At 48.3% G+C, this 72,089-nt stretch overlaps 1 long non-coding RNA gene across 1 annotated transcript; it reads left to right on the top strand.

Moving 5' to 3' along the window:
* Positions 1-22,345: 22,345 nt before the first annotated feature.
* On the top strand, positions 22,346-68,435 carry LOC140398816 (uncharacterized). Its single transcript, XR_011937567.1, has 3 exons — positions 22,346-22,498; positions 64,792-65,006; positions 68,297-68,435. It is a non-coding gene; the product is annotated as an uncharacterized lncRNA (long non-coding RNA).
* Positions 68,436-72,089: the final 3,654 nt, after the last annotated feature.

Here is a 72,089-nt window from a genome sequence, read left to right as displayed (position 1 = left end):
TAAGCCTTATGGACATGTAAGAAGAATGAAAATTCCCTAGCCCCCGGCCTTGCAAATCTCCAAGGGTCCGCCCCTCCCATTTGTTCCATAAATCCCCTCAGCACTCTAGCCGCCGCCGGCTTCCTACCCTTCCTAGGCCTGGAGCGATCCAGTGCCGGATCCAACACCGTGTTAAAGTCTCTCCCCATTATCAGGCCCCCCACTTCCAAGTCTGGGATCCGACCCAACATTCGCCGCATAAAACCCGCATCGTCCCAGTTCGGAGCATACACATTGACCAGTACCACCCTCTCTCCCTGCAACTTACCACTTACCATTATGTACCTGCCGCCATTATCTGCCACAATGCTCGACGCCTCGAATGACACCTTCTTTCCCACCAAGATCGCCACCCCTCGATTTTTGGCATCTGGCCCCGAGTGAAACACCTGACCTACCCACCCTTTCCTCAATCTTACCTGGTCTGCCGCCTTCAGGTGTGCCTCCTGGAGTATAACCACATCCGCCTTGAGCCCCTTCAGGTGCGCGAACATGCGGGCCCGCTTAACCGGCCCATTCAGTCCCCTTACCTTCCAGGTTATCAGCCGGATCACGGGGCTACCCGCCCCCCTCCCCTGCCGACTAGCCATGACCCCTCCTCGGCCAGCCACGCGCCTGCACCCCACACCCGGCCCGTTCGCCACAGCGGCATACCCCCGTCTCGACCCCCCCACTCGCTCCAGCTCCTCCTTGACCTTAGCAGCAGCAACTCGATTCCCCCCCCCCCCCGGGTAGGACCCATCCTAGCTGGTTTACTCCCCCCATTGCACTTCCGCAAGTCAGCTGACTCCTGCTGACCCCGGCCACTCCCGCCTCCCCTTCGACTCCTCACATTGTGTGGCATACCCGCCTCTCCCACTCCCCATCCACAGGCTCTCCCCCTCCCCCCTCCGTTCTAAGCGCGGGAAACAATCCTCGCTGCCCCGCCCCCCCAATCTTCGGTGCGGGAAAAAAGCTCGCGCTCTCCACCTACCAGGCCCTGCCACCAACCAAAACAGTGCCCAACCCGCCCCATCCACCCTCCCCAACCCGAAAGAGAAAAACACAGAGAAAAAGAAACCCAAAACAATGCAAAGGCCCCCCCCCCGAACAAAAAATAGGCATAACATATCCACCGCAGTCCACAATCGCCCAGCCCGACCCCCAGTCTGTGTCCAGCTTCTCGGCCTGAACAAATGCCCACTCCTCCCACGGAGACTCAAAATAATGGTGCCGGTCCTTGTTGGTAACCCACAGTCGCGCCGGCTGCAACATGCCAAACTTCACCCCCTTCGTGTGCAGCACCGCCTTCACTCAATTGTACCCGGCCCTCCTCTTCGCCACCTCCGCACTCCAGTCCTGGTATATTCAAACCTCTGCGTTCTCCCACCTGCTGCTCCTCTCCTTCTTGGGCCACCTGAGCACACACTCCCGATCGACGAACCGATGGAACCGCACCAGCACCGCCCGCGGAGGCTCGTTAGCCTTGGAATCCGCAGATTCTCCTGCCTCGACCGATTCTCCATCTCCTCGAACCGCTCCTGCCACTTCTTGTGGAGCGCCTCGTGCGCCTCCACCTTTACCGCCAGGCCTAAGATCTCGTCCTCATTGTCAGAGATCTTTTGTCGAGCCTCTCGGATCGCCACCCCCTGGGCCATCTGTGTCTCCAGCAGCTTATCGATAGAAGCCTTCATCGGCTCTAGCAGGTCCGTTTTAATCTCTCTGAGGCAGCGCTGGATACCCTCCTGTTGCCCCTCCACCCACTGCCTCCACGCTGCCTGGTCTCCGCCCGCCGCCATTTTGTCCTTCTTCCCTCCCTTCTTCGGGTCCACCACCACCTTTTTTGTCGCCCCGCTCCTAGTTAAAGCCATATACTGACGGGGAGCTGTTATTAACTCCTTCCACACCGGGAAACGTCAGAAAAGTGCCGTTAGGGGCCCTGAAAAGAGCCCAAAAGTCCATTTTTGCAGGAGCCGCCGAATGTGCGACTTAGCTCCGCATAGCCGCAACCGGAAGTCTTGAAAGGGAATCTTTTTGGCAGTGTTCGCTTCACCAATCTGCCCCAAAAGGTCTGTGGAAACTCCTGAAAAAGGTCTGAGAGTCCGTTCCAGACGGTAGCTGCCGAATGCGCGACCTACTCCTCCATGGCCGCCACCGGAAGCTTTGTCCACACTTCTTCAATGGCCTTGGTGAGATCTTTTCACAGTTGTTCCCTCTGCTGCTAGAATTCACCTTTAATAAAGGCCCTCAAGTCAGCTTGAAGCCTTTAAGCTTGCCCTTCCCCCGCCTGCATGCTGGAAGAGGCTCTTGTCTTTCCTGCAGCTCCAGCCAAATCTTTTACTGTTTCTGCCGGGTGTGTTCAGCAAGAGACATACCATTCCTGGGGGATACTGTTGGGGGAATGTTGCAGTCTTCTTCCCACACCGGGAAATGTCGAAAAAAATTCCGTTGGGGGCCCTGTAAAGAGCCCAAAAGTTCCTTTCAAGCGGGAGCTGCCGAACATGTGACTTAGCTCTGCATAGCCGCAACCGGAAGTGACAGCTGACTTCCTAAGTACGAGAAACCTCCACTTTCCATTCCCTTGCTAACTAATGAAAATTAGCTGAAATGCTATAAATGACGGGACACTCTTTAATTTCATTACCTCGCATAATCTTATGCTGAATTATATTTCTAATTCAGTTTGCTATAAACTTTGCGTAAAAGCTGCTGAGAGGTGTCTTGTTGGAAAATTGTGGTTTTGGGCCTTCACTGATGGGATTGTAAAAAGGTCAAAGTCTAGCATCGGGTGTAAACAGTCAGCCTTCTGTGTGGAAACTAAAAATAAACACCTCAGAAAAATTCCCGAGACCCAGATAAAGGGCAGGGAAAGCAATGCCGCCCTGAATCAGAGATAAGATAATATTGGAATTATTAAGAGCTGACCAGAGATGACAATGGAAAGTCCGAGATCTTGAGAGGTTGAGCAGGTTTGAGCAGGTGCTGATGGTCCAATGATTTCATTTGCAATTCAGCCAAACCAAGGAAGTGAGGTAATGATCGCAGGAAATTGGTCTTTGTAGGCTTCATTGTGCAAAGAAAGTCTAAGAGGAGATGACCGGAGCATAGAGATTGTAGAGGTTCTACATATTGCTTTGACTCACGCAATGAAAGCTGGGCACAATCAGGGAGCATTTATATGGATGTCATTGCAGATTAGACTGAATAATTTTTTTTGAAAGGTTTCTTGTTCAGAAATGTTTTAAAAATGTAATCTATTTTAAATTTCATCATGTGGCGGACCTTCTCGTTAATTATTAACGAATTAAAAGGAGCCTTCTTGTGCTCGAAGAATTGTATAATGTAAAAATGTAAGCAGTGTGAATGTATTCCACACTGCATATTGGCATGGGCATGCAAATTATACAGTAAACGCCATTAGCATATTATTAACGGGCCTGACCTGTCAATTTACGCCGCCCCTCCCCCCCCCCCCCCCCCCCCAACCCCCGCGATGCTCCACCTCCGCCAAAGGAATAACCAACAGCAACATTTGCTTGTGGTATTTAAAATCAAGAAACAGGAGCCGTGGCTGCTGGGGGAGAGAGAGGTGGCACGAAACGTGTTCGATATCGCTATAGTGTGCGAACAGTTGTGCGGTTGTACGGGGGGGCTTCTGCAATCTTCTGCGAGGGCCGTAGGTGTAGTAGGAGGTGGTTAGGAGGTGGGCCGTGGGGTCGGGGTGCACGGGCATGCACCACCATTTCCGCAGCCTGCAAGACAGCCGTGCGGCTGCGCACGCTTCTGTCTGCCCACTGTGAACTTAGCACCATGGTGTCGTGTTGGGTGTTCTGGTTTACAAACAAGCCAACAATGCTGGAAGTGGTGTAATGCTATTTTATTAATTGTTCAACTATGTTAACATACTGTAAACGTGGGTATAAGCAATACCAGCTTAATTGTGGACCCTTTCCTATCACTAGCTATGGTGAGGCACTCAGCACATGGTGAATGTCTGTGATGCAGGCTGTGAGCTCTGTGCTCTGAGTTGGCTGCTGCTAGAATGAGCAGGAACTCTCCTGTCCCCTGTCTTTATAGTGCTTGTGCTCTCACTGGTGATTGGTTGCGGTGTTATGTATGCTGGTTGGTCCTACTGCATGTTCATCAGTGTGTGTATGTGATTGCACCATCGTGTACTGATGTATATTATGACATCCCCTTTTTTTTTACAAAGAACATGTGCCTATGTGAGAATAAATAACTTGTAATGAGTGTATCTGACCATTTGTGTGCAGTATTTACACAACTATGTACATGAGGCTAGTCTATATACATGGGAAGGTGCCTGGTGCATAAAAAAAAACAAGGTGTTACACCAACAACAAAACTAATAACAAATGCTGCAAACAAACTAGTGAAATGCTGAAACAGGATGAAAGAACAAAACATTGAGTCCAACACTGTAAGGCTCATAAATGAAGTCTCTGAGGTGGGCGACAGATTCGGGTTGACCGCCTCAAGGGTGGGTCAGGAGCCACCGGCTGAGGATCGGGCCGGGCCACGGCCAAGTGAGGAGGATGCAGAGTATCCGGAAGCTCTACAAGGTCGGGGACAACAGGAGGGCGTGGCACCGGTGGAGGATTGCGTAGCGAGCGTGGAACCAGACGAAGGGCATGCCGATTGCGGTGGCGAATGGAGCCATCAGGCAGATGAACCAGGAATGAGCGGGGAGCCACCAGCCGAAGAACCACAGCAGTCGCAGACCAGCCACCATCCGGAAGATGGATTCGGACGTTGTCACCTGGCGCCAGAGCAGGAAGATCAGTCGCTCGAGTGTCATGCGCCGCCTTGTGCTGCGCGCGAGACTGTTGCATCCGCTGAAGGACTGGAACATGGTCGAGGTCTGGGATGTGAATGGACGGTACAGTGGTCCTGAGGGTGCGACCCATCAGCAGCTGGGCTGGTGACAGGCCCGTGGACAGTGGAACCGAGCGATAGGCCAGCAAGGCGAGGCAGACGTCGGATCCTGCATCAGCAGCCTTGCAGAGGAGCCTCTTTACGATGTGGACAGCCTTTGCTGCTTTGCCATTTGACTGGGGGTGCAGGAGACTGGACGTCACGTGTAAGAAGTTGTACCTGCTGGCGAAGCTAGACCATTCCTGGCTCGCAAAGCAGGGGCCATTGTCCGACATCACAGTGAGTGGGATGCCGTGACGAGCAAAGGTCTCTTTGCAGGCACGGATAACAGCCGATGACATGATGTCGTGCAGGCGTACAACCTCGGGATAGATGGAAAAATAATCATCGATGAGAACATAGTCCCTGCCGAGCACATGGAACAGGTCCACGCCTACCTTAGACCAAGGGGGCGTGACCAACCCATGGGGCTGAAGGGTCTCCCATGGTTGGGCCGGCTGGAACAGCTGACAGGTGGGGCAATTGAGCACAATGTTGGCAATGTCCTCATTTATGCCAGGCCAGTACACAGCCTCTCGGGCCCTCCGTCAATACTTCTCTACGCCGAGATGGCCCTTCTGCAGCTGCTCTAAAACAAGGTGATGCATGCTGTGTGGGATCACGATGCGGTCCAGCTTCAGGAGGATGCCATCAACGACTGCCAAATTGTCTTGAATATTATAGAACTGCGGGCTTGAGCCATCAATCAGCCATGTGATGCGTCAGTCATGTGGTGCATCACACGTTGTAGCAGGGGGTCAGCCGCAGTCTCACGGTGAATGTGGGTTAGGCGTTCATCCGTGGCCGGCAGATTGGCGGCCGTGAAGGCCACATGGGCGTCGACTTGGCAAACGAACACCTCTGGCTCGGAATGAGTGGTGACTGCCCTAGACAGAGTGTCGGCTATGATCAGGTCTTTACCCGGGGTGTACACGAGCTGGAAATCGTATCTCCGGAGCTTGTCAGAATGCGTTGTAGGCGAGGGGTCATGCCATTGAGGTCTTTTTGGATGATGCCGACCAGCGGGCGATGGTCAGTCTCCACAGTGAACTGGGGAAGGCTACACACGTAGTCATGGAACTTGTCGACACCGGTCAACAGGCCTAGGCACTCCTTCTCGATTTGCACATAGCGCTGCTCTGTGGGGGTCATGGCTCGTGACGCATGGGCAACAGGGGCCCATGATGAGGCGTCATCTCGTTGCAGGAGCACCTCCCCATGCCAGATTGGCTAGCATCCGTTGATATTTTCGTCTCCCTTGCAGGATCGAAAAATGCCAATACCGGGGCGGTGGTCAGCTTGACCTTGAGCTCCTCCCATTCACGCTGGTGTGCGGGAAGCCACTGGACGTCCGTCGTCTTCCCAACTAGGTTGCGGAGAGCTGTGGTGTGGGAAGCGAGGTTAGGGATGAACTTTCCTAGGAAGTTGACCATTCCTAAAACTGGAGCACGACCTTCTTATCCGCCGGCTTCTGCATGGCCCTGATGGCTTCCACCTTGTCCGCATCCTGCCGCACACCCAACCGGGAGTTGTGGTCTCCTAAATACTGGAGTTCGGTCTGGCCGAAAGAACATTTGGCTCTGTTGAGGCACAGGCCTTGGTCCCGTATTCGCTTAAAAACGCGTTGGAGGTGAATGATATGCTCCTGCGTGGACCAGATGATGGTGTCGTCCACATAGAAGCGCGCACCCTCAATGTCCTCCATCATCTGCTCCATGATGCGGTGGAACACTTCAGATGCTGATATGATTCCAAATGGCATCTATTGTAGCAGTACCTGCCAAATGGGGTGTTGAAAGTACACAGCTTTCTGCTGGACTTGTCCAATTGAATCTGTCAGAAGCCCTTTGATGCATCCAGCTTGGTGAATATGTTGGCCCGAGCCATCTCGCACATGATCTCCTCACACTTAGAACATAGAACATAGAACAATACAGCGCAGTACAGGCCCTTCGGCCCACGATGTTGCACCGAAACAAAAGCCATCCAACCTACACTATGCCATTATCATCCATATGTTTATCCAATAAACCTTTAAATGCCCTCAATGTTGGTGAGTTCACTACTGTAGCAGGTAGGGCATTCCACGGCCTCACTACTCTTTGCGTAAAGAACCTACCTCTGACCTCTGTCCTATATCTATTACCCCTCAGTTTAAAGTTATGTCCCCTCGTGCCAGCCATTTCCATCCGCGGGAGAAGGCTCTCACTGTCCACCCTATCCAACCCCCTGATCATTTTGTATGCCTCTATTAAGTCTCCTCTTAACCTTCTTCTCTCCAACGAAAACAACCTCAAGTCCATCAGCCTTTCATCATAAGATTTTCCCTCCATACCAGGCAACATCCTGGCAAATCTCCTCTGCACCCGCTCCAAAGCCTCCATGTCCTTCCTATAATGCGGTGACCAGAACTGTACGCAATACTCCAAATGCGGCCGTACCAGAGTTCTGTACAGCTGCAACATGACCTCCCGACTCCGGAACTCAATCCCTCTACCAATAAAGGCCAACACTCCATAGGCCTTCTTCACAACCCTATCAACCTGGGTGGCAACTTTCAGGGATCTATGTACATGGACACCTAGATCCCTCTGCTCATCCACACTTTCAAGAACTTTACCATTAGTCTAATATTCCGCATTCCTGTTATTCCTTCCAAAGTGAATCACCTCACACTTCTCTACATTAAACTCCATTTGCCACCTCTCAGCCCAACTCTGCAGCTTATCTATATCCCTCTGTAACCTGCTACATCCTTCCACACTATCGACAGCACCACCGACTTTAGTGTCGTCTGCAAATTTATTCACCCATCCTTCTGCGCCTTCCATTGATAAAAATGACAAACAGCAACGGCCCCAGAACAGATCCTTGTGGTACTCCACTTGTGACTGTACTCCATTCTGAGCATTTCCCATCAACCACCACCCCCTGTCTTCTTTCAGCTAGCCAATTTCTGATCCACATCTCTAATTCACCCTCAATCCCCAGCCTCCGTATTTTTTGCAATAGCCTACCGTGGGGAACCTTATCAAACGCTTTGCTGAAATCCATATACACCACATCAACTGCTCTACCCTCGTCTACCTGTTCAGTCACCTTCTCAAAGAACTCAATAATGTTTGTGAGGCATGACCTACCCTTCACAAAGCCATGCTGACTATCCCTGATCATATTATTCCTATCTAGATGATTATAAATCTTGTCTCTTATAATTCCCTCCAAGACTTTACCCACTACAGACGTGAGGCTCACCGGTCTATAGTTGCCGGGGTTGTCTCTGCTCCCCTTTTTGAACAAAGGGACCACATTTGCTGAACTCAATAAGGTTTGTGAGGCATGACCTACCCTTCACAAAGCCATGCTGACTATCCCTGATCATATTATTCCTATCTAGATGATTATAAATCTTGTCTCTTATAATCCCCTCCAAGACTTTACCCACTACAGACGTGAGGCTCACCGGTCTATAGTTGCCGGGGTTGTCTCTGCTCCCCTTTTTGAACAAAGGGACCACATTTGCTGTCCTCCAGTCCTCTGGCACTATTCCTGTAGCCAATGATGACATACAAATCAAAGCCAAAGGTCCAGCAATCTCTTCCCTGGCCTACCAGAGAATCCTAGGAAAAATCCCATCAGGTCCCGGGGACTTATCTATTTTCAGCCTGTCCAGAATTGCCAACACCTCTTCCCTACGTACCTCAATGCCATCTATTCTATTAGCCTGGGGCTCAGCATTCTCCTCCACAACATTATCTTTTTCCTGAGTGAATACTGACGAAAAATATTCATTTAGTATCTCGCCTATCTCTTCAGGCTCCACACACAATTTCCCATCCCTGTCCTTGACTGGTCCTACTCTTTCCCGAGTCATTCGCTTATTCCTGACATACCTATAGAAAGCTTTTGGGTTTTCCTTGATCCTTCCTGCCAAATACTTCTCATGTCCCCTCCTTGCTCGTCTTAGCTCTCTCTTTAGATCCTTCCTCGCTACCTTGTAACTATCCATCGCCCCAACCGAAACTTCACACTTCATCTTCACATAGGCCTCCTTCTTCCTCTTAACAAGAGATTCCACTTCCTTGGTAAACCACGGTTCCCTCGCTCGACGCCTTCCTCCCTGTCTGACCGGTACATACTTATCAAGAACACGCAGTAGCTGATCCTTGAACAAGCCCCACTTATCCAGTGTGCCCAACACTTGCAGCCTACTTCTCCACCTTATCCCCCCCAAGTCATGTCTAATGGCATCATAATTGCCCTTCCCCCAGCTATAACTCTTGCCCTGCGGTGTATACTTATCCCTTTCCATCATTAACGTAAACGTCACCGAATTGTGGTCACTGTCCCCAAAGTGCTCTCCTACCTCCAAATCCAACACCTGGCCTGGTTCATTACCCAAAACCAAATCCAACGTGGCCTCGCCTCTTGTTGGCCAGTCAACATATTGTTTCAGGAAACCCTCCTGCACACACTGTACAAAAAACGACCCATCTATTGTACTCGAACTATATCTTTTCCAGTCAATATTTGGAAAGTTAAAGTCTCCCATAATAACTACCCTGTTACTTTCGCTCATATCCAGAATCATCTTCGCCATCCTTTCCTCTACATCCCTAGAACTATTAGGAGGCCTATAAAAAACACCCAACAGGGTGACCTCTCCTTTCCTGTTTCTAACTTCAGCCCATACTACCTCGGAAGAAGAGTCCCCATCTAGCATCCTCTCCGCCACCGTAATACTGCTCTTGACTAGCAGCGCCACACCTCCCCCTCTTTTGCCTCCTTCTCTGAGCTTACTAAAACAACTAAACCCCGGAACCTGCAACATCCATTCCTGTCCCTGCTCTATCCATGTCTCCGAAATGGCCACAACATCGAAGTCCCAGGTACCAACCCATGCTGCCAGTTCCCCTACCTTGTTTCGTATACTCCTGGCATTGAAGTAGACACACTTCAAACCACCTACCTGAACACTGGCCCCCTCCTGCGACGTCAAATCTGTGCTCCTGACCTCTATACTCTCATTCTCCCTTACCCTAAAACTACAATCCAGGTTCCCATGCCCCTGCTGCATTAGTTTAAACCCCCCCAAAGAGCACTAACAAATCTCCCCCCCAGGATATTTGTGCCCCTCAGGTTCAGATGTAGACCATCCTGTCTGTAGAGGTCCCACCTTCCCCAGAAAGAGCCCCAGTTATCCAGAAATCTGAATCCCTCCCGCCTGCACCATCCCTGTAGCCACATGTTTAAATGCTCTCTCTCCCTATTCCTCATCTCACTATCACGTGGCACGGGCAACAACCCAGAGATAACAACTCTGTTTGTTCTAGTTCTGAGCTTCCATCCTAGCTCCCTGAAAGCCTGCCTGACATCCTTGTCCCCTTTCCTACCTATGTCGTTAGTGCCAATGTGGACCACGACTTGGGGCTGCTCCCCCTCCCCCCTAAGGACCCGGAAAACACGATCCGAGACATCACGTACCCTTGCACCTGGGAGGCAACATACCAAACGTGAGTCTCTCACGCTCCCACAAAATCTCCTATCTGTGCCCCTGACTATAGAGTCCCCAATTACTAATGCTCTGCTCCTCTCCCCCCTTCCCTTCTGAGCAACAGGGACAGACTCTGTGCCAGAGGCCCGTACCCCATGGCTTACCCCTGGTAAGTCGTCCCCCCCACAAGTATCCAAAGCGGTATACTTGTTTCTCAGGGGAACGACCGCAGGGGATCCCTGCACTGACTGCTTTTTCCCAGTCCCTCTTACAGTTACCCACCTATCTCCAATCTTTGGTGTAACTAATTCCCTGAAGCTGCTATCTATGACCCCTTCTGCCTCCCGAATGATCCGAAGTTCTTCCAACTCCAGCTCCAGTTCCCTGACTCGGTCTTGGAGGAGCTGGAGATGGCAGCACTTCCTGCAGGTAAAATCAGCAGGGACACTAACTGCATCCCTCACCTCAAACATCCTGCAGGAGGAACATTGCACTCCCTTCCCTGCCATTCCTCTTACTTTCTACCAAGATCTGGCTAACAACTAAATTAAATTTTTATAAAAAAATAATAATAATATAATAAAATATGGTACTTACCTCAGACCAATGGGATTTATTATTAGGTTCGAGGAGGAGGGCGGGTGGGAGACACTACACGTGTAGTGTCTCGGGTTTCCTCTCCACCAGAATTTATTGGTGAGGGTCTTCCCAGACGTCCGCGGGTCGACTTCCTGTTCCCGCCTAAAAAACTAATTTAAAAAAAAAAGAAAAATTCTCAGCTCCTGCTGAAATTGACTAACCAGCCAGCTCCACTCCCGCCGAAATCGACTGGCCTGCCCCTGCAAAGACAAGTGCTTTTAAAGGTTGACTTACCTCCCAGCAGCCACTTCCGCAATGCTCCCGCTGAAACTGACTCACCAGCTGTTCTCACGCCGAAATCGACTGGCCTGCCCCTGCAAACACAAGTGCTTTTAAAGGTTGACTTACCTCCCAGCAGCCACTTCCGTAATGCTCCCGCTGAAACTGACTCACCAGCTGATTCTCCCGCCGAAATCGACTGGCATGCCCCTGCAAAGACAAGTGCTTTTAAAGGACAGACTTACCTCCCAGCAACCACTTCCGCAATGCTCCCGCTGAAACTGACTCACCAGCTGATTCTCCCGCCGAAATCGACTGGCCTGCCCCTGCAAAGACAAGTGTTTTTAAAGGTTGACTTACCTCCCAGCAGCCACTTCCGCAATGCTCCCGCTGAAACTGACTCACCAGCTGTTCTCACGCCGAAATCGACTGGCCTGCCCCTGCAAAGACAAGTGCTTTTAAAGGACAGACTAACCTCCCAGCAGCCACTTCCGTAATGCTCCCGCTGAAACTGACTCACCAGCTGATTCTCCCGCCGAAATCGACTGGCCTGCCCCTGCAAAGCCAAGTGCTTTTAAAGGACAGACTTACCTCCCAGCAACCACTTCCGCAATGCTCCCGCTGAAACTGACTCACCAGCTGATTCTCCCGCCGAAATCGACTGGCCTACCCCTGCAAAGACAAGTGCTTTTAAAGGTTGACTTACCTCCCAGCAGCCACTTCCGCAATGCTCCCGCTGAAACTGACACACCAGCTGTTCTCACGCCGAAATCGACTGGCCTGCCCCTGCAAAGACAAGTGCTTTTAAAGGACAGACTTACCTCCCAGCAGCCACTTCCGTAATGCTCCCGCTGAAACTGACTCACCAGCTGATTCTCCCGCCGAAATCGACTGGCCTGCCCCTGCAAAGACAAGTGCTTTTAAAGGACAGACTTACCTCCCAGCAACCACTTCCGCAATGCTCCCGCTGAAACTGACTCACCAGCTGATTCTCCCGCCGAAATCGACTGGCCTGCCCCTGCAAAGACAAGTGCTTTTAAAGGTTGACTTACCTCCCAGCAGCCACTTCCGCAATGCTCCCGCTGAAACTGACTCACCAGCTGTTCTCACGCCGAAATCGACTGGCCTGCCCCTGCAAAGACAAGTGCTTTTAAAGGTTGACTTACCTCCCAGCAACCACTTCCGCAATGCTCCCGCTGAAACTGACTCACCAGCTGATTCTCCCGCCGAAATCGACTGGCCTGCCCCTGCAAAGACAAGTGCTTTTAAAGGTTGACTTACCTCCCAACAGCCACTTCCGCAATGCTCCCGCTGAAACTGACTCACCAGCTGTTCTCACGCCGAAATCGACTGGCCTGCTCCAGCAAAGACAAGTGCTTTTAAAGGACAGACTTACCTCCCAGCAGCCACTTCCGTAATGCTCCCGCTGAAACTGACTCACCAGCTGATTCTCCCGCCGAAATCGACTTGGGAATATGGTAATGCGATGTTACGATTTAAATCCTTCAGGTGAATACAGATCCGGAGCTCGCCGGAAGGCTTCTTGAAGCACACCATGGAACTGATCCAGTCGGTTGGCTCCGTCACTCTGGAAATAACTCCTTGGTCCTGGAGGTCCTGCAGCTGCTGCTTGAGGCGGTCCTTGAGGGGTGCTGGGACTCTGCGAGGTGCATGAACCATAGGCATGGCGTCCTGTTTGAGCAGGATTTTGTATGTGTAGGGAAGTGTGCCCATGCCTTCGAAGACATCTCGGTGTTGCGTGATGATGGCACTTAGTTGTGCCCTGAAGTCCGCATCTTGGAAGTGAGTCGTGTCCTCTGGAGAGAGGGAATGTACGCACTGCACGAGGTTGAGGAGCTTGCACGCCTGTGCGCCTAGCAGGGAGTCCTTTGAGGAGCCCACGATCTCGAAGAGTAGGGTGACTTTTCGAGAGTTGTACGTCACCTCGAGTTGGCATGATCCGGTGGCGGGGATGACGTTACCATTATAGTCGATCAGTTGGCAATTGGATGGAAGAATTGTTGGTTTGACCCCCAGGGTTTGAAATGCTGACCATGTGAGGAGATTGGCGGAAGCACCAGTGTCCAGACGGAATCTGATCTGGGATCGGTTGACCGTCAGGGTGGCACACCACTCGTTGTCCGGATCAATGCTGTACACCGACAGCGGCTGGTGCTTTCGATTCGGGGACAGCCTGTTCTTGGTTATGACGGCGACTCGAAAAGGCTCCCTGTCCTCGGTGTCACTGGTCTGCATGAAGTCAGGATCGGACTCGGTGAAGGTGGGTTGGATTGCCCGAACATTCCTGCGAGGCTGGTTAAATCGTTGCGAGTTGGCAGGCTGGGCTGCTCGACAGCAGGCAGCATAGTGGCCAAGCCTGCCACAGCGTAGGCACTGTTGCGATTTTGCAGGGCACTGCCGCTTTAAGTGGGCGGAGCCACAGTTGCCACACATCGTGATGTCAGTGCGTTCGTTGCGCCACCGCCCATGCGCGGTACGGTCCTGCGTGGTGCGGGCCTACGCATCGCGTTCCTCCACGTCACCGTCCCCTCGTTTGGCGCGTACAGGCGCGGGACGCCTCGGAAAGCGCGCTAAATGGCCGCCCTCCTCCAGACTGCGGCCCGGGAGGTGTTCGATCGTTTGGACCCGTTCCGCCTCATGGTGCCCTTGCCGCGCCATTTCAGCTGCCTGTATGTAGGAGCTGGTGGCATTCTCATGCAGGACACGGGTCCCGATGGCAGTCGGTAGGGTTAGTTGTTTAACTTTAAGGAGCTGCTGACGCAGGGTGTCCGACATGACCCCAAAAACAATCTGGTCGCGTATCATGGAGTTGGAGGTGGGCCCGTAGCCGCAGGATTGCGCGAGGATGCAGAGGTATGCTAAATAGGATTGGAAAGGCTCGTCCTTACCCTGCAAGCGCTGCTGGAACAGGTACCTTTCGAAGCTTTCGTTGACTTCAACACTGAAGTATGTGTCGAATTTGAGGAGCACCGTCTTGTACTTGGTCTTATCCTCGTCGTCCGCGAATGTCAGGGAGTTAAAGATGTGGATGGCATGTTGCCCAGCCGTGGAGAGAAGAAGGGCTATCTTCCTGGTATCCGATGCATTCACCCTGTCCGTGGCCTCGAGGAAGAGCTGCAAGCGCTGTTTAAATATCTTCCAATTTACCCCGAGATTGCCAGCGATGCGGAGCGTCGGCAGTGGGTTGATGTTCTCCATGCTGTAGGATGCCGGAATGCTGAGAAGTTGCAGGTAGGTCTCACAAGTGCTAGATTGCCGCCACGCCTTGTACCATGTCGTGTTGGGTGTTCTGGTTTACAAACAATGCTGGAAGTGGTGTAACACTATTTTATTAACTGTTCAACTATGCTAACATACTGTAAACGTGGGTATAAGCAATACCAGCTTAACTGTGGACCCTTTCCTATCACTAGCTATGGTGAGGCATTCAGCACATGGTGAATGTCTGTGATGCAGGCTGTGAGCTCTGTGCTCCGAGCTGGCTGCTGCTAGAATGAGCGGGAACTCTCCTGTCCCCTGTCTTTTTCGTGTTTGTGCTCTCACTGGTGAGTGGCTGCGGTGTTATGTATGCTGGTTGGTCCTACTGCATGTCCATCAGTGTGTGTATGTGATTGCACCATGATGTATATTATGACACATGGGTCGTATGGGTGCCTCCCAGGCCACCCCCCCCTAGGTACCCTCTGGCCCCAGCCGATCCATCAATGGGATGGGCATACTCCAGCGCAACCAGTGTCATCTTCTTGGCTGGGATGAGGGTGTGTGGGAAGTGGAGTGCCTCTATGCAGCTCCTGCTTGTCAGGCTGTCCAGTGCTGATCCCGACCCTGGCAAATCACACACCAGCATTCGTTGGAATTGCACTCGTTACACGTGGTACCTGTGCTAACCAATTAGAATGTCCTGAATTGCTCCGGGACTGGCGCCGCTGTCTTTCAAAAGGAGAATCTGGCTTCTTTTTGTTAGTTTGGTATGTTAATTATCTGCTAAGTAATGTTCCAATTATGGTGATTTCAATTTGCTTCTTGCAGAAGAAGTCTTAAAACATTAAATTGTGTCTTCAGTCACTGGGAAATTAATCTTTTTAAAAACAACTATATTGGTCTCTAATGGGATCATAACACTCCCAGCATGTGGGGACAGCTGTGTGTTGGGAATGCAAATTCCTGAACTACCCCTTAAGATTCACAGCCTGGTGGTTCAAAACTTTCTGCAAAGCAAGATGACATTCTCTTCAGAAACACCTAAATCCATTATTTATACAGTGAAAAGTTGAATAGTATATTTATTCCTCTTGGTTTTATGAACAAATGAATCATTTTGAAGATTAATGCTGCTGTCTAAATGCTAACTGCTGCCGCAAGTCCCATTCACGAGCAGGGCTGTGACAGCTTGTGCATCGAAAATACTCAGCACAAGCAGTTAAGACACCATTAATCTCAATATCCCAGCGGAACTGAACTATGCAGCTTCACTGTCAAAGGGGAGACAGCAAAAGAAAATAAATACAAACAAACATTTATCTTTATTACAACCATATTGAGAAAATAAATTTTGAAGCAGCTTGGACAAACAGGACTCTAACAGGCTATCACTTGCGCAGATGAGTGCATCGACAACTCTCAAGAAGTCCAACACAATCCAGGACTGCTTAATTGGCATCCCATCTCCCATATTAAATGTAGTCTCCAGTGTTGTGACAAATAGCAGTGGTGTGTCTCATCTACAAGATGCACTGCAGGAACTCGCTACATTTCCTTTCGTAGCACTTTCCGTGTTGGCAACCTTTACCAGCAATCGTTTTTCCTTTGAGCATATATCCAATTTCTTATTGAAGGTTACTATTGAACTTTATTCATCAAGCTATCATGTAGTACATTCCAAATACTCTGTGTAATCATGGTTGATCGTTATGTTGCCTCTCTTCCTTTCTGCCAAATATTTAAAATTTGTACCCCCTGGTGATTGTCAATGGAAACAGTATCTGTTATTAACTCAGTCTTAACCCTTCATGATTGTAAATACCTCGACTAAATCTCCTCTGAGTCTTTTCTGTTCCAACAAGTACATTAGTTTCTCTCATCTATTCACAGATACATTATCCATCTTTTCCGAAATCATGTGAATAAATCTTTTCTTCACCTTCTCCAAAGTTTTCATATCCTTCTTTAAAATATTGTACCGGAATTGGACACAATATTCCAACTGAAGCCAAACTCATGTTTTAAATATATATTTAGCTTCATTTCCTGTCTTTTGCAATGTCACAACACCCTGGGCTGGTAGTCAATTCCAGATCCACTTGACCAGAATCGGAACACAAGTGAAATTGGATTTCATTTAAAATACTCAAAGCCTTTGGTTGATCCCAATAATCTGCTGACACCAGGTTTGTAACTTTAACACAAGTAACCTTTTTTATGTACAGTATTATAATAATTAGACAGAGAGAAAATGTAACTGACTATCTAATACCCCTTTCCCAACCCTCCCTCCCTAACTGCCTTTACTCCCTAAACACATACACACAGACAAACAACACAGAGGGGAAAGAGTGATGGAAAGGAAAATAAAATACTAATAAAATAAAAGGATAAAGGTCTTTGATGCACTGGGATGATTTCCAATCAATGTCTTTATGAGGTTCTGCTTCGATTTTGATACTTCTTCCTTCTCTGGCAAGGTTGCCTATCATTCCAAGTTCACAGCAACAGATTTGCAAGATACTCACTGCTTTCAGAACAATAAAGCAGTTCTTTCACTTCAGTAAGCAGGAGACAGAGTCAACCTTCCTTTCATTTCCAAGATCTAAGCGCTTCTGACCAGTTCTCTCAGAAAGCGTCATGCAGGATCCAACCACTGACAGGCAGAACACCATCCCTGGCTAACCCATCGGCCACCAGCCAACCGAATGATCCAACTCCCTCCAAACCTGGTTCCTAAGATCCCCTCGGTGCTGAAGAGTCTGGCTCATCCTCTCCAAAAACAAAACCTGTAAATACAGTGTCCTGACAAGCAGGCTGCTTTAAGGCGCATTCCGATTATGGGTCCTCAGACCAAAATAATAAAGTGATATAAAAGAAATGGGAACAAAGGAAATAAACAGGAAGGACTCCTACAGTACTCTATCTCTCTATTTATAAAGCCCAGGATCTCATATTATTAGCTGCTTTGTTAACCTGTCCTGCCACCTTCAAACGTTTGCACACAAATACTATCCCCTACTCCGCACCTACCATAGGTTCCTCTATTCTTTCATCCCTTTAAAATTGTACCATTTAGCTTGTATTGTTGCCCCGAATTGTTATGACCAAATTGTGCCACACGAGCTTTAGTTGTGTCTGCCCATCCCAACAGCCTGTCAGTGTACCCTTGAAATCAACTACTATTTTTGAGTCATCTACAGATTTCAAGATTGTGTCTTGTACCCACAAGTGTAGGTCACATATTGACATCAAAAATAGCAGTTGTCCAAGCACAGGGATCTTGTGGCAGTGTCTCTACCTCTGGGTTCAAAGTTCTGGGTTCAAATCCCACTCCAGGACTTGATGGCCACTGAAGGTGCATGCATAACATGGTCAAACACGTTGATTATCAGCCTGTAAATCCTTCCAAGGATGTTGATGCCAGACAGTAAGAGTGGAAGAATTTCCTGGTCAGCCATACTGGATAAGGCAACAGCAAAACACTGCACTACTATGCCAAGCATAACCATGGACCAATCCAATCAAAGTCGTGATCTCCAACACCCTCTTAGGGCATGGTACCTGGAGGAGGAGGTCCAAGGACTGGGCAGCACAGTAGCACAGTTGTTAGCACAGTTGCTTCACAGCTCCAGGGTCCCAGGTTCGATTCCCGGCTTGGATCACTGTATGTGCGGAGTCAGCACGTTCTCCCCGTGTTTGCGTGGGTTTTCTCCGGGTGCTCCGGTTTCCTCCCACAGTCCAAAGATGGCAGGTTAGATGGATTGGCTATGCTAAATTGTCCTTAGTGTCTAGATAGGGTGGAGGTGTGAGGATCAGGTGGAGGTATGGGCTTAGGTAGGGTGCCCTTTCCAAGGGCCGGTGCCGACTCGATGGGCCGAATGGCCTCCTTGTGCACTGTAAATTCAATGACTGAACTCTGGGAACAACACCACAATCCACACTATTCTAAAAAATAGAGCCATTCACACCACATCTCTGTGTTTTCTATCCCTTAACCAATTTTGCTGACACTACCGCTTTTTAATCCCACAGGCTTTAAATTTATTCTCAGTAATACACGGCAGTATCAACATTGGGCCAGGATTTTCATGAAATGCACCAAGGCTGTTAGTGGGCATAAAAATCGCCATCCCACCCGCTTATGCAGAATGGTGTGCTTTCATGTTGTATCACGCACTCAGACTGCATTCACTATTCATCCACGGGGAACAGGCTGTTTCGCTGTCGGGTGAGATCTGATTCACCTGTGCCGCCATTACCTCACCATCCATTAATTTCAGACACTGTGTTTAAACAGCCGTGTGTACCATCTACAAGATGCACTGCAGGAACTCATCAAGGCTCCTTCGACAGCAACTTTCAAACCAACAACCACTACTGGAAGGGCAACGGCAGCAGATACCTGGGAACGTCACCACCTGCAAGATCCACTCCAAGCCACTCATCATTCTGACTTGGAAATTTATCACCGGTTCTTCACTGTCTCTGGGTCAAAATCATGGAACTCCCACTTTAACAGCAAAATGGGTGTCCCTACACCACACAGACTGTAGTGGTTCAAGAAGGAAACTCATCACCACCTTCGAAAAGGCAATTAGGGATGAGATGAGCAAAGAATAGTGGCCTCACCAGCAAAGTCCGCTTCCCTTGAATGATTAAAAAAAAATCAAAAGCCCATCACACATTCACAAGTATCTTACTCACCACCACCTCAAGAGATGCCACCACACACCCGGACAGCTCCATCTGGTCTCATCTCCTTTGGTGTTTGCATTCTAATCTGGTCCAGGGCTCCACTCGCCACCCACACTTACCAGGCGTCCTTATCTGCCTTGGCCGTATTTCTCACAATCTCTCCATTTGTCTTCATGCAGGACAAGCTGGCTCACAATAAGGAAAGATCCTAGAACCGGGATGGAATTCCCGCGATCAAGGTTCTCACAAACTTCGAGATACAGCTGGCCAGAGAAGGCGTGGAACCTGCCTGCATTGGTGAGGTTGGAGACACGCACTCAAATGAAGATCCTACACAACATTCATCAAACAATCAGAATGTGCACGATTTCTCCTGTTTCAGAATTGCCTGCCATATCTCATTCCTTTTGTAGTCACCTCTGGGAAGCTGACGTTGACATTCGTGAGTCAGACTTTCAACTCCAGCCCTGACAATATTTTGGAGGAGGAAGCTGAGGATAGCACATAATGTCTACACACCTGGGGCGTCATTCTCCGCCGGCGGGAGTCTCCGTTCTGCCGGCACCGGGGGGGTTTCCCGACGGCTTGGGGCTGCCCCACAATGGGAAACCCCATTGACCGGCCGGTGTTACGGAGACTCCCGCCGGCCGGTCAGCGCAGAAATGTGGCGGGGCGGGTAGGAGAATTTCGCCCCCTGTGTTCAGTATGACGCCTATGACGACCCATTCTCTGCATCCGCAAGAGTACCTGTCGACTTTTGTCTTGTGGGTTCTGCTCCTGCCTTTGGAAAGCCAGTGCCTCTTTCATAGTTTTCCATTCTCTCCTGCTTAGAAGCATAATGCAGACAGTGATAACACCAGGTTCAATCTTCCTGATGGTACCCTCACTGCTGTATCAATGAGACACACGCAAGAGTCAGCTTTTGTTTCCAAACATCCATTTTCTGTCAAGGAATCACCTGTGATAGTGGGTTCGAGATCTTTTTTACACCTGCCGAGGAGTACTGGACTTTGAAATGTGTGGGGTATGCATGAACATTCACCACAATCCCTATCCACATGACTGACTGGCAACAGCTTCTGCTGGGCAATTGGATGCTCTGTCTTCAGCAGCCGAGGTGATAGGATCATCATTACCTGCACTCCAAGACTGCGCTTTTTGACTCAACATGAGATTATTTCAGGGGATCCGGGGGCTTCTCATCTCTGAATGGTGCATGGCCACATTTCCAGGAGTGGTCTCAAGCTTGTCCAGTCGGCCAATCGATCTGCACTTCCATAATACTCTGGTGAACCTGAAGGCTGTTGTAAGTGTTCCTCCCATTGATTCCCTTGTTCCCCCTTTATTTATTTTTGCTGTTATCATTTTTGATCCATGAATGCTTAATGGACATTTGTCTTTAAGTCAAGCAGCAGCGAAAATGAGGAATTCAAAAGTTACAAAGGAGAACACACTGCTAACTTTGGGCAGGAAAACTCAGACTCTGTGGCACCCGAGAGATGGGGTGGGACTCGGTCCGATTGGTTGGCTGGTGGCCAATTAATTCACCAAAAGGTTGTATTCTGCCCGGAAACAGATGCCTGAGTGGGATGATTTCCAGAGACCTAAAGAAAGCAGAGTTTGACCTGGACAGTCAGAGAAAGGGACCTGCTCTCTCTCGCTCTCTCTTGTGTGCTCTCCAGAAATGCTGTGTGCTGCTGTATTCCTGAAGCTACAGAGACCTGAATGAATCTACAGTAAAAACCATTGCAGACAAGAAAGCAGAAATATCGGCCTGAAAATTTGGCTTGAAGGACAGTGTGCTAAAGACAACAGTATGAAACAAAAACTTTTTTTTCCTTTTGTTAATTATTAATCACCTCCCTCTTCCCTTCTGTTTGTCTTGGGGGCTGTTTAGCACAGGGCTAAATCGCTGGCTTTGAAAGCAGACCAAGGCAGGCCAGCAGCACGGTTCGATTCCCATAACAGCCTCCCCGAACAGGCGCCGGAATGTGGCGACTAGGGGCTTTTCACAGTAACTTCATTCGAAGACTACTTGTGACAATAAGTGATTTTCATTTTCATTTCATTGTGTGTGTGTGTGTGTATGGAGGGTGGGGGGCAAGTTAATGTCGGGAAAGTAGGAATTAGATAACAGTTAACCAGTTGTATTTGCTGCATATTTCATGATGGTTCTTGTTATTAATAAAATAAATTGTGTTTACATTTACAAACCTGGTGACTGTAATTATTGGGCAGTTAAAGGGCAAAAGGCTTTGGATATTTTTCTGAGAATTATTTATTAATTCAAGTATGCTGTGACTCCGGATCAAGGGGGGCTGGAATTAACCGTGCCCTCGCCCAGGGTGTTGTAACACGATGAAGTACAATTCGGCACACAATCAATACCACATTGAAGGATCAGTGCCGCACAAATGGTCATTATTGCTCCACTTTCCTGACTCCATGTCAATTGAACAGCTATTAACCTGTCTCAGTCATGCCTCTGCCCTCATTTCAGAACTATCACTTCAATTGGGTGGCCCTTTAGTGCCACCTCCCTGTCCAATCATGTGTCTCGGTGCAACCTACCCACTCAATGCCCTCAGTCGGGTCCTCGCACTGCACTCCATTAACTTTCCCAATGGAACCATTGCCTTGCAGCCCCATCCCTCCCCTCAGTCCTGTTAAGCCCCTTTCCGACTGGGGCTATTGCCATGCAGCACAGTAAATGCCACCCCTGCCTTAACCCTGGTACTGTAGCTGTAGAGACATGCTTGTGAGATGCCCCCTGAAACTGATGCAATGCAGTCTGCAAAGCCTGCCGCTGATCCCTGTGAATGCTGCGAGATGCACGGAATGCAAGCTAACATCAGAGTCTCGAGGGAAGTGCAGGTCGCCAGCTGTGCATCATTTATATCCTGTTGTGAAACACTTTGTCCTAATTGCACAGCGACGTGGGCTGTTAATCCAGTGTGGAATGATAATTCCACCGGACAGACATCATAATGAGATGCTGATTTTTGTTAACGACGCCCATGACGTTTGGCAGCGGGAAACGCATCCAGCCACTGAGAGCTAAAGTGCACAGTCGCTCCCTCGCTCTACGTCATCGTAAAAGTAGTTTTGGACCTTCTTGCTAGATTTAGCTCTCGCGCTCACCATGACGCTCGTTACATTCGGGAGCGGAACATTCCGATCTAGATACTGCAGCTCGAATCTCTAGAGGGGACCTTGAAACCTCAATCCCCGACTCACAGATAACAGCGTTACCGACTGATTCACAATTGAAAGGTACTAATTAACTTGCAGCTCTCAACCTGGCTGAGTGCCAGATTGCGAGACTTTCTTATAGAACAGATGCATGCTGAACATGATGCAGGAGCTGATATTTAAACATGAGATGCGGTGCGTTAATGGAGGATTGCCCTATTATCATTGTGCCCAGCTGGGAGAGGTTGTTGTACAGGTCCTCAGCTTCCATTGACAGTAATAAAATTGTACAAATGGCAAATTTCCCAGATGACAAATGGGTATGATTTATATGCTCGTGTCAGCTGTAACAGTGAAGGATGCGTAGGTAAAAGTTTACTTCAAAACATCAAAAGATCAAGTGCTGATTTGCAGCAGAACAATGTGACATGACTCAGCCCCCTTTGTAACTCCTTCGGGATGGTAAACAGGCAGAGGCGGACTTTCAAAGAAACACAGAGCACTGCAGCATGGGCCCCAGCCAATGGGGGCGACACATAAGGAGAAGCGACTGTTGTGGTGTGAACACCATGGGAATACCAATCAGAGCCTTGGCAGCTCCAAATTTGCTGATTGGCTCAAGAATGAGCTTATTAACAGGCAATACAGAATAACATTGGGCTCTGATTGGTGGACCCCCCTTTAGAGCGGGAAAGCAGTTTGCCAGGTGCCGAGAGGTTTGGAGGCTTTGAGCAGTTCAGACAATTCTCCTGAATTGGTGTGACTCTCCTGTACTTTAATTCAGTAAAGGTTCAAAGCAGCAGCCAGGTTTCCGCCATTTGGTCTGGAGGGCAACCTGCGGCAAATGTGAGGTCGCCAACCTAACATCGGGGTGTGAGCGCGCAAAGCCTTCAGCGAAGCGGGGAGGAGGCACTGGCCAATGGCCATTGAGGGGAGCAGCGGGGTGACTCTCGAACTCCAGGGTTGGGGGTGTAGCGTCAGTGTCGTGTCTCTCTGGGAATTGGTGCCTAGGTGAGACGTCGCGGATGTGGGTGAATCTGGCATCTGGGTATTTAAATGAGCCGATCTAGAACTCGCCAAGGGAGGGCAAGGTCCAGATCGTGCGGGGCAAAGAGAGCTGGGTGATTTGCGATTGGCCCGGCGCCCAGCCCAATTTGGAGCTCGCGCGTGATTCACCCATTGCGTCTGGATCCGCACCAGGTACATCCATGTCACTAAATTACGCCCTGTGAATCTGGCAGTCAAAATGCAGGAAGTTGAAAGCAAGGCAAGAGGGCGAAGTTAAGCCAAAAGTTACTTTGATACTTACTTTAAAAGGTTTGAAGTATTGATCAGTGCCCAAATTGCACATTCATCCTCAACAACAACAACATCCACAAAAAGCTTTGGTGTCCAATCCGATTACTTTGATCTTCTAATTTCCAGAGGCAACACATTGCCTGAAAATCTGTTTTTAAAAACAATTTTTAGTCAAAGAGTATACATAGACATGAACACAATAATCATTCAATTTTTCCCCTGCATCCCCCCCTCCCCTACACACACCCCTACTCTCTGGCAGCAAACAAGTCCTCAAATAGGGACAAGGACAACCTCCAGCTCAACAATAACCCTCCCCACCCTCTCCGACCCTCTGAAGGTAAACTTAATTTTTTCCAACTTAAGGAATTCTGCTGCATCCGCAGCCATGCCGACACTCGAGAGTGGAAAAGGCCACCACATCGGTTCTGGGGCAAATATTATCTTGGCCATTAAAATAAATCTACGTTTATTTAATACCTTTAACACAGTGAAATGTGCCAAAAAGATTCGCATGCAAAAATTTGCATTGTCCACATGGGCAGGCAACAGGTTGCTACCACAATTGGTTCCACACTGGACACCATATAGAAAAAAACCCTGTGGATCCTCTCTTGATGCCTGCCCGCCAGCTGCCTGGTACTGAGCCAGCCATATAAAACTGCTGCTGGTGCTGCAACAGTAGAATGTCTTGCAATGATGGCATCAGTGGGAAAGTGACAGATCTCTTATTGTCTAATGACTTATTGTTGCTGCTTGGTTCCATCTGATCCAATTGGTTTTAATGGGAAAATATGCAAAAAAAAGCCAATATCACAGCAGCCTTTTTATTCATAGAATGCCCACAGTGCAGAAGGAGACTATTCGACCCATCGAGTCTGCACCGACCCTCTGAAAGAGCACCCTACCTAGGCCCACCCCCCTGCCCCACCCAACTGGCACACCTTTGGACACTAAGGGCAATTTAGCATGACCAATTCATCTAACCGGCACATCTTTGGACTGTGGGAGAAAACCGGAGCACCCGGAGGAAAACCGCGCAGACATGGGGAGAATGTGTAAACTCCACAGAATTGAACCTGGATCCTTGGGTTGCTGTGAAGCAGCAGTGCCAACCACTGTGCCACCGCGCTGTCCCTGTTGAACATGCCTTGCAAAAGGAATCAAACGTACTGATGTTTGCTCTGATACATGTGGCTGCACAGATAATGAATGGTTCCCCCACACTTAGATACGGGGCAGGATTCACCGTTCCCCGACGGCAATTTTGCAATTGCCGATTGGGTGGGGAATCCCTTCTGACGCCAAAATCGAGGGTGGCATCTGTTTGACGCAGGTTTTGTATCCTCCGCTCCCTCCAAAATGGCATTCTCGCGTCACGTGCCGCACTCTGTTGGGACGACGTTAGCTCGTTACCTGAAGGCCCTCCCCCGGATGTTCCGCCCCCGATGGACCGAGTTCCCAACTGCGCAATTGACTTGTGGTCTCAGCGGTCAGGAACCCAGCGTGGTGGGTTTGGACTGGGGCGGCTTCCGCAAGGGCTGGGGGAACTATTGGAGGATGGCCAGGGGGTGGTCAGGGGGGCACTACCTGGCAGGTCGGGTCCGCGCACGACTGGCGACATGTTTTATGGCGCGATCGCTGCAGGCCGCCGACGTGCGCATGCGCAACCTCAGACCAGGCATTTATGTCGTGGGAGCCGGGTGTTTTCCTCAGCGCAGCTGCAAGCCCCTCACCGGTCGCAGGATCGGTGAGGGGTCATGCCAAATTTTTTGTCGTAAAACGCACTTAGTCTCAAAAACACTGATTCCAGCCAAAGAGCTCACTTTATTTGATACCAGATCATTAGCCATGCACCAGGGATGCATATTAACGGATGCCAATAATAAAGAATGCCACTTGCTCTTCTTCAGTCAACTGTACTGCACACTATTAGGAAAAAGATACTGCAAAGAATTTTGACACCAACTTTATAATCAGCATATCAGTAAGGTTGCACAGCTTAGCAAACAATAATTACAGTTTCTGCATTTTATCCCTACGTTTATAACCTGAGGCACTTTGATTAAATTTCACTGGGATTTTGCAATAAGAAGCAGCAAAAAAAAACAATCTAATACTTTCTGAAAGTGACACGGCAAGCACTTTTTGAATTTCAAAACAATTATTAGCAGTCAAAGTTATGAGTTTGATTTCAAGTTTAAAATGAGGCACATTGGCACTTAAAGAAGATTGAGAAATCTCAATGAGTGGTGTTAGGCCAACTGGGCGACTTAATGAAATTTCACTGAGCTAAATTGTTCAAATGGTTAAGTCACAGTGCAACGCAAGTTTTTATAGACGTAAGAAATCCTGAAGTAATTTGGGGAGACGGTGATGTCGGGCAGAAGTCTTCGGTGCTGTCTCCCATCTCTGACTTCAGACTGTGAGATGCACATAGCCCCCGGACTGCCTATCATCTAAGACTCCTTTGCATTTTGCAGCAGGAGTGTCTGCACTCCGACTCTTGTCTGCCAGCCCCTGATCTTAAAGGGGAGCCTTGACATAGTTCCTGTTTCCAAAGAGGACACTGGACGACCGTGATCTTCACAAACCACTGCAGCCTGACCTGTTAATTGTTTGTGTGAACCATCCCTAATGTGCCAAACTAACAGGCGCCTACGCCATTGTCTGCCGTGCGAATACATCCCCTTCCAGTAATAAATATACGATCCCTTAGACCCCCTTTTTTGTCTACATTTCATGGAGCCTTTTCGGACCCCGGTTTCTTTCCACTCGGCCTTCCCTCAGCCTTCCAATGTTCATCTGATCATCCACCTCCTTGTCACTCCGCTTACTATAATGACCCCAAACCCTCCCCCTACCCCCACTCCTTCCACATTGTTCCCCCCCCCACCTTGTCTTCATCAGCCTCACCTCACACCCCAGCTCTGGTTGAACTTCGGATCTTTGTTGCAGTGTCTACATGAGTCCCTCAGTGCAGTGCTATCCAGATAAATACACGTGTGTGGGGCACTGAGGGGAAGGAGGCCCCTTTCCCAGCCCCAGGTGCTGCATTGAACAGAATTGGTTGAGCAGGCCGGTGCTGTCCATTAAGTCCAGCTCAGCATGGAGATGGGGGGCAGGAGCCGATCTGCCTCTGCTGGCTGATATACAGCGCATCAGGAGCAGCGCGACGCTGTGCTGCACTCACCTCCAAGTCGCTTGCGAACTGAGCACCACCTTGTGCATCTCATTCTTTATCAATCAGGTTCGAGACAGACGTAATTTCCCACGGGCGGTATGGTGGCAGAGTGGTAGCACTGCTGCCTCACAGAGCCTGGAACCCGGGTTCAATTCTAGCCTTGGGTAACTGTCTGGGTGGAGTGTATACTTTCTCCCCGTGTCTACATGGTTCTCCTCCAACTTCTCCGTTATTTTTTCCTCCCATGGTCCAAAGATGTGTAGGTTAGGTGGATTGGCCATGATAAATTGGCCCTGAGTGTCCAACGGTGAGGTAGAGTTACGGGCTTACGAGGAAAAGGTGGGGGTTGGGGTCCAGGTAGGGTGCTCTTTCAGAGGGTCAGCGCAGACTTGATGGGCTGTATGGCCACCTTCTGCACTGTGGGGATTCTTTGATTCTACACTAGAGTGACGTAAGATTGGAATGCCTGTGTGAATTCCGGGGACCTGCTGTTTTAATGAGGCATTCATTACATGCAAATGATGTTCCCACCACCAGCTTGTGGGATGATCGCCCTGCATTTAACGTGCCATTGGGAGAATTGTAACCCATTTTCAGGTCGGTGGATTTCCAACGTCTTGGCTACTGCTCGATTCTCTGCTGCCACCCGCCACCAAGCACGCTGCTGGCAGGATTGGAGAATTCCGCTGTTGTTTTAAAAATTTATTTATGGGATGTGGGCATCGCTGCCTAGGCCAGCATCTATTTCCATCCCTAATTGCCCTTGAGAAGGTGATGGTGAGCTGCCTTCTTGAACCGCTGCAGTCCACGTGGCGTAGGTACCACCACTGTGCTGTCAGGGCAGGAGTTCCAGAATTCTGAACCAGCGGTAGTGAAGATATATTTAGAAGTCCAGATGCTGAGTAGCTTGGAGGGGAACTTCCTGGTAGCAATGTCACCAGGCCAGGAAATCCAGAGGCCCAGGCCTAAATCTGGGGCGAGATTCTCCGACCCCCCGCCGGGTCGGAGAATTGCCGGGGGCTTGCGTGAATCTCGCCCCCGCCGGTTGCCGAATTCTCCAGCACTGGAGATTCGGTGGGGGCGGGAATCGCGCCACCCCGGTTGGCGCCCACCCCCCCCCGCGATTCTCCGGCCCGAATGGGCCGAAGTCCCGCTGCTAGGATGCCTGTCCCGCCGGCGTGGATTAAACCACCTACCTTACCACCAACTACCGGCGGGACAAGGCGGCGCGGGTGGGCTCCGGGGTCCTTGGGGGGGGTGCGGGGCGATCTGGCCCCGGGGGGTGTCCCCACGGTGGCCTGGCCCGCGATCGGGGCCCACCGATCCGCGGGCGGGCCTGTGCCGTGGGGGCACTCTTTTCCTTCCGTCTTCGCCACGGTCTCCACCATGGCGGAGGTGGAAGAGACTCCCTCCACTGCGCATGCGCGGGGATGCCGTGAGCAGCCGCTAACGCTCCCGCGCATGCATCCGCCCGGAGATGTCATTTCCCCGCCAGCTGGCGGGGCACCAAAGGCCTTTCCCGCCAGCTGGCGGGGCGGAAATTAGTCCAGCGCGGGCCTATCCCCTCAAGGTAAGGGCTCGGCCCCCCAAGATGCGGAGGATTCCGCACCTTTGGGGCGGCGCGATGCCCGACTAATTTGCACCGTTTTTGGACATCGCACCGATACCGGAGAATTTCGCCCCCGGAATCTGGAATTGAAAGCTATTCTCAGTAATGGTGAATTGAAACGATCATCAACTTTTCCAAAACACCAGCTGGTTCACACATGTCCTTTACGGCAGGAAATCTGCCTTCGTTATCCGGTCTGGCCTACATGTGATTCCTGTCCCCCAGCAATGCGATTGACTCTTAAAGGCCCTCTGAAATGGCCGAGTAAGCCACTCAGGCCAAGGGCAATTAGGGATGGGATGGCATTCCATGAAAGAATAAAGAAAAGAAAATACAAAATGCTGAAGAATACTTAGCAGATCAAGCAGCATCTGTGAAGAGTTAACATTTGAGATTAATGGTTGCAGTACATCCCCCCTGAAAAATGGCATAGGTCACCAGGAATGCCATTTTAAATAGTTTAACCACGTTTTGCACTTATTCTCAATGGTTCTACTGAACTGCAGGATGAGTTGTCCATTAAGATTCATCTGTTATTAAATTTAGAAAACAAAAACTGTCATCTTGGAACTGTTCAGAAAGAAACTTGGCCCAATGCGCAAAGAAGCGCTCGCACAGAAATTCAGAGTTGGCCTATGTGGGCCTGAATTCTGCCCAGAGAATTCTGCCCTAAGGGCTTTTCACAGTAGCTTCATTTGAAGCCTACTTGTGACAATAAGCAATTTTATTTATTTATTTATTTTTAGATGTTTTCCACTATAACATCATAACCCACAGCAGAAACCCCATTTACACATAAGTATGGGGTGTGAGATGAACCTCTGCCAATGTTCATGCATGAGCGTTGAAAGAAGCACCAAGGAAATTCATCCCACTGTCTCCTCCTCTCACTGTGCTGAGCACAAAGACATGTTGGAGATCAGACAGTCACTGGTTTTGTTTTTGCTCTGTATTGAGTTTTCTCTTCTTAGAGTTGATTGTGTTATGCTTCTTCACGTAGCATAAGCTGCTTCCCTGATGAATACTCTGACAAAGGAAGGTTCAGACTTGGTGTCTCGACTGCCCATTGGTTGTGTCCTATCTTACTGACCTATTGGTTGAATGTCTGTGTGTCATGATGTCTCTGGTGCTCTCTCTAGTGTTTATTTAGTTCTAGTGTATTTACATTAACCCCTTGTGTATTTTTAATTAGGTCTCCGTTTGTGAAGTGAAAGTGAGCCAGTGTTCCTGTTTTTAACTGCTAACCAGTAATTTGGCCGAGAGAGTGTGAATGTGTGCGTGCAGGAGTGATGCAGAGTAGAATCATAAGGCGGGGTTCTCCGGTTGTCGACGCCGAATTTGCATTTGGCGATCGTTCGGAGACTCCCTGTTTGCAGCAGAATCGGGGGCTACGGCGCCTTTGCGATACTCCGCCCCCTCGAAAATGGCGTACTAGGAGAGTACGCCACACGCCATATGGACGGCCTCAGGAAGTCACCTGAGGCCCTCCCTCGATGCTCCACCCTCGATGAGCCGAGTTCCTGACGCCGTGGTTCACTCATGCTATTTTTTTCTATGAACCCGGCGGGGCAGCTACGGACTGAGTCCAGTGGCGTCACAGTCGGGCAGGAGCCGTTCTGCGGGCAGGGGGCTTTGGCGGGGGCTGGGGGCACTGGTGGGGGGTAGTCAGGGGGTGGTGAGGGGTTTACTGGAGGCAGTATGTGGCTGGCCAGTTCCGGGCGCAGCCGGCGCCATGTTGCACGACGCACCACTGCAGGCCGCCGTGTGTGCATGCGAGGCCAAGGACCCGGCAACTCTCCGGCCATATCCGCAGTGAAAGCTGGGGGCGTTACGCTGCTTGCCTCCCACCAGACGGCGGATCGGTGCAGCTTTTGCGCTGTTTTTTCTGGCATAAAACGCTATTGTTCTTACGCCGGCGTCAGCACTTAAACTTCAAATCGGAGAATCCAGCTCATAGTATTGTTATAGCACTGAATGTGAACATTCGGCCTGCCATGTCTGCACCAGGTCTCCGTAGGAGCAATTTACCTCATGACTCTCCCCCACCTGCTACCCGCAAACTGTACATTATATATTTCCAGATAACAATCCAATTCCCTCACGAATCCTATATTGAACCTGTCTCCACCAGAAGGTGTGGAGCGGACACGAGGAAGAACTTTTTTATGCAGAAGTTAGTGGAAGTCTGGAATTTTCTTCCCGAGTTGGTGGTGGAGGCAGAGACCCTAAACTTTTTTTTTAAATACCTGGATCTGCACCTTAAGTGCTGTAAACTACAGGGTATGGACCGGGTGCAGGAAGGTGGGATTAGAAAGGGCACCTGGGTGTCCTCGGGCTGGCATGATCAAGATGTGCCGAATGTTCCGAATTCTATGATTCCATGACTCTCCAGATCCGCAACATTCGCTGTGTAGAAATGGTTTTCCTCACTTTTGGTTCTTTTGTCAGTTGTTTTAAATCTTATTCTCCATCTTTTTGTCGACGAGACCAGTTTCTCCCTATTCACTCTCTCCAGACAATGATTCTGAATACCTCAATCAAATATCCCCTCAACCATCTTGTCTCCAAGAAAAAGAGTCTCAACTCCTCCAATCTATCTATCCAACTAAAGTTCCTCATGTCTGGAACGATATTTGTGAATCTTTTCTGCAATCTCTCAAATGCCTTCACGTCTTTCCAAAAATGTGATGTCCAGAACTGGTTGTACTCTGGAACTAGTGTTCTAAACATATGTTTAACATTATCTACTTTCTTTTATACTCTACACTCCTATTGATAAAGCTTGGGGTGCTTATGTTCTCTCAACCTGTCCTGTCATGTATTCACCCAGGTCCATTTTCTCCTGACCCCTCCCCTTTACAACTGTGCCATTTATTTGTTTTGATGGTGTCTCATGTTGTTCCAACCAAAATTAATCAACTCACACTTCTTTGCATTGAATTTCATCTGCCACTTGCCGCCCATTCCACCAGTCTGTTTCCTTTTGAGCCACCAAACTATCAAAGAGTCCCGACAGTACAGAAGGAGGCCATTTGGCCCATCGAGTCTGCACTGACCCTCCAAAACAGCACCCTACCTGAGCCCCTTTCCCTGCCCTATCCCTGTAACCTCATAACCCCAACTAACCTTTTTGACATTAAGCATGGCCAATCCACCTAACCTGCATATCTTTGGAATGTGGCAGGCACGGAGAGAATGTGCAAACTCCACACAGACAGCCATCCGAGGTTGAAATTGAACGCGGTTCCCTGGCGCTGTGAGGCAGCAGTGCTAACCACTGTGCCACCATGCCACCCCACAATTCAGCTCATAATTACAATGTTTCCAACTTTCATATTGTTCACCATTTTTGGAATTGTGCACTGTATACCAACGTGTAGGTCATTAATATCTATCAAGAAAACCAAGATTCCCAACCCTGGTCCATGCACAACTCCACCACAGACGTGTCTCCAGTCCGAAAAGCAAAACATCCATTCACCACTGTTCTCTGATTTCTGTCACTCGGGGAATTTTGCAACCATGTTGCTACTGCCCCTTTTATTCCATGAGCTGCAACTTTGACCAATATTTGACATTCTGAAACTGTGCTCGAGAGCAGAATGCTGCTCTAGAGCAGATGCATGGAAGGTGACACTTAATTGTTGAGGTATAAACACGTCAATTGGCAAAACATTTAAGTATTGGAAACTTAGAATAGCTGCAATGGCTCTGTTTGTGTGAATTAATCAAAGTCACCTAATCTGTCACCATATGGTGAATGTATTCTGTCATCACAATAACGTACTTAAGTATCACTTACGAGGAAGACTGATAGATTTGTCAGTGAGGAGACATGAATTAGACTAAACAAGCATAATCGAGATCCTCGGGGAAATGGCTCACAGTTCAGAATTGTTCCCAATTCACGTTAATTAGGAAGGGAAGTGGTATCACGTTTTGATGGGCGATAAATCTTCATCTGACATTTGACCAGCACTGAAAAAGTATGAACACTACTTGCATATGTGACTTTAAGGAGGAACCAAATAAAATTGTATCGAAACGATTTTGGCTGAGGATGTCATTTAAAAGTTACCAAAAGTAAGTGTAGCCTGGTGTTACGTGGAAGATATTGTGGTAAAACAGAAGATGCTGGAAGTACTTTGTGACTAAATCAGCATGAATAATGTCACAGGTGTTGGCTGGATCGGGGGCGGGGGAAGGGTTAATTTGAACAAAACCGTTTTTTCCTCTCACTACCCATTCGTAACCAGAAAGATGTTTTCCTGAATTTTGATTTTCTCCCGTTTGTAAGTGGTGCCATGTTTACCCCAGCCCTTCAATTTGGAGTGTTCCAATCTTCTATGAATTCCTTGCACAGCAAAGGTGAGGTAAGATAAAATAAATGGGGTTGGTTTATTTCACACACACAACATGCAGAAAGGGGATTTGCAAAGTTTGCCCCCTTTTTTGCACTCATACAATACAAAGAGGGCAAAGGGAAAAGAAGTAGATTCAGGGCTTGACCACAATAAAATCCAATTTCGGGTTTTACTTGTGTCCAGAGTCCAGAATCAAAAGTCTAATGGAATGTTTCTTCAGGTGGGAGATAGGCTGGCTGTTACAGGGTCACCTGGCTTTCTAGAAATTAGCCTTCCACCGGGGGAGAAGGCACATAGACTTGAGTTGGTCTGGATGGCGCAAGTACCGATGTTCCAGTAGTTTGCAGTTTTGATGAGGAACAGAGTTCTGTCTGCTGCTCACCTACTGATGGTAAGATGGTAGACAGCACAGGCTATGGACTGGTGACTAGTTTCCTTTGTCTGGCAAATAATAACTGCCTGAGCTCAGGTTCAGAGAGCAATATTACAAGTTCTAGCAGCTTGGAGAGGTCATGTGACATACTTCCCACCACTTTTTGGAGATTGCTTCATTGTCTGAGGAGTCACGAATGCCTTCGTCTGAAGGCACTGGATATTGCAAAGGCCATAAGCCCTGACAATATTCCGGAATAGTACTGAAGACTTGTCCTCCAGAACTTGCCGCACCCCTAGCCAAGCTGTTCCAGTGCAGCTGCAACACAGGCATCTACCCAGCAATTTGAAAAATTGCTGAAGTTTGTCCTGTACACAAAAACAGGACAAATCCAACCCAGCCAACAATCATCCTGTCAGTCTACTCTCCATCATCAAGATGTGGAGATGCCTCCTTGGACTGGGGTGGACACAGTAAGAAGGCTTACACCAGGTTAAAGTCCAACAGGTTTGTTTGGAATCACTAACTTTCGGAGCGTAGCTCCTTCATCATTCACTCGTGATTCCAAACAAACCTGTTGGACTCCACCTTCAGAAAAGTGGAGACATTAAAAGTGCTATCAAGCGGTACTTGCTCAGCAATAACCTGCTCATGGGCACTAGTTTGCATCCCGTCAGGATCACTCAGCTCCTGATCTCATTACAGCCTTGGTTCAAACATGAACAAAAGAGCTGACTGCTAGAGGCGAGGTGAGAGTGATTGCTCTTGATTGACATCAAGACAGCATTTGACCAAGAATGGCATCAAGGAGCAAAACTGGAGTCAGTGGGAAACAGGGGAAACACTCTCTGCTGGCACAAAGGAAGGTGGTTGTGGTGATTGGAGGTCAATCATCTCAGCACCACCAAATCACTGCAGGAGTTCCTCAGGGTAGTGTCCTAGGCCCAAACATCTTCAGCTGATTCATCAATGAACTCCCTGCTATAATAAGGTCAGAATGGGGATGTTTGCAGATGACTGCACAATGTTCAGCACCTTTCCTTTCACGACTCCTCAGTTCATGAAGAAATCCATGTTCAAATGCAGTAAGATCTAGACAATATTCAGGTTTGGACTGACAAGTGGCAAGTTACATTCGCACCACACAAGTGCCAGGTAATGACCATCTCCTACAAGAGAGGATCTAAACATCGCTCTTGACATTCAAAGGCATTCCCCACAATCAACATCCTGGGGGTTACCATTGAGCAGAAACTGTACTGGACTAGCCATATTAATATTGTGGCTACCACAGCAGGTCAAAGACTAGGGATCCTACAGCACGTAACTCTCCTCCTGACCTCCCAAAGCCTATCCGCTATCGATAAGACACAAGTCAGGAGTGTAATGGAATACTCTTCATTTGCTTGGATGAGTGCAGATCCAACAAAACTCAAGAAGCTTGACACTATCCAGTACAAAGGCCGCTTGATTGCTATTCCATACACAAACATTCAATCCCTACAACACCGATGAGCAGTGGCAGCCGAGTGTATCATATACAAGATGCACTGCAGGAACTTGCCAAGGTTCCTTAGGCAGCACCTTCCAAACTAACCACCACTACCATCGAGAAGGCCAAGGGCAACAGATACCTGGAAACCCCACCACGTGGAGGTTCCCCTCCAAGTCACTCACCACCCCGACTTGGAAATATATCGCTGTTTCTTCACTGTCGCCCGTTCAAAATCCTGGAACTATCTCCCGAATAGAACTGTGGGTGTACCTTCATGCAGGCAACTCACCACCACATGCTAAAGGGCAACTAGGATGGGCAATAACTTCTGGCCTAACCAGCGACATCCACAGCCCGTAAAATGATTTTTGAAAGAAATGTGGACCAAAGGATGTATTTATCCAGGATTAGAATCTCCAGGTGCTTAATAGGAGTCTGCATTCTTTATGTTCTTGGAGGCACTGGTTTAAGGTTGATTAACAAAGCTCCTGGTTGAAAGCCAATGTGTGCTGGAACACATAATGTTTAGGCCATAAGCGGTAGATGAGAGATGAGGAGTTACAACAGCTGACTTTGTTCGTAGATATCTGGGGCAGACAGGTCATCTGCTAAGATGTTGTGTTGGCTTGGTTGGAAAGTTTATACAATGCAAGGAGTATTACATTCCAGGACGTTTGAGGTTTGTTTGGTTTCAAACTCCTCAGAAGCCTCCATAAGCCAGGATGTGGCAAATGGATGTGACAATAGGGCAGCACGGTAGCACAGTGGTTAGCACAATTGCTTCACAGCTCCAGGGTCCCAGGTTCGATTCCCGGCTTGGGTCACTGTCTGTGTGGAGTCTGCACTTTCTCCCCGTGTGTGCGTGGGTGTCCTCCGGGTGTTCCGGTTTCCTCCCACCGTCCAAAGATGTGCAGGTTAGGTGGATTGGCGATGATAAATAATCCTTAGTGTCAAAAGCTTAGGTAGGGTTGCGGCGGTAGGGTGTAGGCGTGGGCTTAAGTGGAGTGCTCTTTCCTACGAGCTGGTGCAGACACGATGGGCCGAATGGCCTCCTTCTGCACTGTAAATTCTATGATTCTATGTTGTCAGACTAGCAATTGTCCATTTTGTCAAACAGAGAAAAATGTAATAATTTCCTGAAGTAGTCCGGCTGACTGAGATATATATGTAAATATTTTTCTCCCTGTCTCGTCTGGGACGAGAAAGAAAAAAGGTTGTTTTAGTCAGTGCCATGTTGTGATGAACAAATAAAACCTCACAATTCATGACTTCAGGCTGAATGTTGCAGGGTACCATTGTCCCCGTTCCCCCAGCTTACAAGTTGGTCGGGAAACAGGGGTGCCTGGCCACAGACCCGTTGGCTACCCTGCAACAATTTAACAAATAGGATACTGTTACAAGCTTTAAAGTGAGACCTCTGCCCCTCTGTCATGTTGCGTTTCTATGTTAAGTGAACACACACTTGCCAATCTCACACAGGACTGAAAACCAAACATAGGTTCAGCTTGTTTGCAGATGTAGTGAGGATTGCTCATCAGACAGATTTAGTATAAATATTCAACATCTATTGTTAACACGAGAGTACAGCTATAATTCTTTCACAGTGCCGGTTGATAGCTACATACTTTTATGCGGGAATGGCACCTGAGAACATTACGGTGGATCTGCGGCTTGTGCTGTCCCACTCAAAAATGGACTGCCCGATTCTCCACTAATCCGGCTATCCCAAAAATCAGGTACTGATTGCTCTGCGAAAGGCTATCGGAAGAGGGACTCTGCCTCCTAGGGTCTTCAGTGCACATACAGTCCTTGTACAGCAGAAAGATTGGAGATTCGGGCTGCCGGATAAAGTAACGCCCCGATATGTGAGGACCTTTCCTGTTGGTGAACTAAGTGCGGCCTCGGCAGGGAGAAACTTCCACCCAAATAATGGCAAAATGCCATTGGATAGCGGGGTGTTTCTCAGTGCTGCAGGGTCCATTCCCTTCATGACAGCCAGGTCCACTCCAACACCCCACACCCTTCCCACACACTGTGCCACACAATTGCATGAGGTGCAAAACGTTTCCCATGACCTCCTCTGTCCTCACTGCCCAAGGCTCCAAACACTTTTTCCAGGTGAAGCAATGCCATAATTGAACTACCTTCTAATTAGTATGCTGTATTTACTGCTCACAATGCAGTCTCCTCCACAGTGGAGAGATTGACCGATTTGTGGAACATCTTCGCTTAGCAATGAAGCGTGATTGTGACCTATGTGTTATTTGCAATTTCAATTCGCTGTTTAACTCTCATGTTCACATTTTTGTCCTTGACCTGCTCCAGTTTTCCAGTGAAGCTCAACACAAGCTGGATGTACAGAACCTTGGGCGTCATTCTCTGCCGGCGGGAGTCTCCGTTTTGCCGGCGCCCGGGGGTTTCCCGACGGTGTGGGGCTGCCCCACAATGGGAAACCCCATTGACCAGCCGGTGTAACGGAGCATCCCGCCGACGGGTCGGGGCAGAAATGTGGCGGGGCGGGATGGAGAATTTCGCTCCTCATCTTCAAATTCGACACTTTACAGCATTCTGGGCTCAACATTGAGTTCAATATCTTCAGATTACAAAATCAGTCCTCCATTTTGATTTCTCCCTCCTGTGCCAATCTGCATCTGTTTTGCTTTCAGGCAGAGTTCACCTTTATTTCACGATTAACAGACACCAGGGGCGGGATTCTCCGATATCGGTGCGATGTCCGCCGACCGGCGCCAAAAACGGCACGATTCAGTCTGGCATCGCGCCGCCCCAAAGGTGCGGAAGTCTCCGCATCTTGAGGGGGCGAGCCCTCACCTTGAGGGGCTAGGCCCGCGCCGGACTGATTTCTGCCCCGCCAGCTGGCGGGAAAGGCCTTTGCTGCCCCGCCAGCTGGCGCGGAAATGACTTTGCCGGGCGGCGCATGCGCGGGAGCGTCAGCGGCCGCTCACGGCATCCCCGCGCATGCGCAGTGGAGGGGGTCTCTCCGCCTCCGCAATAGTGGAGACCATGGTGAAGGCGAAAGGAAAAGAGTGCCCCCACGGCACAGGCCCGCCCCCGGATCGGTGGGCCCCGATCGCGGGCCAGGCCACCGTGGGGGCACCCCCCGGGGCCAGATCACCCCGCACCCCCCACAGGACCCCGGAGCCCGCCCGTGCCGCCTTGTCCCGCCGGTAAGAGAGGTGGTTTGATTCTCGCCGACGGGACTGGCATTCCAGCAGCGGGACTTTGGCCCATCGCGGGCCGGAGAATCGCTGGGGGGGGGGGGGCCCGCCAACTGACGCGGCGCGATTCCCACCCCCGCCGAATATCCGGTGCCGGAGAATTCGGCAACCAGCAGGGGTGGGATTCACGCCAGCCCCTGGCGATTCTCCGACCCAGCGGGGGGGGTCGGAGAATCCCGCCCGAGGAGTACGTTACCCCGTTGGGACGGAGAATCGGGGGTCGAGGGAAAATTGAGATCGGCGCCATGCTCTGACCCCCCCCCCCCCCCACCGCTGGCAGCGAGAATGAGATCCGCAATGCGCACCGATGGGGGTGATATTAATACATTCTAATGGGTCTTAGTGACCCATTCACATCTATTTTGCAGGCCCGGAACCCTATGCTTCGGCGTTCCATGATTCTCTGGTCCCCATGGCTGGGAATCACATGGAGGTGGATCACTTGTGGTCTCTACTAGTGTGGCGCTGGCATGGTGGAGCTTGGCAGCCCCCTTAGCCCACTGTGAGGTCCATCATGCCAGGCCCATGCTGGTAGAGACCAGCCAAGCCCATCCGAGGGCCAACCCCCCACTCCCCTCCAACAGTGTACTACCTGCCCTCTACCATACACCCCCAGGAACCGCTGTAATAGCGGGACCCCCCACCTCACTTTATTAGGGTGGGCCCCCACAGGGACCTCCTGCATACAAGAACACTGATTCCCACAGACCCCCCCCCCCATGGATCTGTGGGAACCAGACGCAGGTCACAGCTGTTCTCCTTTGAGAAATGACTCCAGGCCACTTTGCGGTACATGTGGGGGTGGCCGGCCGCGGGAGCTCGCTATCGGGCCACCTGCTCTAGATGGCAGCCCGATAGCTGGATTCCCTGGGTGCCCTCGTACTCCACGCCATGCATAAATTTGCATGGCATGGAACACTGAAATGCATCCCAAGCGGATCGTAAAACAGGTGCAATTCGCCTCTGGCGAGAGAACGTAGGGCTGCATTCTCCGATTTGGAGGCTATGTCCGGAGGATCCGTGATGTTTTACATGGGAAAAATTGTCGCCGCCCCAGCACAATCCTCCGACCGGTGAGGGCCTAACAGCCACGCTACGTAAAACACCCAGCCTCCACGTCAAAAACAGCCAGAGAATTGCTGGGTCCATAGTTGCGCCATGTGCACGCCGATGACCTGCATTGGTTGTGCCTTACAACATGGCGCCTACCGAGCGTGGACCTGACCTGCCAGATAATGGCCCCCTGGACAGCCGCAGGCCACCCCCCAACCAGTCCCCTCAACCCTCGCCGAAGCCCTCCCCGGCCAGTAGCATGACCCCGCCCGTCAGTCTTCAGCCGCTACGCCGGGCCCCCAACCTCTGAGACAACAAATCAACCACACGGTCGAGAACACGGCCCTCTGGGGATGGAGCATCGGGGGAGGAACTTCGGGTGACGTCCTGAGGCCATCCCAACGGCGTGCGGCGTGCTCCTCGACGTTGCCGCTTTGGAGGGGGCGGAACATGCGAAAACCGGTGCCGCCCCCTATTCCACCGTAAAAAGGGATTCTCTGCCCGATCGCCGATTACAAAATCAGCGCCGGGGAACGGAGAATCCCGCCCATGGTCTCCGAAACGGAGAATCCAGCCCTTTGCCTTTGTACTATTACCACTCCCTTTGGCTCGTTCCACAAACTTATTGTAATTTTCTCTCTCCTGCCCTCTAACCAATTTTCTCCACTGGTTCCTCTCCCTTCTTCTGCAGTTTAAACCCTTCCCATTTCTACTGTTCTCCAGTTTAGAAGAAGAGTCATATTGCATTGGAAACATTAACTCTGTTTCTGTATCTACAGTTGCTGTCAGACCTGCTGGGTTTTCCCAGCATTTCCTGCTTTATTTTACATTTTTACCCCCTTTCAGTTCTGCATATCAGAATTCCCACATTATCTCTGTCTCCCACTCTCTCCACAGGTGTCGCCAGATCTGCTGGGAATTTCCAGCACTTTCTGTTTATATTCCACATTGCGGAGTTTTATTTTGCCTTTATACTTCTCACGTTGTCCCTGGCGGCACTGGCTGTCTGTCAGGGTGACTAGCTGGACAACTGTGGATATGGGAAAATAGTTGAAGCTCTACTCAGCCATTAACCAATTTCAGATTGCACCTGAACAGAGGTTATACGCAAGGGAGCTGACTCCTATTTGCAAACAGATGCTTGGCTCATCCAAACATGACCCAATTCAATTTTGCATTCGCCGCATTTTGAGGGGGAATAGGAAATGGGACAGAATGTCCCAGAATTGAAGGGTTTTACACTGGTTTCATGCCAACCGCTACCAATTTCACCTGAGCCTTTCTCGTTTAACTGAACTTTTTTACAAATGGACTTTGGGGCATTTTGCTTGTTTCCGCCCTCAAGTTATTTTATTCTCTTTAGTTCACTTTGAGTTTTGGAAATAAAGTTTTTCATTGTTAATTTTGAAACTCTGAGCGGCCATTTGTGTCCCATCTAATTTACGGCCTTACTGGGTCTGGTGGGATGCCCAGAGAACATGATAGAATCATAGAATCATAGAATTTACAGTGCAGAAGGAGGCCATTCGGCCCATCGAGTCTGCACCAGCAGAAAGAGCACCCCACCTAAGCCCACCCTATCGCCGTAACCCTACCTAACGGTTTTGGACACGAAGGGCAATTTAGCATGGTTAATCCACCTAACCTGCACATCGATGGACTGTGAGAGGAAACCGGAGCACCCGAAGGAAACCCACGTAGACACGGGGAGAACATTGCAGACTTTGCACGGACAGCGACCCAAGCCGGGAATCGAACCTGGGACCCTGGAGCTGTGAAGCAACTGTGATAACCACTGTGCTACCGTGATGAAGGAACAAGTTAAAACAAGCTCTTCTCTGGTACTTTGAAATATTTTTTCTACCAGTGAATATTGAAATAAAGCTCAGCATCAATTTTAATTTTGAGTTTTAAGAAGATCTGCAATCCCAATCTGCAATTAGCCAAAAAGCTCAGTGGCGCTCCTGCTCGTTTCCCCATACGGCAGGGGTGAACATAGCAGGAGACAAAGACACGCAATAGAAGACAGTAGAATAATTTGGTTATGCTTTCTCCATCCCTAGATTTTGTTGAGCACTGATTACTGAAAAGTAAACCAGCTATGCAATATCGCTCTGTGGGAAACAAGTTTTTAAAGGGTATGGTTGTGCGAATTGTTTTCAATTTCCATTAACTCAACGGGAGTCCTGAAAACTCCAGCTGCTACCTTTGACACTCTGGTTCTTCATAGTTTGTGATTGGTTTTACTTTCGGTATGTCTATGGTGAATCCCACAGCCATCAATACTGCGGCAGAAACTTTGAGGTAACAAATGTTTGTTGTCTCTGCCTAACCTCTCCCATATTTATTCCTTGCACAATTTCCTCCTCCACCATATTACTCAGATGAGAGGGCTTTAATAATACTGAAGATGTCTCCTCCAGAGCACACAGCCCTGAGCCAAGCTTTTCCGGTAGAGCCTAAAATACTGGCATCTTCCCGACAATATTGAAAATCATCTTATCAGTGGGGATCTCACCCCCACAATCCAAAGATGTGCAGGGTAGGTGGATTGGCCAGGTTAAATTGCCCCTTAATTGGAAATGTAAAAAAAAACTTTAGTAATTTCCTGTTCTGGTGAGCTCAGCTCAATGGGAACCTGGGTGCCATTTTTAAAAGCTGCCCCAATCTTTCAACCCCTCTCAGTAACCACAAATCGTCCTCCGGACTCCCCACTTCATCCAACCTACCTCTTCCATGGTCCTCGAGCCCCCCTACCGTACCCTCCACACCCCCTTTATGGCCAAGGCACCCCCAGGCCCAACCCCTGGAATGGGCAACCTGGAACCCAATACATTGGAACTGCCAGCCTGGCAGTGCAAAACTGCCAAGCTGGCAGAGCCAAGGTGTCCAGGTGCTGACAGGAGTGCCAGGGTTCCAACCTGCTCAATACACAACCACCCATGCATCGCCAATGGCCTGGGAGACCCCCCCCCCAGATGGCATTATGACTGGTCCACGATTCTGTAGACCAGTACGACATGGCGCCTTGGTGAGCTCTCACAGGTGCAGTCAGTGAATCCCAGGCTCTGGGAAAATCTGACAGACACATATTTAAATGAGCCCAATGGCAACGTCTCGCAAGGTTCTCTTGATTCTTGCGAGATTTTTCGAGCATCGCAAATCTCGCGAGATTCAGTGATCTCATCCCGATTCCAAGTCAGGCACGACAAGGCCGCTGAATCACGCCCAGTGCCCCAGCAGTCTATCCTCGGTCATCAGCAAAGTGATGGAAGGTGTCATCAACATGCGATCTCGCAACACTTGTTGAGCAACAATCTGCTCACTGATGCTCATTGAGACAATACCAGGACTAAACTTGAGCAACAAGCCAACAAACCATTGTCAACTGCCCCAACACCCTTGGACACACCCATAACTTACCGTCACAGCCTCTGAAGTCAGATCGGCCTTCTTGAAAGTGAACCCTCGGAAAACAATTGGTCCTGACGGAGTCCACCATCATGCACTCAGATGGTGCATGAATCATCTGGCGGGTTTGTTCGCGGACATCTTCAACCTCTTCCTGCTCCATTTTGAGGTTCCCACCTGCTTCAAGAAGACTATACTCATACCAGTGCCAAAGAAGAACCAGGCAACTTGTCTCAATGACTACCGTCCGGTGGCCCTGACGTCTATCATTATAAAGTGCTTTGAGAGGTTAGTAATGAGACACATTCAGTCCATACTTCCTGACTGCCTTAATCCTTTGCAATTCGCATACCCCTACAACCGCTCTGTAATTAGCCCCCTGCTATATTCCTTATACACACACGACTGTGTGGCAAAATTTGGCTCCTACTTCATCGACAAGTTTGCTGATGACACGACCATAATGAGTCTGATCTTAAACAACAATGAGTCAGAGTACAGGAAGGGGATAGAGAACTAGTGGCATGATACAACGACAACAATCTCTCCCTCAACGTAAGCAAAACTAAGGAGCTGGTCATCAACTTCAGGAAGCCAAGTGTCACACACACCCCTGTCTGCATCAATGGTGCCAATAGCGGAGATGGTTGACAGCTCCAAATTCCTAAGTGTAAACATCACCAACAATCTGTCCTGGTCCACCCAAGTCAACGCTACGACCAAGAAAGCACAACAGCGACTATACATCCTCAGGAAATTAAGGAAATTTGGTTTGTCCACATTGACTTACCAATTTATACAGATGCACCATAGAAAGCATCCTATCTGGCTGCATCACAGCCTGGTATGGCACCTGCTTGGCCCAAGACCGTAATAAACTACAGAGAGTTGTGAACACAGCCCAGTCCATCACATGAAACCACCTCCCATCCATTGATTCTGTCTACACCTTTGCTGCCTTGGGAAAGCAGACAGCATAATCAAAGACCCCTTACACCCAGGTTGTTCTCTCTTCCAACATATTTCATTGGGCAGAAGATATAAAAGCAACAGATTCAAAAACAGCTTCTTCCCTGCTCTAACTGACGTCTGAATGGCCCTGTTATAGACTGAACTGATCTCTCGACAAATCTTTTCTACTGTTTTAGCTCTACATTCAGTATGCTTCACCCAATGTCTATGCCCATGTATTTACATTGTGTATTTATCGTATGTCCTATGCTTTTCACGTATGGAACGAGGACTGTACGAAGAACAACACTTTTCACTGCACCTCGGTACACGTGACAATAAATCTAAATCCAAATCTAAATCTCAGATTGGGTTCCGTCAGGGCCATTCAACTCTTGACCTAATGACAGCCTTGGTCCAAATATGGACAAAAGAACTGAACTCAAGGGGTGAAATGAGTGACATCAAGATAGATTTTGGCTGTGTGGCATTACGGAGCCTGAGCAAAACTGGAGCCAATGCGAATCAGGGGGAAAACTCTCCACAGGTTGAAATCATATGACACGAAGGAATGTAGTTGTGCTTGTTGCAGGTTAATCATCTCAGTCCCAGAACATTGCTGTAGGAGCTCCTAAGAATAGGTTCCTATGTTCAACCATCTTTATCTGTTTCATCAAAGACCTTCCCTTCATCGTAAGGTCAGAAGTTGGGATGTTTGTCAATGATTGCAAAAAAACTCAGCATCATTCACAAGTCTTCAGATACTGAAGCAGTCTGTGTCTATATGAAATGAAATGAAAATCGCTTATTGTCACAAGTAGACTTCAATGAAGTTACTGTGAAAAGCCCCTAGTCACCACATTCCAGCGCCTGTTCGGGGAGGCTGGTACGGGAATTGAACCGTGCTGCTGGCCTGCCTTGGTCTGCTTTAAAAGCCAGCGATTTAGCCCTGTGCTAAACCAGCCCCAGGACTGGGGAACATATGTGGCAGGACCTGGGGAACATTCAGGCTTTGGCTAATAAGTGGCAAGTAACATCCACAAGTATCAGGCAATGACCATCTCCAACAAGAGAGAATTTAGTTCATGAAGGTGGTTAATGGGATGGCATTCAACCTCTAATCCATGCAGTAAGCACCAATATCACAAACAGTCCCTCATCATATCCTTCCACCTCATGATTTAACAAATTTGCAGAAAACACTAACATCTCTACATTCCATATACTTAGATGCAGCTTGGAACTAATTTTCTAGGCTTTATTTTTCATGGAGTAACCAAAACAAAAGCTTGCTCAATCAGTTACCCTAAAAATCAGATGAGAATGGGCCCCATTTCCAACAGAGAAGGTAAGTAGGTTAATGTTTCCTCCATACTATTGTTGCACAGTGATCGCCCGATCTTTTACCATGTTGCTGGCTGCGACATGTGACCTTAAACAGTGAGGATCTGATGTTATTAGTAAAAGGAGAAGATCTTAACATGTTCACTCTAGCAGCTCACTATAACTTTACCATTGCACATCTTTGTTTTCTTTCCTCTCTCTGCTTCAGATTCAGAAGGAAGCAACAGAATTAAGCATTTTCTGAGCATATTTTTAACTTGACATTGCTTCCTTTAATTTTGTTACACATTACCAATAAAAGAACAACAACTGCACTCACAAGAACGCTGTTCCTGCTTGTGTAGTTATAAATGTTGCGCCAATTACAGTATCGCCAACAGGATGCTGCCGTCAAGCCAAAAAGATGTTCTGCCTGTCACACAAATTAGTGATGTGGTATATGAATTTCACTGCCAGTGTGATGCCGGGTATACAGGCCACACATTCCAACAACTGGAGCATGGTATCAAACAACCTGTCCCTTCGGTTGTTCACAACCCACAAAGTATTGACCGTACCAACCCATGCTTGCAAATCTCAAAACATAGAGTCGAACATTAGATGTGATTCAGAGATTGGACAACACTTGTTAAACAATCCTGACTGTGCTAAGAATTACACTGACATCCAAATTAAGATTATTAGTCTGGCTCACAGTGTAGTTCACCTACACTGCTAAAAGCTACATATATTCGTGCACAGGGCTGTGTCCTTTACAGAAAAAGGAGCATGTCCACACATTATGCCTTTTCCAACCAGACAAAAAGCTGCAGCCATTCCCTTGTCATCCTCATGGCAATGCCTTGATCAATCAGAGTTGACCTGACTGATGCACAATCAATGACCACGAAAGCGATGTTGTAGTCCAACTGAAGGCTTTAATAAGCTAGATGTTTCCCCCAGCAGCTCAGGTACAGAAAGAAGGCTGCTGGGGCGGCACGGGCTCTTATACCCCACCTAGCAGGGCGGAGCTACCATACATCCTAACCAATAGAAAGTTTCCACCAATGGTGCTCCAGCCTATCAGGTGCCGTAATACCTCTAATACCACACTGACAAAAGCTTAGAAGTTAACAATTCATTATTTTCCGTTGGATTCTCCATAGTTTTCTGTTGGATTCTCCATAGTAACACCTCTATCAATCAGAATCCACTTGCCAACAAATCAGCATTCTCTTCTCATGCAGTATGAATTGTTGTTGCCTTCACCGTTGGTTTATCTTGTCGAACTGTCCTGATAACTGCGAAATGAAAAGCTTTGATAGCATGCCTCTTTTCTCAGCGAGACTCATGTTCCGTGCTACCAAATAACTTTGTTTAATTAAGTCAATGTAATATTGATTTTTCTTCTCTAATAAATTAATAGAGGCTCAACTGAACTGATTTATAGAAGTGCACCAGTGTGCAAAGATGAGCAGCATGTTTATCCTCTTGAGTCAGCAGTGACTCCATTGGCTGGGGCATGTGAGTTGAATGGATGACGGCCACATCCCCCAGGCCATGCACGACAAAGCTTTGTTATTGATAGGAGACCAACAGGTCACCCATGTCGGTGGCTCAAGGGTGGATGAAGGCGAAATCTCAAGTTGAACGAGATTTGAGTCAATGCATGAGAAGTCCTCACTGCTGACAAGAGTGTCTGATGACAAACAGTCAGGAATGGTGTAGAAAAACCCCAGAGGACAATGGAAATGACCAGATGGTGGAAAGCAGAGTCACTGGAAGAAACATTATCCGTCAGATGCATGGAAACATCTGTGTCAGCTGGGGAATCGGCCTCTACAATCATAATAATGCTCAATCCAGAAGTTACACAGACACTGGATGCAGTCTATTGCCTTCCAAGTTGTCAATAATAATGCAAAAATACAATAGGTTGGCATTTTGCTTACTCACTTACTCGGTGAATTGAGCTGTCAATTATCACCTAAAAGTTCTGTTTCTGTGTCATTCTGACCTTTTTCAAAGACCTGAGTGAGATCCTGTGAAGTCCCAGGGTAGAAATCATTGTGAAAATAAATCTAAGGAATGATAGTTCTTCATTATCATGGACACGCTATCGAGCTTAGATGGCAATAGACAAGAGCAAAGGCTTACTTGCGATAATAACAATGTAACAGCTGAAGAATATCTAATGAAAACCCCTAGTGAGGCGTGATTTCACCAGTACTGGTTGTCATCCAGTATGTTTACTGGGGTTTGGAGGGGCGGGGTCACCTTTCGGGCATGAGCGCTCAGCGGTGCACCTTAAGAACATATTCAACTGTTGAGGCCATCACAGCTCAGTCAGATCCTGGTACCTATTGCATCTACATCCCGAGAGCTCCGAATGATTGTGGCCAGGAAGCGTTTCCTTGTCCAAGGATCCAAAGGTCACTTAAAGCCCTGCTAAGATCAACTAATCAGCCAAAATGTAACAATGGAATTTAATTGTTACTTCAAATGATTCAAATTTTAATCAGCACCATCAGTTTACAACTCGTACATTTCCCATAGTTCTGTCAGTGAAAATATTTCTATATATATATATATACAAATTGGTGATGGAGTTGAATTTAATCCAGAAAGTTACTCTATGGAACCATTTTGTGATCAGGGCCTATTGTTGAACATAGCAAAAACAGGGCAGGAAATGATAAGACAGCTATTTACCATAGCAATGTTTGCATAAAAGTGTGACCAAAACCCATGCCAAAGGGAAGGAAGATTTGTGCAGAAGCATTGTGCAAGATTCTTAGCATTATGCAGGCCGTTAAACGGAAATGTGTAATGAGATTAAAAGATCTTCTCAGGAAAGTACTTCATAACTTACGAAAGGTGAAGTAGGTCAGGCGCCATGGATCAATGAATCGTACAATGACATTCTTGCTTCGTCTTTCCATTCCATTGCTTTGTAACCTCGTCAAAATTTGAGCTTATCCAATAAGTTCATCTCACTAGTGCAACTCTGGTTGAAGTCAAGCTCGTATCCAGTGACTCCTTAGTGAACTGCAGAAAGACAAGCCTGTGTTGAATGAAGCCAAACCAATCATTTGTTTCCAAAGCATTTTGTTGTAAATAAATTGCTTATTTTGCTGCAGTAAATGGAACACAGAATTTGATCAATGTCTCTTGCAAAAAGGTGATTGATTTATGGAGAGACCTGAATAATTCACTACTATATGAGACTTGCCAGTTAGTGTATTACTGAATCAGTAATAATATCAAGTATCTTTTGGATGAAGCAAAGACCAATTTGAAACTTTTTCAATACAGATAATGAAAAGTAAAACATTTGTATTGATTTTTGAATATTCACAATCATTTCTAACAGAATTTAAGTGACCAGAAAGGTTGAATTCTAGATAAATGACCGTTACTACAGGAAAGGAAACAACTACTGTTGTAGAATTTCAATAGTGCCATCAATGTTTATGTGCATGTGTGACTGTGATAGCCCAAAGACACATTGATTCTAGGAAGATCTCAGAGAGTCAAGGACAGAGCTCAAGGAGAATTCAGAAAAACTAGGTTTCTAGAGAACTTACAATCGCATGGATGAATCAGGACTGCAGACTACATCACAACATGATTTTCTGCAATGTCAATGAAGATTACACAAAGATGGGAAAGATTTAGTAAGACCAAGAGAGACAGGCCGCTCATAGTTGTTTGGTTTTACAGAACTTGAGCATTGGTGCAAAAATTCCATACCGTACCGGCCTCCCCGAACAGGCGCCAGAATGTGGCGACTAGCGGCTTTTCACAGTAACTTCATTGAAGCCTACTTGTGACAATACGTGATTATTATTATTATTAAATACACATGCTTTCAAAACATTTCAGTTTGCACTCATCAGGAAAGCTGCAAGATTGCAAAATTTCAAAGAGAACAAATTTACACCTCTGACTCAGGAATATAGTCACATGTGATGAATGTAGGAATTTTATGTATATTGTATTTGGTGCAGCAATGGTTAAAAGCCTGAGTGAGTGTGTCTATGACTGCGGCAGTAGTGTTTTTAAAGAAGAATGAATTGAAAGGTTCTGGGAACCAGGCATAAAAGCTGGGCTAATGGAGTTTTGCTTAGATTAAGGGGGTTCCCTGTGGAGTTAATTAGGCACATTGGCCGGGATTCTCCGACCCCGCGCTGGGTCGGAGAATCCCTGGGGGGGGAGACGCGAATCCCGCCCTGTCGCCTGACGCCGGCTGTCCTATTCTCCGGCGCCACTTTTCAGGCGGCAGCATGATTCCCAGTCGGGGGGCGTTGACAGCGGCTCCCCCATCAATTCTCCGGGCCCCGATGGGCCGAGCGGCTGTCCAGTTTTGACTAGTCCCGCCGGCATGAATTACTCACCTCACACACGGCGGGACCTAGCAGGTGAATATGCGGGGCAGTCCTCGGGGGGCCTGGCCCGCGATCGGGGCCTACCGATCTGCGGGCGGGCCTGTTCCGTGGGGGAACTTCTTTCCTCCGCCCGGGCCCCTGTAGGGCTCTGCCATATTGCCTAGGAGCTAGCATAGAGAAGAGAACACCCGCGCATGCGTGGAAATACAGCGGCCGGTCCACGCATGCGTGAGATCACGCCGGCCATTCCGCGCATGCGCGAACTCGCGCCGGCCCTTCGGCGCCAGCTGGAGCAGCGGGCACAACTCCGGCGGCAACCTAGCCTCCTAGAAAGGTGAGAATTCCTCACATTGGGGGGCCGTTGATGCCAGAGTCGTTGGCGCCGGTTTTCCCGCCGGCGTGGGGACATAGCCCCATTTTCACAGAATCCTACCCATTGTGTTTCATAGAACCCCATAGAGTCCCGACTGTGCAGAAGGGCTCCATTCAGCCCATCGTGTCTGCACCAACACTCTGAAAGAGCATCCTACCTAGGCTCCCACACGATCTCCAGTACCCCATCTAATGTTTGGGCATTAAGGGGCAATTCAGCATGGCTAATCCACCTAACATGTGCATCTTTGGACTGTGGGAGGAAACCGAAGCACCCAGTTAGAACCCACACAGACATGGGGAGAACATGCAAACTCCACACAGGCAGTCACCCAAGGTTGGCATTGAACCAAGGTCTCCGGTGCTATGAGGCAGCAGTGCCTACCACTGGGCGACCGTACTACCCCAGCTTGGTAAGATTATGTAATTAAAGGGAGGAGCTAAAGTGCCAGGCATTTTTGCAGAAAAACAGTTCAGTTCAGTTTTAGATTGAGAAGTACGCAGAAGTCAAGCACCTGCTCTCACTGCAGTTCAGTTAAAGATGTGTCTGTAGACATATTAGCAGTTTATTTGCAAGCAGTTCAGAATTGTGTGACTGAATCAAGCTAAGAAGCAGCTTCGGAAGAAATATAGTCTGAGTTTTTGCATGGTTCTGACAGGATTCAAGACTTTTCTTTAAAACTGTCTCAGAGAACATCTCTGTACAGCAGGCATTCTTGAGTCTGGCTGTATTTGAAGTGGATTGAGAGCTGAAATGGTTTTGTTGTGTGAGTGGGAATAAAGATAGCAGTTAAGAGTTATTGTGTCACTGTATTGATTAGGATTATTTTAGGGGTAATTGTAAGCTATTTGACTTGTGTGATGTTAAAGATATTTTAGAACGGTGTTCGTAATAAAGTTTGTTTTAATATGCCTTATCCCTATTTTCCATGAAATCACGCTTGGAGCAAGGCATCCTTTCCTCACAGTCATACAAAATTAAAATAAAATATTGGGGCTTCTCTCCAGTATCCTAGCCACTGTTGGGGGTCTGGTCCAGGATTATAATACTTGATGGTACAGAACGTGAATATTGCTGACGAAAGAGACATAGTGTTGAAGCTTCTCATCTTCCAGTCATCAGGACAGATTGAGAATGGTAATGAGTTCATTATTCTGCTCTATACATATGCCACTGTCACCTCGTTTGAGTCACTATGAATGCAAATGTAAAAATGTCACTACAGTACCAGAGGACCATAGCCTTCTTGCCCCTTTGAGAGCTGACTGGTGGTGATTTAACTTGAGGGTCACCACACCTCAGACGAGGGACAAGGTTGAGAGGTTCATGAATCCCCTCAGCCAGTGCGGGAATTGAACCCGCGCTGTTGGCGCCGCTCCGCAACACGAACCAGCAGTCTAGACAACTGAGATAACTAACCCGCTAAAAAGGCGGATCGCTTCACGCGTTTGCATGACGTCCTTGCGCAAGAGGCAGAGGCCCCTGAAAGATTGCCAGAGTCACACAATAATGCTGACACTAAACTGAAGAGAGGTTTACTCTCAAAATTGCACAAGACGACTCCAATTGCTTTTTCCAAGCAATGTAGATGTAAAAGAGCGCAAAATAAAATAACTGGGATGGAAATAATAACTCACTGCAATGTGCTGGCACATAACGTAACCTAATTCTATTGATTGGAAAGAAAACATACACTTCGATATGGGGTGGATGAAGTACTGATTAAATTGTTGGGCTGCATTCTCCGTTTCACGGACTATGTCCCCACACCGTCGTGAAAACTGTGGCCTTTTATGCCAGAAAAACTGGCATCAAGGGGCCACATACTCACAGCCCTGCATGGGGCTAGCAGGAACCCATCGTGAAACTCGCAGCTTCAGCTGCAGATACGGGTCCCCGTGCTTCCGGGTCAGAGGCCGCGCATGCACACGGCAATGGCCTCCAGTGGCCACGGCATGTTCCATGATGGACTCAGACCGGGGAGAGCTGGACCACGTAAATAGTGCCCCCGATCGGCCGCGACGCCCAACCCGGACTGCCCGCCCAAAGATTGCCCGGTCCGGTATGAGGCACTGAGTCCGCAGCCGCCACGGTAGTATCCCAAATGGCTGGGACCATGTTAGATCCACGCCATCAGGACTTCGGCTGGTCAGGGGCGGAGAATAGAGGGGTGGGCCTCTGGCAATGGCCGCAGTTAGGGGATACACGGCGTGGCGAGAATCATGGAACTGGCGCCGGTCCCGATTCCATGCGCGGAAATGGATTCTCTGCCCCGGCGCCGGATATGATTTCGACATTGAGGTACGGAGAATCCAGCCCGTTGTGCCTCAGAATATGGGGGATCCACAAAAGGAAGCATGCAACCCAAAAATGGGGCAAATATTTAATAAAATGAAAATAGCACCAAAAATAACATAAAAGGCAAAGAAGAAAACAAAAGATTCGAAGATTAGAGTATATGACAGGATTCTGAAGGCCAACATTAAAGGAAGAATATTGGTATTCTGTTACAAAATTGTAAAAAGAGACAGGGGCCAGTATGATAGCTGCTGATATGGAGAAAAAGACACTGACCATCTGGAATCAGTGACTTAATAACTTGGATTTTTAAAAATGTAATGGTGATTCTTCATGTCCAGTGAGGGTTTCATCGTGCAGGTCCTTTCTCCAGACTGTACGTGTATAGACGACATGTAGTATGTAACATCATGGGCGGGATTCTCCGACCCCCCGCCGGGTCGGAGAATCCCCGGGGAGGGTGGCGTGAATCCCACCCCGCCGCTCCGACGCCGGCTGCCGTATTCTCCGGCGCCTGTTTTCGGGTGGGAGCAGGGTTTACGCCACGCCGTTGGCAGTGGCCCCCCCGGCAATGCTCCGGGCCCTGATGGGCCGAGCGGCCGTCAGTTCCTGGCCAGTCTCGCCGGCGTGAAATGGACATGTCCCACACGGCTGGAGTTGGCTGATAGGCCGTCGAGTGGAGTCCTTGGGTGGGTGCAGGGGGATCCGGCCCGGGGGAGGGGGGCCCCTACAGTGGCCTGGCCTGCGATCAGGGCCCACCGATCTGCAGGCGGGCCTGTGCCATGGGGGCACTCCTTCCTTCCACGCCAGCCATTGCAGGGCTCCGCCATGGCCGGCGTGGAGAAGAGGCCCCCTGCACACGCGCAGAAAACATGCCGTCTGGTCTGCGCATGCGCAGAACCACGGCAGCGGTTCTGCACATGCGCCAACTCGTGCCGGCCCTTCAGCGGCAATTGGCACAGCGCCAACCCTTCCGCCGCTGGCCTAGCCCCCGGAAGTGCGGAGGATTCCGCAACTTCCGGTTGGCCCGATGCCGGAGTGGTTCACGCCGTTGTTGCCACTGGCCTCTGGCCAACGTGCCAATTGCGGGAGAATCGTGCCCCATATGTCTTTTACTGCTGCATATTGGTAGCATAAGCGCACATTTTAAAAATTAATTTTTGGGATGTGGGCATCGCTGGCCAGTCCAGCATTGATTGTCCATTCCTAATTGCCCTTGAGAAGATGGTGATGAGCTGCCTTCTTGAATATCTTTAAATTGTACCTAAACATTACAATCCCATTCAAGAGGGTGGAATAAGAGGAAATCAAGGATTTTAAAAAACAAATTTAGACTACACCCAATTATTTTATTCCAATTAAGGGGCAATTTAGCAAGGCCAATCCACCTATCCTGCACATATTTGGGTTGTGGGGGTGAGAGAGAATGTGTAAACTCCATACGGACAGTGGATCAAACCTGAGTCCTCGGCGCCATGAGGTAGCAGTGCTAACCACTGTGCCACTATGTCGCCCCAGAAATCAGGAAATTAAAGGGTTAGTTCAACCTTTTCTTTCGTGAAAATTTTAATTCAACATGCTTGACGAAGGCAGGACTATTAAAACTGCTTGGGATTGCTATATTACGATCCCAGACCAGCCCCCAAAATTTACTAGGGTACCGCACACGAACCCCAAGACGTTTTTTAAAATTGTAAAACTGCGAGGAAAGGATACTTAGCACCAGAAGTGATTCCAGGCAAAAATAGTGATACGGTAGATTAAAACAAACTTTATTATTAACACAGAATTAAACCACCTTAACATCACAGAAATATAGCTTACAATTAGGGCAGCACGGTAGCACAGTGGTGAGCACAGTTGCTGCACAGCTCCAGGGTCCCAGGTTCGATTCCCGGCTTGGGTCATTGTCTGTGCAGAGTCTGCACGTTCTCCCCATGTTTGCGTGGGTTTTCTCCGGGTGCTCCGGTTTCCTCCCACGGTTCCAAGATGTGCAGGTTAGGTGGATTGGCCATGCTAAATTGCCCTTAGTGTCCAAAAAAGATTAGATGGGGTTATGTGGATGGGGTGGAGTCGTAGGCTTAACTGGGTTGCTCTTTCCAAGGGCCGGTGCAGACTCGATGGGTCAAATGGCCTCCTCCTGCACTGAAAATTCTATGATTCTATGAATTACCAGTTAAACAATGCTTAATAATAAAAAGAAACACATTAACTTCTCACTGATGCCTTTATCTCCAATCAAGCAAATCCCATTGCTGGTCAAAAAACACTTTTAAATAAAGTTAGCTAACAGGATGACTTGCCAATATTTAGATAGGGAGATCTTTTGAGAGACTACTTGAAAGGAGAGAGATTGTGCCAGATTAATGGGGAATCTCTTGACAGTGTTCCACAGAAGCTACTTTTCAGCTCACAGCCAAAAGTACCCTAAACTCCAAACTGACTGCCTGTTAAAGCTCGTGGGCGGGATTCTCCCAGCCCTGGGCCGGGCCGGAGAATCCCCGCGAACGGGCCACGCCGCCACGACGCCGGTACGCGATTCTCCGCAGAGCAGAGAATCAGAGCCATTGGCGCTGGCGTGGTTGGCGCCGGAGGCGGGCTGCTCTACATGGCCAGCCTGCCGATTCTCCGGCCCGGATGGGCCGAGCAGCGCAAACCGCTCCAGTGCTGTGCCTGGCCCTGTAGGGGCCAGAATTAGTACTGGGAGCGGCCCGTTCACGCCGTCATAAAACGCGACGCCATTTACGACAACGTGGACACTGCCGCGGGATTGGGGAATCCTGCCCCAGGTTCCTCCCATTAATTATGTCATCGCCAATCCACCCAAATCCCACAATCTACTTGCTTTAAGCACAATGGGCTGGATTCACCATTTTGGAGGCTAAGTGGTGACTCACGCTGGCATGGGAACTGTGGCGTTTTGCGAAGGCAAAATCGGCGCTGAACCCTCACCGATCCTGTGACTGGTGAGGGGCTAGCAGCCACGCCGTGTAACAGTCGGCCCTTTTTGGCATCGGAAGGGATTCTCCGCCCAATCGCCGATTATGGTATCGGTGTCGTGGAATGGTGAATCCAGCTCAATGTTCTAATTATCTTACTCCCAGAAATTATAACAAAAACCCATTTGTCATCTCTTTGTAAACATACAACAGGTTGGAAAGGAGGATTATCTCACTTTTACAACATATTAATTGCACCTTCTGAAGCCACAAAGTGTGTCTGACTTTTAAACCAGGATTTGAAAAAATATTACTGCAGCAGGTATACACACCCTAATCCAGGCTTTTAAAACATTACTGCAACAAATGTATGTAATACAACATATATATCTCAATTTCCTACATTCATCACAACTGGTTCATGCTGATTGTACTTTTTATGCAAACACTGGATAAGCATCTAGCCTCCTAGCCCCAAACTACAGACGGACTTATGTTTAAATATCCAGATAGAAAGTGATGAGTTGAGTCAGACCCAATTGTAAATTTAGTTGCAGTAACGACACACAATGGATAAAGAAAGTGGGAAAATTTGGAACTGAAGGAAAATAAACAAATAGGTAAAACATGAGGCTGACAGACAATAAGAGTAAGATAGTAAATCAATAAAAGAAGATAAACTTCAAATTTAAATTATCAAAGAATATCAAAAAAACGCCAGTATCATATAACCACAGAAATAACAAAAGAGAAATCAGGATTAGAGCGGGGCCACTATTGAATAAGCATGATAACTCATGAGTAAAAAAAAGCATTATTTTGCCTCAGTATTAATCATGCAGTCTAACATGGTGGACCAGAAGTAGTCAAAAAATATGAAGGATTCAAAAAGTTATAAAGAAATTTAAGGTAGAAAGGGAAGAGATAATTGATAGACTAATCAAATTTAGGAGGGTTAAAAACCCTAGTTTGGATGGATTACACCGATCTTGGGATGGGATTCTCTGCTACCCAATGCTGACAGAGGGATCCGGGATCGGGCGGAGAATCCAGAGTGGATGCTCTGCTCCCCCGTTGGCGGTAGTATCGAGGTTCATGCTCCGCGCCAGCAGGTGGATGTAAATAGGTCAAATTGACCCATATGCGTCCTCTCCACGGCTGAGCACCAGAGTCCTCTTTCCTCCAGTCCTCTGGGCCAGGATTCACGTGAGCCTGGATTGGTACAGTTATTTGTAAGGGGCCATGGTGCAGTGGACCTCGTGGTGGGCCAAGGGACTACGTCTTTAAGGTGGGTGCGCCCAAAGTCCATCAGAGGAACCCCCTCCTCTCACAATGCAAATCTTGCCCACCCCATCTCCACCAAACCCACCCCAATCACACCCCACCAGGCCCTCTACCTGACCCCACCAACCGTACCCCTGCCAGAGATCTTCATAACAGAGCTCCACAACAAAGACCCCCCCCCATAAGAGAGACACCCACCAGAGACACCCATGTAACATAGCCTTGACCAGAAACCCCCTACAACAGAGATCCCACCCATAACATAGACATCCCAATAACAAAGACCCCTGCCTGGAAGTGAGAGGGCAGTCTGACAAAGGCAGTGAAAAAAATCACTGCTTTAAAACTCACCTGTGCCCTACACCTGCTGTCTCAGGCAGAGAAAGCAATTCCTTGATTGAGAGAAAAGCAGTACACTACTTTTAACGTGGTCAAGAGCTGTTAATCATTGCTAGATGTTTATAAACATTGCAGTTAGTTTCACAGCAGGGTACTTGAGGCCCTTTCAAGCGTGAAGGGAAATAAAATAAAATAATCCAGACAGTTGGCTGTGTGAAAGCTGCCAATCACAGCCTCGTACAAGTAATTTCTCAGTGATGTAAATGAAAGCCTTGCAGATCAAAGATCCGAGAAGGTTTAAATCCTGGCAGCAGGAATAGTGCACAGTTGAGTTTTAAAACAGCGATTATTTCCACTGTCTCAGTCTAGACTGCTCCTTGGCTACCAGGCAGAGGTTTGTATTATAGGGAGGGTCGCTGGTATGAGGGGGGTCTCTGTTATCAAGGGGTTCTCTGGGAGGGGGGTCTTGAGGGGTCTCTGTTATGGGGGTTCTCTGGTGGTGTCTTTGTAATAGGGGGTCTCTGATGGGGGGCTCTGTTATGAGGTTTTCTGGTGGAGTGAGGTCGGTGAGAAGGGTCGGGTCACCCTCGTACAGTGGGGCGAGGTTACCCAGAAAGTACAGTGATTGGGTGAGGTGGAATTGTGTTGCGGTGGGGGAGGTGGCAGCTGCCAGACCTCGCTATCGGGCCATCTGCTCAAAATGGCGACCTGATAACAGGATTCGTGAAGGAATCCCTTGCAATCCCCGTCATGCATAAATATGCATGGCATGGGATAGTGAACCGCCTCTGAGGGTGCTCCCAACGCGAGATATGTAAGATACCACATGATAGGTACATGACTTATGTAAGAACATGTACAATATGGGGACAAGTAGCAGAATGGATAGGAAGTTGGCAACAAAGCAGAAAACAGAGAGTGGAACTTAATAGTAGTCACCAAGACTGGGAAAAGATAGGGAGTAGTGTTCCACATGACTGTTGCTGGGCCCATTTTGGCTCACTATTTATGTACAAGCTCTGGACGTGAAATTCAGAAATATAACTTCAAAATTTGCCAATGATGCCACATCACCAAATTGGGGGATAAATCATAGACAACAATGACTTCCAGAACAGATATGTCAAATTAACCTATACCATTGGTATGATATGCCATTGGAAAATTGGGCAGCATGGTAGCACAGTGGTTAGCACTGTTGCTTCACAGCATCAGGGACCCATGTTTTATTCTCGACTTGGGTCACTGTCTGCGGGGAGTTGGCACATTCTCACCATGTCTGCATCGGTTTCCTCCTGGTGTTCCAGTTTCATCCCGCAAGTCCCAAAAGAAGTTTGTTTGGTGAATTGGACATCCTGAATTCTCCCTCAGTGTACGTTGTGATAATATGTATAAAGCAGGTTTGTACATAATGTTATGCACGACCTCTGGCCACTAGGTGGTGGTGCAAATCCACCACGTGACCCTGTGACTGGGGAGTTGGGAGTAGGTCATGCTGGAGGATAGATGTATTTTTCAGTAGTAACACAATACTTAATTTGTGATCGTAGTTTATTGTTTTATATATCCTAGTTATCTTATCACGCAATTCTCCTACAATAAATTATTTAAACTAGATGTTCTGTCATTCATCATTCACTTCAATCAGTCTACAGATCATGACATACCTGAATAGGCGCCGTAGTGTGGCGACTAGGGGATTTTCACAGTAACTACATTGCAGTGTTAATGTAAGCCTACTTGTGACACTAATAAAGATTGTTATTATTATAAGTGATGTAGTGTATGTTGGAGGAATAATAAAGTGGCTGCATACTCCTTGGAAAAATATATGCCCAAATGGGGTAAGGGAGTGAAGAGATCTGGGGGTACAGGTACACAAATCACGAAGAGTAGCAATATAGGTTAACAAGGCCGTAAGAAAGATCTTTTCCTCGGGGATAGAACTCAAAAACAGAGAAGTCATGTTAAACTTGTACAGAACCCTGGTTAGACCACACTTGGATTGTTCTGCACAGCTCTGAGCGTCATGAAAAAGGCTATGGGATACTGAAGAAGATGGAAAAGATTTACTCAGATGATACCATAAATTAGGCTGAGGCACCTTTCTTGAGAATAGGTAAAGCACAGCATCTGCCCTGAACAGGTATTCAGAGAACACTGAAAGGTGCCTAATTAATAACAGGATTTGATAGGATGATAAAGGATTTTTCCAATTATTGGTCAGAGCAAAACTAAGGGTGAGAAATATAAGATATTCTTCACTAAATATAACTGGAAATTCAGGACACATCTATATCCAGAGAGCGATTAGAATGTGGAACTTGTTACCACAGAGTTACTGAGGTGAGCAGCACACAAGCCCAAGCTAGATAAGGAGTTGACGTTCATTTTGCTAGGTTCGACAAAGGAGGGTGTGAGGAGGCTCATATGGTGCTCAAAAACCAGCGTGGATCTATTTGGCCAAATATCCCATCTCCACTCTTTAATTATGCCAATTCATATCTTGAGCCTTTGGTGAGAACTGTACCCTTCTGACTCCTGACTGGTGTTAGTAATTTGGTATAACAGGCATCTGAATTCGTTTCACATTGACACATAGGAGACTTGAATCTCCAGCACATCCATCATCTCAGTTTGTGGATGACAATTGGATAGATCAGAATTCAACACAAGCGCACAGAGCACTGCGTCAAAATAGCAGAGGGAGAATGAATGAATTAATGCTAATGACTTAGTGGAGTGAGAAAGTACAAGCATCCTTATAACTAATGTTGATGCAGTTTAAATAAATATGTGCACTACTGTAACTGCTCAGCGAAAGATAGTTTCATAGAATTATGCAATTATCCCAAATATATCACCACTCATTGTTCAAAGCACAGCATCTGCCCTGAACAGGTATTTGTGAGACACCTCCAGCTCATTTTCTTGTCTGTGCATCAGCAAAATTGGGTAAACTGCTCATGACATTTTGCAGGGATAGGATGATGCATTGCTGTCTATAATGGGAACAACACAAAGGATTCCCCATGGCCCCCGAATCAAATGAGCCTCACCATTCATCATTAGCCATTGCTCATATTTTCTGGGCTCGGTTAGATTTTCAAGCTTGGCTTTGGAGTGCAGTGAGATTTATGTTCACTTGGCTATCGATAAAGCAGAATGGGACTGTTGATGCTGTAAAATTACGTCAAGAATAAATCTTAAAACGGTTTAATGTAATACATGAGAATTAATTCTGGAAACACCTCAAATAGCATTTTAAACAGGGAATTACACACCAGCAAACAATGGCTGGGAGTATATGGGTGTAAATGGTAATCTGTCACAAAGGGAGCAGATTAATCTGCTCAATGTCAAATTCTAATACAAATCGCACTTGGCTTTAAGCTGCAGCTGATCTGAAAGCACGTTGATATCATGTGAAATTTAATCCAATTTAAAAAATGGCCCAGCAAAGGTTTCATAACCTGGGTTTTATGGATTCCACCAACTTTATTATGTGTCCCTGGCTCAACAAAGCAATGACATGAAAGGCATCAAGCGCAGTAAATTGGACTGTGACTTAATTGGGAAGACAGCGAGCATTTCCCATTGCAAAAGTTATCATGTCATCAAAACCTTTTTGTTCTGAATTTGCCACATGACCATCATAAGTAGGACATGACACCGCTTTAAGTATGATTGTAATTTCTCTTACATTGAACATGTTTATTAAACCGCAAGATTTGAAACTGACAGCAGTGTAATCTCTTCCAGACCGACAACACTCCCAGACATCCATGTTCATCCAAGTCTGTGCTTTTGAGAATTGAAAAGAAGGTGTATGCAAATTTGCAGCTAACACTAAAATAGCTGGGACAGCAAGTTGCGATGAGGAAATAAGAAATTTACAAATGTATATAGATAGGTCAGGTGAGTGGGCCAAAATTTGGCAGATGGAGTTTAATGTGGATAAGTGTGAGGTCATCCATTGTGGTCGGAAAAATGGATTGGAAATGTATTACCTAATATGGAAAGAAACTTCAGAGTGCTTCGGTGCAGAGGGATCTGACTGTCCTCGTGCATGAATCGCAGGAAGCTAGCATGCAGGGACAGCAGGTATAAAGGAAGGCAAATGGAATTTTGGCCTTTATAGCTAAAGGAATGGAGAATAAAAGTAGGGAAGTGTTGCTGCAACTGTACAAGACATTGGTAAGACAGCACCTGGAGTACTGTGTACAGTTTTGGTCCCCTTATTTGAGGGGGATGTAGTTGCATTAGAGGTAGTTCAGAGGAGGTTCAAAGATTGATTGAAATCCCATTGGCCAGCAGCGGGAACGGAGAATCCTGCTGCCGAGAAACATGACTGAGGAGCCAGAGAATTTAACCCGGTTTCACAAGAATAAGTTCTGCTCGAATGCTCTCTGATCGTCAATCATACATAATGAAGACTGCAAAATATTTGTCCATTCCAACATCTTCACTGTTGACCTTTGATCTGCTGCCTCCAATGGAAAACACGTTCGCTTCCCAGGCACCCATTTCCCCATCTCTGTAGCTTCATGCTCAGCCTCCCACTCCATCGAGATGGGATGAGAATCACGAGTGCCTGTGAAGTATATCAGCTTCTCAGTCCACATTTATTTGTATAATTGTATCACCCTGACTCGGTTGATCGTGGATTTGGCTAAAAGCCAGAGGTTTATGTGTTCAAGTCCCACTCCAGGACAAAATGGTGACATTTCAGCAAAGACACAAACATACTAATTAGGAGCAGACGTTGGTCACTTGGCCCCTCGAGTCTGCTTCCCCATTCAATATGATCAGTTAATCTGATTGTGTCCTCCACTCCACATTCTGCTTACCCTGATACCCTTTGGCTCTCTTCTTAGTCAGGAATCTACCGACCTCTGTTTAAAAATATTCATTGACCCCCCCCCCCCCTTCACCGCTCTCTGGGGTAGGAATTTCCAAAGATTTACCACTCCCTGCGAGAAAAAAGATTCTTCTCACTTAAATGAGAGACCCCAGGGACTGGATTCTCCATTGGCGGGATCCTCCATTTCACCAGCAGCGCACTCACGCCCGCGGATTGTCCAATGGCATGGGGGTACCCACAATGGGAAACTCCATTGACTGGCTGTCGGGACAGAGAATCCGGCGGGGGGGGGCGCCACAGCAGAAAACGGGCGTGACGGGATGGTGATCCCCAACCTTTATTTTTAAACTAGTGGGAGAGGGCAGGAATGCAAATTATTAATTTAGCAGAGCGTAGTGTTTTATCTTCAAGGAATGTAGGGAGGTAAAAAGATAAAAGAACTTGAATTGCTATGTCAACCACCCAAAGTTAATTCAGGACAATTTTGAAGAGTAGTCACTGATGCAATGTCGGAAATGCAGCATCCAATTTGTGGCCACTAAGCTCCCACAAACAGCAAAGATCAGATAATCCGACTTACTGATAGTGTTTGAGGGATGAACATTGGCTGCACGCTGAGCACTCCCCTGCTCTCCCTTAAAAGTGTGTGATACGGGATCTTTCACATATGCCTTTGGGTGCAGATCATTCATGGTAAACCAATAATTAGAGGCATTAATTTAAAAACAATGAGAAAAGGATCTGGAAGCGGGGTGAAGGCCAAATCCAGATTTTCTCTTAAAATAGATGTTAAGAAATTTTTTCATGTTGGTTCATGGGTGCAAAATAATTTTCTTCTTTTTAGCATTGAATGCCAAACAGATCATAAGAGTCTATTCCCATGAATGAGAAGAAATAAACAGTTCTTGATGTTTGGAAATTCTGAACAATTTCTGTGCTCAGTTTGCTTAAATGAGACTGTCTGCAACTCCCTCTCTCTCAGGATCTTGAAAGCCTCCATCAATCTTCATCACTCTAAAAATAAAGCAATTCGAATTCATAGTTACAAACCCCAAATCTGAGAACCATCTTTATCTCTTGGCAATCCTGTGCATTTGGAAGAGGAAGGCTCAAAAACAAAATCATAAAATATTCCAACGGTGCTGTTATCAGCGATCTAAATAAAGGTTGAGCATCATGTTTTGAGGTAGAGTCAATGTCCTCAGGATCCATCTGACATGTCATTAGCTCTGTCAATACAGCTTCACGTTAACTGAGAGGCCGATGCCTTTGATAATGAACCCTCCTGCACTGTATACACATTGCCAATGTCAATATGCCTTATCCCCTAACTAAATACAGACCATTAGCCATGCACATCAAGTAACATCTGACAATCGTGCAGAGGATTATCACAGATTCAAGGCTTTTGTCCCGGGAGAAGGTTCCACTCCTGACCGACGTCCGATCTTCCACCACATTTTACCTTGAACTCATCCAAGATTATACTGTCCACAGCCTACTCTACATTAGCTTCCAGCTTGGCATTGTCTTGAGTTTAATATTCCCACCCTTATTTTAAAATTCCTCCATGGCCTTGCAACTTCCTGGGCGGGATTCTCCGACCCCGCGCCACAGTGCGGAGAATCGGCACCATTGGCACCGGCGTGGTTGGCGCGGCGCCGGTCGCAGGCCGGCCTACACGGCCGGCCCACCGATTCTCCGGCCCGGATGGGTTGAGCGGCCGTAAGAAAAGAGCCGAGTCCCGCCGGCTCTGTTCTAACCTGCTCTGGGCCGGCAGGACCTCGGCGTGTAAGGGTCGGGTGACGGCCTTTGGTGGTGGTGGTGGGGGGGGGTCTGATCCTACGAGGGCCTCCGATGTGTCCTGGCCCACGATTGGGGCCCACCGATCAGCGGGCCAGCCTCTGTGGCTGGGGGCCTCCTTTCCTACGCGCCGGCCCCTGTAGTCCTGCGTCATTCTAGTCCTGTAGTCGGGCCGGCGCGTTGAAGGAGGCCACTGCGCATGCGCGCATTGGCGCCGGTGCCACTGCGCATGTCCTCGTTGGTGCCAGCGCAACTGTGCATGCACGGATCCCGTGGCTCACAGTTCACACCGGGATCTGCAGCTGGAGCGGCACAAACTGCTCCAGCGCCGTGCTGGCCCCCTGGAGGGGCCAGAATTAGTGTGGGAGTGACCCATTTACGCCGTCATAACACATAACGGCGTTTACTACGCCATGGGCACTCTGCCGCGGGATTGGAGAATCCCACCTAATATCTCTGTAATTTTCTTCAACCCTACATCTCTGCTTTTCTCCAAATCTGACCTTCCGTGCCAACCTGATTTCCACTGCTTATAACAGGCAGCATTGTCTTTAGCTGCCTAGGCCGTAAACTCTGGAACTCTTTTTTTAAATCTCCTCACCTCTCTCCCTTTCTGTCCGACTTGAAGACTCTCCTTAAATATACTTCTGATCAAACATTTGGTCACCTGGACTAATATCTCCTTGTGTAGCTTGGCATCAGAGTCTGTTCGATAGCCCTCCTACGGAGCAACTTGGGACATTTTTCTACATTAAAGGTGAAAGGGTTAAAAACCAACCGGCGCACACAGGCTACTGTTTGCCAGCTGGTAAATTCTTAAAGACAAAAAAACTAACGATGAGAAACCAGCAGTTGTTTCAGCTCCGAGTCTACAGATACAAATCCAAGAACTCTTGGTGTACTAATTATAGAGAGGTAGGACTCACACAGTTCACAACCAAAAATCCAATTGATCATTATGCATCTGCCAATCTTGTGTGTCTTCCATAATACTGGACAATTGAATGGGATTATGAGAACCCCAGCTCAGGTATATCTTTATCTTACTTGTATCTAGCAGTTAACAGATAAGTAGAGATAAATACATGCTTGGCGATATTAGAATAATACATACATGCTGTGATTATGATTGGTTATTATACTCGTATGAAATACATTAGGTAATCCTAATTATTAGTTGTGAATGGACATGGATACCTTTTAACAAATCTATTCTTTTGATTGGTGTGTGTTAATTACTATGAAGTACACAAAAGTATAATTGCCCTGTATTTTCTCTGATCAGGGAGCTGGCAGGCCACCTAGCGGATGCTTACCTCTCCTGCTCTAGCTGGAATAAAGTTCTTGAATTGAAACTCTAAGCATCGTCTGGTCAGTTGCGGGAGTGAGGAACTCTATACTCGAATAGGTGTGATACTCCCGCAACAAAAGATGCTCTGTTATTGTTGTTTGTCTTACCGATTTGGTTTTTGGTGTCCATTTTGGCCCAATGCTTGGAATATTAGGTGATGATTGTCCACGATTGCTGTGCTGGAGATGCCATTGCGCACTGGGGCTGCATGTCGGAATACTGGATGGGAAAGCAGTGAGACTGCATTGATGAACCTGCAATCACTTGTGCCTAACATTCACTCCATAAGCCACTGTATATCATGAGGACATAGTGTTGCAATTTCACCTATTCGAATGGAAATATGTACATGCCAAGCAAAATCAGTCTGAACACAGTATGAATAAGTGTAGTTTTCCATATAAATTACATTGAATAAAACTTTGTTATACTTGCAGATGGTGAAGATATATCTTTGCAGGAAGTGTTGGAAATACTCAGCAGGTCTGCAACATCTGTCGGGAGAGAAACAAGCCAGCGCTGAAATCAGAAAAGGCGATTGGGCGGAGAATCGGTTTTGACGCCGATATCGTGGTGGATTCCGGGTTCACGCCAAATCTCAATTCCCCAATGCTTTGACAGCGGCATCAAGGCATTCCCCTCTGCACGTACAGTAAGTGCCGTTTTCATATAATTAGCGAGCCTGACCCGGTATTCTCCGGGGCCTCCGCCATTCACCGCCTCCAGTGGGGGGGATTTCCCGACAGCGAGGTTCACTTGTGCTTTCAAAAATCGTGATACATGTGGTGTGGCTGCTGAGGGGGGGAGAAGGGGTACGGAAACTGTCCAACATCGCCATAGACAGTTGTGCCGTTGACCGGGGGGGCATCTGACAAGGCCGGGGGCAGTAGTGGGGGGTGGCCAGGAGGTGGCTTGTGGGGTTGGGGTGGACAGGTACATAACATCATTGCCGCTCCAGCACAACCAGTGCCATTTAGCACTGTAGCACATGGATAGCACTGTGGCTTCACAGTGCCAGGGTCCCAGGTTCGATTCCCTGCTGGGTCACTGTCTGTGCGGAGCCTGCATGTTCTCCCCGTGTCTGCGTGGGTTTCCTCCGGGTGCTCCGGTTTCCTCCCACAGTCCAAAGACGTGCAGGTTAGGTGGATTGGCCATGCTAAATTGCCCTTAGTGACCAAAAAGGTGAGGAGGGGTCATTACGGGGTTAGGGTGGAAGTGAGGGCTTAAGTGGGTCGGTGCAGATTCGATGGGCTGAATGGCCTCCTTCTGCATTGTATGGTCTATGGTGTTGGCTGGGATGGTGTGCATGGGGAGTGTAGTGTGTATATGCGGATGCAGCTTGTCAGCCTCGCGAGCGTCAATTCTGAACCTGGCGTATCCTGCACCATTTCGCATTGGAATCGATTGTGTTCCACATGGCGCTGGTGCTCACCCCTCAATGGTTGCCAAATCAGTCCAGATGCGGCGCCAGTTTTGCTGACATAGAAGTCCACAAATTCTGCCCCAGCGTCAGCACTTATTCTCAAGAACGGAGAATCCGACCCGAGGTTAATGTTCAGGTCTAATATGACTCTTCTTTAGGACTGAGGGAAGACGAAAATGTGATACATTTTATGCTACTGAAGGCGGGAGGGGAAGAAAAGGGAAAGTCTGGGTGGGGTAGAGGATCGGCGAGATTGAATGGCAAAGTTGTCATTCAACAAAAGACAAAGGGAATGGTAATAAAGAAATGTGAAATGGCAGAATGATGAACAGCTGTGCCTGAAAGTGAAACATTCAGAGCTGCATTTCGAATCACAGAATGGTCACAGCATTGGAGACCATTCAGCCTATCATGTCTGCACTGGCTCACCGAGGAACCAATCACTTAGTGTCACCCCGCCCACTTTCTCTCCAGATCCTGCATTCTTCCTTTCAAAATAATAATCCAGTTCCCCCTTGAATGCGTCAGTTCAACCTGCCTCCACCCTATGCTCAGGTAGTGCTATCCAAACGCTCATCCACTCACTGCATGAAAAAGCTTTTCCTCATGTTGCCATTGCTACCTTGAATAGCTAAAATGAACTCAGAAAATGCTGGAAAAGCCCAGCAGGTCTGGCAGCATCTGGGGAGAGAGAAACAACGGTAATGTTTTGATTCCCTATGACTGTTCTTCAGAGCCAACGAGTGGGAGAAAAGTGATGCATTTTGTACAGTTTACGAGGGACTGGAGCAGGTGGAGAAAAGTAGATCAGGGATAGGTGGGAACTAGGAGACCTTTGACAAAGATGGGCCGAGCAGAAACTTATAACCAAGTTCCGCACACATGAGTGCGGCCTCAACCGGGACCTGGGGTTCATGTCGCATTACATTCATACCCTATCATCTGGCCTGTGAAATCCTACCAACTGTCCTGGCTTGACACAATTCACACCTCTTTAACCTGGGGTTACCCCATCTCTGGATCTGTAAAGATTTAATTACCTGCTAATGCTCGTATTCCAAGCATTGTCCGGCATCTTTGAATCTGTCTATATATATGTTTCTGGAACATACCTCTTCATTCACCTGAAGAAGGAGCAGCGCTCCAAAAGCTAGTGACATCGAAAAAAACCTGTTGGACTTTAACCTGGTGTTGTAAGACTTCTTACTGTGCTCACCCCAGTCCAACGCCGGCATCGCCACATCATTTTGCCAAAGATGTTATGGAACACATGGCAAAATTACGATCTTATTATGGTAGTGCCAAAGACTAAAGAAGGTGCTGATAATGGCATAAAGGTGATAAAGCAGAATGTGTTAATAGCAGAACAAAGGTCAGTGAAAGAGACAGATGATACTTTTGGGAGAGATGGGTGTTTGGGAATTGGAAGAAAAAATGGGATCATAAAAGGGGGTTAAGGTGGAGGAGAGAATTCACTGTCTGAAGTTGTTGGACTCAATATTAAGTCCAGAAGGCTGTAAAATTCCTCATCAGAAGATGAGATGTATTCCTCCAGTTTACGTTGGGTTTCACTGGATCATTGCAGCAGGCCCAAGGACGGACATGTGAACATGAGAGCAAGATAGTGAGACAAAATGGCAAGTGACAGGAAGTTCGGGGTCATGCTTGGAGATTTAACGGAGGTGTTTTGCAAAGCAGTCACCCAATTTGCATTTAGTCTCCCCAATGTGGAGGAGTAATGCTGACACTGTACCAAGCTAAAGGAGATGTAAGAGTAACTGCTTCACCTGAAAGGAGTGTATAAGGCCTTGGATAGTGAAGACGGAGGAGGTAAATGGCAGGGGAGCATATGGGAAGATGTCGTGGGAAGGGGTTGAGGAGTCGAGGGTAATGAATTAGTGGACCAGGGTGTCACAGAGGGTGAGGAACATGCAGAATTCTGACAGGGTTGGTGAGGGTATGATGTGTTTGGTGGTAGCACCATTCTGAAGTTGACAGAAATGGTGCAGGATCCAGATGCTGGTGAGTGAATTGTGAAGAAAAGGGGAACCTAATCATAGTTTCGGAAGAAAGGGGAAGGGGTGGGGAGGACAGAGGTGGGGAGATGGGTTGGACACAGTTGAACTAAAGCGGAGGGGAACCCTTGGTTCAGGATAGCTCTTGTTCATAATCCTTGGGGGAAAAATTCAATCAAACTGGGGGACAGAGTTCATGGTCTGAGGTTGTTGAACTTTCTGCTTTCGTACCGATCTGATCATTATTCTGCCATCAACGCTCAGTCTGCACAAATGCTTTATTTCTTTCCTGTGACCCCTTTCACCTATCGGTCAATGATGTCTTTGTCATTTGCTCTCTTGTCCTTTCCAGACCCCCCCTTCCTCCCCTACTCCTTTCAACAACATAAAACCCATTGCATTCTTCCTTCAATTCCGAGGAAGAGTCGCAGTCACTTGGTTTCTCTCTCCACAGATGCTGCCTGACCGGTTGACTCATTCCGGCATTTTCTATTTTAATTTCAGATTTCCAGCATCCCCAGGATTTTGCTTCTCCACTAATGCGGGAATATTAGATTGCAGTTCGGCAAGGCGGCATCAAGTCAATGGATGCTAATCAGAAAGACTCCCAGCTGTTTGAAAAAATATTGAATGCATCCATCAGTGCCTCCCATCTAAATAAAAAGATGTTCAGAAAACATTTTAATGCCTCTTTGTCCAATTCTGCCTCAATTTTAAATTTGTATTTTTTTAAATAACAATTGCCGATGGTGTGACGAGGAACCCAGCTGAGCTCTCTGTTGCGGGGAAGCTGAAATAATATTCACAGTTAAAATGATGTGGTCCGTCTGTGTTCCAAACTGTTGCTGCGGGACTCCATGTGAATGGGAGAGGTCTTATAAGAACATAAGAACTAGGAGCAGGAGTAGGCCATCTGGCCCCTCGAGCCTGCTCCACCATTCAATGAGATCATGGCTGATCTTTTGTGGACTCAGCTCCACTTTCCAGCCCGAACACCATCACCCTTAATCCCTTTATTCTTCAAAAAACTATCAAAAAAACCCAAAAGACCCCCCCCCAAAAAAACCTATCGATGGACATCATTGGAAACACGGCAAGCAGGGGATCTGGAGATAAGGAAGGAGATTACACAGGCAGTGCTGAGTGTGAACAACTATCAGTCTCTCGCTGAAGTGCGAAAGAGCGGTATGCTCTGACTACATTGGTGGATTCACTATGTTTGATCCACGGCATCAGCGCACTTGTCTCTAACGGATTAAATTCTGCTCGAGGAGGTTTTACAAGGGTTATCTCATGGAGATCATTTTATCTGTGCACGAATAGTTACACCTTCCTGTGCAGATGTTTTGCACTTACCTGTCAACAGACTGTACAACATGGTCTGATGAGATCATTAATAGGCTTTGTCACAAGGTGGGAGTTTTCAGGGGCGTCATTCTCCGACCCCCCGCCGGGTCGGAGAATGGCTGTTGGCCGCTGTGAATCCCGCCCCCGCCCCCGCCGAAGTCTCTGGTACCGGAGATTGGGTGGGGGCGGGAATCGGGCCGCGCCGGTTGGCGGGACCCCCCGTTCAATTCTCCGGCCCGGATGGGCCGAAGTCCCGCCCAGAAATTGCCTGTCCCGCCGGCGTAAATCAAACCTGGTATTTACCGGCGGGACCAGGCGGCGTGGGCGGGCTCCGGGGTCCTTGGGGGGGCGCGGGGCGATCTGACCCCGGGGGGTGCCGCCACGGTGGCCTGGCCCACGATAGGGGCCCACCGATCCGCGGGTGGGCCTGTGCCGTGGGGACACTCTTTCCCTTCCGCCTCCGCTACGGCCTCCACCATGGCGGAGGCGGAAGAGACTCTCCCCACTGCGCATGCGCGGGAAACTTTCCGCGCCGCTGATGCTCCCGCGCATGCGCCGCATTTCCGCGCCAGCTGGCGGGGCAACAAACACCATTTCTGCCAGCTGGCGGGGCGGAAATCCCTCCGGCGTCGGCCTAGCCCCTCAATGTTGGCGCTAGGCCGCCAAAGATGCGGAGCATTCCGCACCTTTGGGCCGGCGCGATGCCCGTCTGATTGGCGCCGTCTTTGGCGCCAGTCGGCGGACATCGCGCCGTTGGGGGAGAATTTCGCCCCAGATACTGGCTGAAATTTTGGAAAGTAAGGGCAGGATTCTCCTGATAGATTTCTAAGTGGGGTAGCAAGCGGAAACTGCATCTCGGAGACACACCTAGATGTCGCGGTCGAGCAAGGAAGGCTAAGCACGTTGAGGATCACTGAGGGCACTGGGAGAGGGGGGGGAGATGGTGGGCAGGGGTGGGGGGGGAAATAGTGGGGAAAGTGGGGCAGCACCATCGGGAGAGTGGGGCATTATTGGACAGCTGTGACACATTAAAAGCCCTTGATCACAAGCAGTATGATGCTTCTGTCAGTTTCTTCTGCAATGCGGCCTGACCTCCGAAACATTGGCCCATCTACCCAGGCATGTCCCCCTCCCCGTAGCATTTACCCACCCTCTGGCTGTGAACATGTCCCGGAGCTGTGTCCCATCGCCTGGTTGTTCGGATGTTGGCTGCTGCGAGTGTGCTGTTGCCTCCCACAGTTTTCAAGCACAGTGTCCCATGCATCAAAGTGTGATTGAGAGGCGAGGCAATGACTGCCAGACACTACATGGCCCGCCCACCCATGGGAATGTACTTGGGTTATGTGAGGAGCTTACTTGAATACAATTGGCAATTCCCTATTTTCAATAGCCTTCAGCCACACGGCCAGAGGTCTTGCCAGTCGGTGGGGGTTATGGGTTGTCAGCGAGGCAGAAGGGGGCTAGGGCTGCCCCCAGAATGGGTACTCACGACACAGTGGGTTGCATGCTGTGCCACACGTGGTTACTCTGCCAGCACCTCCCTCTTCCCCCTTCACCTGGTGGCCCACCTCTGCGGAGGGTAACCGCCAGCCCCCCCCCCCCCGCCCAGCCGAGAATCCCCCGCCCCCGCTGAGCACTGGGGCAGCAAGCCCAACCCCCCGGGTTCTTTGCCTATGAGCAAAGATGGCTAATCATCTCCTCAGAAGCCCTTCCCCCAGATTCAAGTTTTTCAAAAGGAGTACTAATCATCGCCAGCGTGACGACTTGCTGGGGAGGCCATTGAACCATAGGAGTCCATTGGATATGGGGTAGCTCCCATTAATTGTATGGTAATAGGTGGTGATCATTGGTTTGTTGCCACGGTATGGTGAGATTCCGATTTCGCCATGGGAGCGGGTCGGTTGCATTGCATATTGTTTGACGCCTGGTGCAGTTCTCTTTTTCAGCCTCTCCCACTATTCACTGGCCTGGTTTCGCTTGAGCGAGAGCCGAACGAGGCATAAGAATGGCGCCCTGTCGAGTCCCATGTCGATGGAAATTTGCATCTGGTTTCAGCATGATTATTAACAATTGAAAGAGGGTCTGTCTAAAGTGGTATAGAGTAGAAAACATATTATTCAATATGCCTTGGTAATGAGTACTCCAAACTAGCAATGGGTTTCCCATATATCGAAGCATATACCATCAAAGTTTGAGGACATTAATTTTTAAATTATTTGTCCCATCCTTAAAGTTACAAAGCCAATGCACAAAGTGGACAGGGCAAACCCTTAATCTATCTCATTGCTTGCTCCCAAAAATCAATTCACATTCAAGCCAATTCATGGTCTCCACAAGAGAGACATACAAGATCAAAGCTGACAAGAAAGACATTGCACCTCATCTTAGGCTTGATCTGATGCTTGATCTTAGCCAAAAGGCTGTAATCATGAATCATGTTCCCTCTAGTGATTAAGTAGTGTTAATTAATACCAAAAGCTTGGTTAATAGAAGTATTTAGCACCATGTCGCTGATCAGTGGGAAATCCTGCTCTCAACGTCAGCCTCTAATCTTTTTTTCATCCCCTTCCCTGTCTTTTTTTTTGAACCTAGCTCATAAACTCCGGACAGTGTCCTCCATGTTCATCCTCATCTTGAATTTCAATATGTTGAAGATATCAGGTTCACCCCTCTGCCTCTACTTGATAACATTCTTTCCAAGTACAGTCCCTCAAAACTATAACATTGGGGATAATCTTACCAGAATTTGGCCAAGTGTCAGGTACTTACTGAAACTGGCGAGAAACTCTCCAGTTCCACAGACCAGCAGAGGAATTCTCCATCGGCTGGATCCTCTGTTCTGGTGGCAGTGTACCCAGGCCTGTGTGTTTCCCAACAGCGTGGGGTGGTCACAATGGGAAACCCCATTGGTTGGCTGCAGGAACGGCGAATCCCGCTACGGTCAGGGGCG

Source organism: Scyliorhinus torazame, chromosome 22 (assembly GCF_047496885.1).
Source record: "Scyliorhinus torazame isolate Kashiwa2021f chromosome 22, sScyTor2.1, whole genome shotgun sequence".
Classification (NCBI taxonomy): domain Eukaryota; kingdom Metazoa; phylum Chordata; class Chondrichthyes; order Carcharhiniformes; family Scyliorhinidae; genus Scyliorhinus; species Scyliorhinus torazame.
The sequence above is the reverse complement of the archived record's forward strand: the minus strand, read 5'-3'. Positions and strand labels throughout refer to the sequence as shown.